Genomic DNA, 72089 nt, shown 5'->3' with positions numbered 1-72089 from the left:
CAGCTCGCGTTTGTTACGCACCTTTCAGCACACCTTCTTGTTTGGTACTGCTTCGAGACCGTGAGGCCGCAACCGGTGGTTTGTGCACGGACGTAACCACAGCTCTGAGATTGGGGAGGGGGACATGCCAGGGTTGGACGGGTCAAATTAGAATCTAAGGGAGGGGGGCGATGCGACCTGAAAACTACATCTTGAGTGGAAAACGTAAAAAAGTGCATTCTACGAGACCAGTTGGGGAAATCCACCGCCAAATTATTGCGAAAAGCATGCATGCCCCTCCCAGTCGTCCCCGGCCCGGTTGAACATTCATGGGCATGTAAATCTGTCACAGAAATTGTCGATTATCAGAGAATACAATGTGGTAAACTAACTACATTGCAACGGCCCAATGCGAATTTTGTGACAAAGGGTCCATTACCGTTCGGTGATACAGTTGGTACACGCAGTTGGAACATGGACAAATGTCTGGGCAAAAACTAGATAGCTTAGTATCGACCACCCCAGGCGAACGGGATTTGCAGAAATGAATAAACACCTGCGAGACAAGCCCCTCTGCCGTCTGATGAGCGTGCGCCGGCCAGCCAGATATCTCCACACCAGCCACATTCCTACAGATTTCGTGTACACGAGAATAAGGCCCCCCTACGTGGTGAGATGGCATCTGGACTGCCCTGGAATTGTCTCGCCTAAACGAGTGTGCTCTATTTCGGGACGTGCTTACGGGGAAATAAGACCACGCAAGCTTGGTTGTATGGCAAGACTTGAGTCACTTGTACGACGGCGGTGAATTCGCGTGAAATGCAGCCGGACGCCTGGAAACGGCGCCACGAAGCTGGACTGCGTCTCCCGAGGAGGCTGCTGGACGTTGTGCCGCAGTTTGCGCGGTTAGGGTTCTATTACATTAAAATTTTATGACGAGCAAGGCCGCAGGCAAAACAAGTCTTGCTGTCAACTCACCAGAAATTGTATCTCTAACGGCTAGATCCGTTACGCTTTTGGCGGACTTGAATATTTGAACATGCTATCATATCGCCCATCGTGCTACATCTTTAGCAAGACGAACTGTAGTTCCTCAAATTCAGCGTTGCAATATTCCCAAGGCACTTGAATCAAATCGGTCGAACCAGAGCGCGTATTCTTACAATGATGCAATATCACTCCTATTTTTCTCTCCGCTCGATGAAAGGGAAAGCGTCAAGTGTTCAAATCATGACAAAGCCGTAAAACATGGATCTAAAACAAGTTCAGTTACCGACGACCAGGCGTCGTATGGCGAGAATACATCCGTCAGACGCCCACAGTTCAGTTGGTCGTGACAAATAACCAATCGAATATCAGCGTTTTTCTCATTATTTTCATTGCTATTGCCTTTGACCATACCAAATTCATCCACTTATACGTAATAATTGCCAAGCCCCCGGCAGGCCTTGGCCAAAGCCAGCCAATATGCCAGCAATACCATTTATACTATACACATCCACATGCAATGCAATGCAAGGGGTGTCAAACGTGTGCACCTTAACCCCATGAAAAGACCCTATCTGAAAACATTGACAACTCATGTCCATTGACCCCTAAGACGATGGGGCTACATCCACATACGTTAAGTATCATCTACATGGTGATAGAAATATCGTCTACTGTCGTCTTGCTCGCCCCTTCCTCCCCCCCCCCCCCCCGGCAATATTGCTCCATTGCTCGCCTTGCTGGTGAACATGCCACCAAAAAAGCTACAGAAGCAAACACGCTGCGGAGTACGTGTTTCGCCACGTGCTCAGTTCACAAGCACCGACGCAAGCGCAGGTGCTAACCAGCAGTGACAGCAGTCACCGCACAGCCAAACTACCCACGCCGTTCATCACACCATTAGCCCTTGACACTATGAGCCCGTCCGAACGGTTCTGGAACGCTCCGTTGGAAAATGCAGCAGGGAGCTGCCGATAACGACCTCTATCAGCACTGGGACTGGCTTACGCCTGCGTTAAACGAACAACCACTACCGCGAGAGAGGCGGCGGAAACTTCGGGGGACGGGACCCGTCGTAAGAAACTGTTTCTTTTTGGAAAAAGTTGGAAGAACCTCTGCCCCTGGCCGGCATCCAGGTTTGCGCTGAAGACACTATGTGTGGTCTACAACAGGATACAAACCTTACAACATATGCTGCAAAACATGTCAGAAGATTTAGATGCTTTATGTTTCCAGCTAAATTTTTAAATCCGTCACATGCCGCACAAAACTGTCAGTGGCAGCCAAAGAGTGCACTATTTCACTTTGGAATCCGTTCGCCACTGAGAACCACACGCCAGGGTTCGGTGTTTTCCACACCTCAAGCCATCGACATATCAACGACGGCTAGGTTTGGAGCGACAAAGGTCACTGACAGGCGCGCTCAGAGGTTTACGAACAGGTTTGAGTCTTGCAGCTTCCATCCAATACCTACAGCCGTCGTGATCTGCCCTGCAGCGGGCCGCTTTGGTTTATTCCCGAATCACCGTTTTTACCGTTCGGTCCGGTTTTAGCAGCGTCCTTGAAACGTTATCTTTCCCCAATGACGATTCCATGAATTGCACTGCAAAATTTTCCTGCAGAACAATGAAATCAATCGAGCCAACTATGCGAGTCGAACTCTGTCGTCCAACTCGATGACAAGTTGCCAACGAGCCAAATTTTTCCGCATCTTCGTGCCACGCTATTTTAACATGGTTCGTGTCCAATTTCATGCACGCGCTCCTCTTTTCCCCATGCCTACTTTTCCCGGCAACTAGTTTCTTTTGGAACACGCATAGGGTTAATAAAACAAAACACGCACACGCAAACACTGACCGCTAAACACGGCATCTACACTGATGCTGCGGCCCGAGCTTGGCGAAACAGCCTGGCGAGTGCACCAAACCTCGTTTGTTATCGACTTTGACCGCTTCTGCCTTATGTTTTTCAAACGCCTCTCGAGACGTTGCGCATGTAATATACACAACTATCATGCTCAATGGACAAATGGTTTGTGGGCACGGTGCATGACCAGCTCCCTCTCCTACAAAGAGGACTGGGGAGGCGAGGTGGAGCTGGGGGCGGGGGAGGGGGGAGAGACCAAACAAGTCCCCTGCCATGGTACCCGCACCGAGTACAGGGACACGGAACCGCCAACAGGGGCATGGGTGTGACGCGTGCGCCGGATAAGGTGGTGGGCTAGACACAAACGTCTGCGATTCGAGAACAACTTGCGGCAATACAAAAAGTACCCATGCAGATAGAGAGGAAAGGAGGGCGAGAAAGGGGTGAGAGGGCAGCCGAGGAGATCGCTTTGAACAGCGTAGTACGGCGAGAGCGCTCAGACGCTTGTGTACGGCACCAGACACACGGCGTCCTGCTAGAATGGCCACGCGGAAGTCAGCTGGCGTGCTGCACAGGTACCGGTTTTGCAGTGGCCTCCACGCACGGCGGCGCTCTGCGTGACTGAGCATCACGCATGCTGGGCCGTTACGGCATGCTGCGGTCTACCCCTCCCCCAACGTCGCCTTGTCACGTGACTGGGAGCGTGACCTTGACCAGGATCGTCCCGTCCGTCCTGCGCAGCGGCGTGACCTCAGTCGCGCCGCTGACCCGGACCGGCCATCAGGTGGCCACGCCATTCAAACCGCTGTGGTAGTCCCGCTGATGCTAACCTCCGCAGTCGACTGGCTGACCCAGTCCCCTTCAGCCGCTCTAACTCCAACCCACAGCCGCACGAGTCCTGCAGCTGACCCAGTCCCCAACGCTGCCAGAAATCTAGTCGACCCAATTGCAACGCCGGCGGTCGTCCGGCTGACCCAGTGGCCACTGCTGTCGGCAGTGCGGCCGGGGCCGCGCCAGCGGCCGGTCCAACGGTGCCGTACGCGCGCGGTCGGGGCGCCGACCTTCGCGGCGCAGCGCCCTGACCGGCACACGGCCTGGACCGGGCGGCGCGCCGCTGACGCCCGGCGGGTGACGTCACCGGCGCGGCCCGCAGCCGTCTGTGCTGCGCCGGGTACCGCTGCTGCGCCGTGCCCGCTGCACCATGCCGTCTGAACCGCACCGTGCGTCGCCGACGGACGTCCTTCAGGCAGCGGCGCCCGTGCGAGATCGCGCCGCCGCCGGCTCAACAGCCGGGCGCTGAGAGAGCTATGAGACCCGACTCAGCTGGGCGGACGGCTATGAGCCCCGACTCCTGCGAAATGCCGTCCAATCGATGGCGACTCCCGACGGTTCCGCGACGTGGCGGACGCGAGCACGGCGCTCCAGCCTGCTTCGCCACGTCCGGCGGGGCGGTGTCCACCGCGAGAGCGGAGGCCGCGAGCCCCGCCCCGCGTTCTGTCTGGCAGCGGGCCGGCATCTGGGCGACCCCGGGCAGCGCCGGGTGGCCCTCGTCATGCGTCCCTTTGCAGCCGGCGCCGCGCCAGACGGGCGCGGCGCCGCCGCCAGCTGCAGCCTCCGACGTCAGAGGCCCGCCCGCTCGCCGTTGCAGCAGCCTGACTCAGCGGCGCGCTGCCACCGCCGCCACCGCCGCCGTGTGCGACCGGTCGATACGCACGCGTCTGTCGTCGACGCTGCTCTGTCTCGGCCGTCGCCGGCCGCGGCGTGCCGGTGCGTCATCGGTACCGGTCGGCCGGCTCACAGGGGGGGGGGGGGGGGGGCGAAGGTCCCCCGGGTCAGACCGGCCACACCCGGAACCGTGCACCGCCGTGGGCTTCAGTCGGACCAGTGCTAGACTCCGTTTAGTTCTGAGAGCCCGCGGCTCCAATCGCATGATTCCAGACGGTTCGATGAACTGCAAGTGTTCACATTGTACCTCCTCAGTGAGGTTTCCAGAACTCCATCCATCCGCATGACATCAAAACCAGCTTAATAGTAAGATCTCGAAGCGTAAATGCAGTAAGGTCACGACTGCAGAGCCCTGATGGAACGGAGTCCGGACCTGGACACCTTTACGCCAAGGACTGGACACATGAACTCTGAGGACTCCGCATCAGGCCCGTAGCACATACTGCCAAACATTGATCTCAACAACGCCCTTGACATGCGCTCCGAGGAAGCACCATCCTCCCCAGACATTACCCCTTCTCTCCATGCAGTCGAACGCGCTCCGACTGCACTCGTGCGCCGTCGCTGTTCCCCGCCCGCACGCTGTCGGATGAGCTCGACCTCCATTCATTTCGCCCTCCGAGACTCGCCGGGCCGGCAGTGGCGCCGCTCCACTCGGGGTCGGCGGCGGCGGCGGCAGCGGCAGCGGCAGCGGCAGCGGCCGCTGTCGCCGGCGCCGGCCCGCTCCCGAGACGCCCACTAATCGGGCGCGATCGCAGTCCGATTCCAAACAAGGCCGTCTGGCCCCCGCTGCCGCTCTGCATGAGCACGGCCGGCGTCCGCGGCGCGCGCACTCCAGGGTGCACAGGGCGGATCGTCAGATGGCCAGGGGTGCAGGGTATGGATCGAGAGGGTGCCCAGGGGTGCAGGGTGTGGATCGAGAGGTGGCCAGGGGTGCAAAGTGTCGATCGAAAGGTGCCCAGGGGTGCAGGGTGTGGATCGAGAGGCGCCCAGGGGTGCAAAGTGTCGATCCCGAGGTGCCCAGGGGTGCAGGGTGTGGATCGAGAGGTGGCCAGGGGTGCAAAGTGTCGACCGAAAGGTGCCCAGGGGTGCAGGGTGTGGATCGAGAGGCGCCCAGGGGTGCAAAGTGTCGATCCCGAGGTGCCCAGGGGTGCAGGGTGTGGATCGGGAGGTGCCCAGGGATGCAGGGTGTGAAACGAGAGGTGCCAAGGGGTGCAGGGTATGGACGGGGAGGTGCCCAGGGGTGCAGGGTGTGGATCGAGAGGTGCCCAGAGGTGCAGGGTGTGGATCGAGAGGTGCCCATGGGTGCAAGGTGTGGATCGAGAGGTGCCCAGGGGTGCAAGGTGCGGATCGAGGAGTGCCCAGGGGTGCAGGGTGTGAATCGAATGATGGCCGGTGCTGCAGAGCACGGACCATCTGACCATCAGCAGTGCAGGGGACGCACCATCTGATCACTAGCAGTACAGGGCACCGACCATCTAACAATCAGCAGTGCAGGGCACCGACCATCTGACCACCGGCTGTGCAGGGCACGGACCATCTGAGCATCAGCAGTGCAAGGCACACGTCACCTCATCCCCAACAAGGCACGGCACGGACGACCGAACCACCATTGGCGCACACCACCGGTCACACTGTCACCAGTGGTGCACAGCCAGCTGATGCGGTGACCCCCGCGCAGGACGGCCCGACGGACCCCACTGTACGCTGCACCGGGCACGCGCGGGGACGACAGACCCGACCGTCCTCGCCACCGCGGTCTGCAGGTCGCGGCGTCGGCACAAACCGGTCCTCTCGCCTCGCGCGGACCGCGCGGGGCCGCGCTGAGCCGGACAGGTCTCCCAAAAGAGCGCGACGTCATCAAGACAACGCGGCGCTGCATCTGTCGCGGCGCTGTCGATCTGTCAACGGGCAGAATGACACATCTGTAATGTGCAAAACACGCGCCCCGGTTTGGAGCGGTGGCACGAGTTCGTAGCCAGGCCGCCTGCAGCGGCGCCTCCGCGCTGCCCCAGTGCATCCGTCCTGGCCTCACGTGACACAAAACGGAGGCCCGGTCCACTTCAAATGGACGGGTTGTCGAAAGCCGTGCCGGCTGGGAGGACGAAGGTGCGAAGACGAGGACGTGGCAAAACGTGGCGTGTTTATGAAGTGCACTCGGTTTGACGGATTTGAGTGCGAGTAATCACGGTGGTATCTCAGTGAGCGCGTAGGTCGTGTGAGGTTCTCGAACTGCGTGGGATTAAGGAATGTTATGCGGCACGGCACACGCGTATGTCACGCCGTTTAAGAACTCCACAGAGCCCGTGCGCTATCTGGCCAGGGGTGGAACTTTCGATTTCTTTGGGGAGGGCATAACTCCAATGTTGAGCTGCCCCCCCCCAATGTTGAGCTGTCCCCCCCCCCAAATGTTGGGCTGACCCCGCTCCTAATATTTGGCTGGGCTGCCGCTATATTTTGCTCGGCGTTCACAACATGGAACCTGGCTTCCGATATCGTATCAGCTCTTTGAAGTAACGACAATTACAGATTCTGTTGGGACTCACAAAATGGTACTAAAGAAAGACACTTATATAACATGTTGTCCAATAAGTTACAGAAAACGAAACTCACAAGACGTTGCATTTTGTAAATCGCTATCTGAGACCATATGGCGACGCCTGCCTCTCATCCTGGCAGAAAGGGCGGGCACCTCTGGGAATCAAATCCGGCGGGGAATGGCATTCGCGCCAGTAGTGGACGTTTTGGCGCTCAACTGGACTACCTGGCGCTGTATGAGGAAAAACGTCCTCGGGCGAAAATCCACCCTGATTTGGCGCCGATTTTGGCGTCGCGCAAAGACCGAATAGGAGAAATGTGAACATCGTCCAAACGAGCCGCAGTTTTGAGTGGCAGAAGCCGTCGTTAGAGTGCCATTCTTAACAGCATCACTTCAACACACACCTCTCGGTTTTGTGGTTTTGATCTAGCCCATGACATAAAAATAAATTGTTTGGCACTCGCCTTGGACTTTGATACCGTGCCCAGAATGCCTTTGTGCTAGCATTAAAAAAATGTCATTTTTCGCTTGGAGTAAACAAATGATTTGGCATCAGCTGGCACAAAGTATCTCAAATTGTGCTATCCTTATTATAATGTTCTGATTGTTTTGACACATTAACATGCTTTCATATTCTCGTCGCAAAACCTACTCTATCTTCGACTTCCGAGTTTCACGTCCAGACCCATAAGGATTATACAACTCTCACTTGCTCTCACAAAGCATCCTCAGTTTTGTATTTCGGTACAAAAGAGCGCACGGACAACCACGAACGCTTTGATAAGTGAAAGGGGACATTGACAGCATAACAGTCCAGGACAGTTAAGCTCACTTTGTGGTAAAAATATGCCAGAAATTGATCTTAACCATTCTAGCAACAAAATACCTCCATTCGTGGCACCGTGTTAGCGCAATCTTTTCGTTCTCGCACGGCGCCATTGAGGTGGGCCACGGCGCCATTATACTACATCATGCTGACCGTCCACTCCCCGTGTCCTCAGAGAGCTACATTTGGCGCTGTGAATGGTTAAACGCCAAGGCATGAATTTGCGCACATTGCCTAACTCGTAATGCGACCCAAGTGGCCTGTCATGATGCGAATATGTAAATGTTGTTGGTAGTAACAGAAAGCGGCGCAACTGCTGGAATCCGTAGACTTTTGATTAGATATTCTTTCTGGGAGAAAAACATACGGTCAATTCCCTGAAATATGGGAAACATTCTTTGTGTCCTTAACATGAAAAGATTCAAATATTGCGCTGCATGGTTTCAGCGTCTTGAAGGAGTACGCAGATTTTGTATACTCTTTTTTAGGAATATGATACGAGCGATGCATAAACAATATGAGTTTTAGATGTTCAAAACAAGAATATTAGGTAAAGTGCGTACCCGTCACGTAAAATCGTCTTGTATTCGAACTATAAGACGGTTGTAACATGAAAAGTAAAAGCTTGCAAAAAAGCATATCTTGTAATGTGTGGTATACGTAATCCGCAATATGCAATACGTACGCATTTCGCACACAATTGCCTACACATTTTCATATTATGTTTGCATGTACAGCGCCGCGGACTCCCGACGCGATGGCATAGATCGAAATCACATAGATGAACTGTCCTGGCCAGGAGCTGAAAGGTCATTTCGTCCCAGCCCGGGGTAAGTAGCAACTGCTGCTCTGGCGATATGGGGTCAGGGGTGTCCTGGTCAAACCGGAGGCCCTCAGGGGGATCCACCATGCACCGGTCCCATCCTTGATGCAGCAGACCTTCTGGCCTGGGTATCTGACACAGCATCGACACAGGATTACGTCACTGACAGGATTACGTCAGGAGCCCTTACAGACACGGGAGTCCATGTCTAATGGCGTCGAGACACCAATGCGGCTTATCGACTCCTGCCCCCTTGTTGACACGGTGCAGAGGGTCCTAGTTCGGTCCCGCGACCACTAACTGGCACAGGTCACTGCCTCATTGCGAGTACAAATCGTTACATCATCATTTCTCATGTCTTCCGTCACTGTCAAGAGGGTCCTGACCGACGCAGAAGGTCTTTTGACATTCGAGATCCCATTCGAGGTCCTTGGTTTCCAGTGAAAATAAAAATGGGACAATTTTTGTGTCCTCAGGAATTTAACACCACCTGAAATCAAAGGGCTTTGAGGCTCTCTTGGTGTCTCCCTAGAGATAGGTGCCTTTTCAAAATACAGGTCGTGATGCCCGAAATGCGAACATCGGGCATCTCTTCACCGAGAGCTACAGAGAGACTTGGGATTTCGTCATGGTGGGAGGCACAGAAGTTGTATAGCCCTGATGTTGGTGCCTTTTGAACATAAAGATGTTCGGGTTGTTGAAATGACCCGCTTGGATTTGGTGCCAGCCAAAAATAAAGATTATGGTGCCTCAAATAAAAGTTTTGGTGACCTATCGCTGGGAGCACCGATCCTGGATGCCCCATGAGGAGGCACTAACATTGTAGTGCCCTTAAACAAAATGCAAAATCGGTATCTTATATTTTCAGAAACGTTAAAACGTGCATCAAGAGATACTACTAGAATACAGACGTCTGCTGTGCCGTGCTCGTCCTCAAGAAATGAGATGTTGAGGATGAACGCAGCTCGTAAAATGAAGTACAGTCGATATTCTTGTTGTTGAGCACTACACTGCCGCTTAACCAGCACCTCCCAACATATCGAAGGTCGTTCACTCGACGTGATAACTTTGAGCTGACCGCAGAGTACAGTAGGCCAAATTTGTGAAGAAATGCGTCTCGGAAATAGGATGGACAAGGTACATGGGTTCGGGCCCCCCTCTCAAGGAAAAACGCAAAGTTCCACCGCTGCACCAGGCCCATGTGTTCTGAGATATTTCCACGACCCATCTTTCGACTCAAGCTTTCAACTTTATTTGGGAAACACCTTCTACCAGTCCAGGCGACTTCAGAGGTTTATCGTCACGGCCTTGGCGCAGCTTTAGCCCCGTGTGCGTGGGAAATAAGTGCTACCATCGAATGTCGCCTGTGACGCGGGCCTCTTAAGGCATGAGGTTGACGGGAACTAATTTTGGAGATGCCATGAGCTTGATGGAAACTGATTTTGTGGATAACATGAACTTGATGACTTGATAGCTATCCCCCGTGAGCCGATCGTGAACCCCCCCCCCCTCGTGAATCGATCGTGAAGAGTGCGAAGGGTTGAGCCATGTCAGCAGAAGAGTGCAGGGTTGAGCCATGTCAACAGAAGAGTGCGAAGGGTTGAGCCATGTCAGCAGAGATGCATGCTCCCTAGACAGGTAAGGTAAGCTGCTCTCCAGAACCTGTCATGCAAAATTGCTATCTCCAATACCCTTGGCTGGCTTTCTTCACGCCTACGCCCACCTGGCCCATGAGTAATTAAATACAAAATGAAGTCACCCAGGACAAGTCTGTCTCCCACCACAGTTAAAGCATGAAGTTACGCCACAGCAAGCAAAAACCGTTAAGAAGTGTCTCATGTTCCATGTTTATTCGCCGCGAACGACTTCTGCCAGCCTTATCTGACCCGTCCGCACCGCAACCTTTCATACGCCACTGCCACAGAACACAGAGGCGCGCTCAGTAGGATGGCACGTGCAGGCAGGCACCACGAGCCAGCAAAGCTATTCACAAAGTCCCTTAACAAACGTGGCATTTATGGGCGTTGGTGAGTAATCACGCTGCCAGCATTTCTGAAGGAAGATTGCCGAAGAAAATAGTCTTCGACCCCATTCTGAAGCAGTGTTGTGGTCCTCCGTACACCCGGCCCAGCAACAGGCAGCGGGCGCTCTCTTGGCACTCTCTCGAAGGCAGCGCGCAACTCCAAACCCCAGCTGGCGTCTCTCTTCGATATAACGAGACTTTAGACGAGACTTGCGCCTCTGTTTTGGATTTTTTTTCCTCTCGTCCCTTCAAGCTTAGCGGGACCGTTTAGCCAGACCACTACGCGGGACCCGAACCATTAAAAGTCGAAAAAATACTGGAACCGCCAATCACTTAATACCTCGGGGAATCTGAGCCTTACCGCTGCCCAAATAGTTCTGTGTATCTCAGTTCGTGTCCACAGATCGAGTTTGGGCCGCGTTAAGCCCGCCCGCCCTGTTGTTAGCAGCCCAGACGCCGTTATGGTTGCAATATGACATTCGATGGCCACGCGCCCTGAAACATCTCATCATCATTCTACTTGCGACATAATAACTCCGTGTTATCCTCTTTTCACATTCCATCGTTAATGTGCCGCGTGAAAAGCACCAAGAGTATCAAACCAGGTAACTGGAGATGGTACTTCCCCTGCCAAGGTCAATGTGAGCATGTGTCACACGCAACACATGCATCCCCGTTGACCTGGACTGATTCTCGTATCCCCCGTTCACACATCGGCCCGGAGGACAGCTTTGTGGTGCGACGGAATACGGCTGGCCGAGCAAGAATCCATCACAGCCGGAAGTACCTATCATGAAGAAATCCCCATGCAGGTTGCGAGTACGCTCGGTGTCTGCAGGCCGTCCGGTACAGAGCTGTCCTGCACTAAACGGCAGCGGCTATACGTCCGATACGGAGTTGTCTTCCGCTGGACGGCGGCAGCCCTAGTTCCAACACAGAGCTGTCTTGCACTTAACGGCAGCGGCTCTAGGGACAAGCGACGGCCGTCCGGTACAGAGCTGTCCTGCACTGAACGGCAGCGGCTCTGGGGACGAGCGACAGCCGTCTGGTACAGAGCTGTCCTGCACTGAACGGCGGCGGCTCTAGGGACGAGCGACGGCCGTCCGGTACAGAGCTGTCTTGCACTGAACGGCGGCGGCTCTAGGGACGAGCGACGGCCGTCCGGTACAGAACTGTCCTGTACTGAACGGCAGCGGCTCTAGGAGCGAGCGACGGCCGTCCGGTACAGAGCTGTCCTGCACTGAGCGGCAGCGGCTCTAGGGACGAGTGGCAGCGCGGCGCGGCAGGCGCCGCCTCAGCCCTCCACAGGCCTGGCTGGCAAAGGTCACAGTAGCACCGTCTGCACACCCCGGCACCAGCGCAGCGCAGCAGGCAGCACGAAACACGCTGGTGACCGGCCGGTCCGTGTAGTGGCGCAGTCAGGTGGGAGGGGGAGGGGGGTCACGGGCTTAAGCTCCTTCCGTTAGGAGAGAGCTGCGGAGGGAGTTGGCGGACAGAGCAACTCTTTCTCTGACTCTCATACTCCCTTTGCCTGCGGGCTTAAAGCGCCATGCTTTTTGGAGCAGTTTCCACGGAGCTATTCATTATGCTTGTACAACCTGGTGATCATCAGTAAGTTTTGCTTTAAATAGCATTGACACCATGGTCAGTCGCATGTCGTGCCCGGCAAGGTCAGCTAGTGGTCAAGCCAAGTAGCCAAGTAGCCAAAATATGAGCGACATGAACTTCGACAACTCCTCTCAGGTCTAAAACAAACCAATGTTGATCGCTCATTCATACGTTGGTACTGTGTCTCGACGTATTTGCTATAAATGGGGCTTGAAATCACTCCAAAAATTAGCACCCGACGTAACTCTGGCAGCCTCCGCCGCCCCAAATCCTGGCTTCGCTCCCAGACTCGGCGACCCGGTGCGGGCCGTAATCTCTCTCCTGACCTCACACCAGCGACCAGGAGTGTAGTTTTCGAAAATCGGTTCCGGGAGGGTTGAGCTTAGTGGAAGGACTTAAAAGCGGCCTCCACTTTCAGACGAAGTCCGATTTCTCCACGTATTTAACCCACTTCCCGCTAAAGTTTTTGGGGTGGTCGGACGACAACGTGGAGCGGGCGGGGCGCTCAAAATGTGCACAAAGCTACATTCTGCCTCTGCACTGCATGTACATCCACACCTGCAGCCGCTCGGCGGCTGCCGCAGCCCGGGCGGCACACACCCCGTCGGCGCCGGCCGCCGACGCCGGACGCGCTGCAGGTGACGCGCCGCCCGCCGGTCACGTGGTGCCGCTTCTGGGAGCCGGCCGGCCGGCTGACGTGGTCCGCCAGCGTGTTACTCGGTCGCCTAGCAACTGGCGGCGGCGCGCGCGCTGCTCCCGGCCGGCGCCGCCGGCGGCGGGGCCCCGCCGGGTGGACGCGTCGTCGGCCGGCATGATTGCACGGCACCGTATCAGGCGGCGGGGGCGGGCGGGGCGGGGGTGGGGAGGACCATCGAGCTCATCCCAATCCCGCGCTGGCCGCGCCCGATCAGTGGCCGCGTGAAAGTCCGTCGGGCGTCGCTGTTCAGGGAGGCACGCGCGCCGAGTCGACGGGTTTCCCGACCGCGCATTGGTGGTGAGTTCGTTGTGGTTGCCTGCCCTGCCCATGCACTGGGATGAGCTGTGAGCAGGCAGCGGTTCATCCCGGCGTTTCATGCCAACCGTAACGAGCTGCCACGGACAGGCGCTTCTGCGCAGTAGATGGTAAAACTGCAAGGCATCACACCAATCGCAAATTTCATCAACCGCCGCGACGTCACAGACTGCGTTGGCTATACCACACACTGAGGATTCGCAACCAGCATCAACCGGCCGGCGGCTCCCACCACGACGACGCGGCCTGCAGGTCATCACATGGCGGCGTGGCCTGCAGGTCATCACATAGCAGTGTGGTATGCAGGTCATCACAACTCAAGGCCAGGTCAACCGCCGGCAGGACGGCGAGCAGCCACGCATCTGTCTAGCAAATGCATGAGCCCCATAACCACGCACGTAGCTGCCTCTGAACGTTTTCCAGTGAGACGGTGACGAGTCCTGTGAATGCGCTGATCCAGCACGGAGCTCAGCCAAAAGCATGTATCTGGCGTTGTCCGCCTCCAAAAATAGCTCGTTTTCGCATACACGACGTTTGAACGGAAGCGCATGCATGATGGAGTAGCAAACAGTCAAATGACAGGTTTTACAAAGAACTATCCTGCTCACAGCTGACAGGTATATCCATCGGACAGTGGATCCAATGGTGGATCACCCGTCCGCGACCAGTGCAGGTCGGAACAGCTGACAGGCGTATCCATCGGGCGGTGGATCGAATGGTGGATCACCCGTCCGCGACCAGGGCGGGTCGGAACAGAACAGAACGCTCGTCCGAACAGTCCGGGCGAGACAGCTAGCCTCCGTACAGCCGATTCCATGGCGTGGGGCGAGTGACGCGGGCTCAACCGGGTCCGACACAGGAGAATCCTCTCTCCATGCAGCGTCCAGGCTCGAGATGGAGCTCCAGATGGAGCCTGGGCGTGGAGCGGCACGCGCCACGTGGACCCGGCGCATTCAAGTTAACTGAATCGGTAGCAGTCAGAGCTGAAATTCTATGGCCCGGCAGCATTGGTTTACGGAATTTTTGCACGGCCACGGGCCGGAATTTGCGGACCGTTGCAGATGACTAATTTTCACAAAACAGGAGTCGCAAGTTTTTCTGGACGCTTAAACTGTGAACTATGAAAAACTATTTCCCTAGCAAGGATTCTAAGAAGCATGCAAGCCATTGCACGTATGTAACATAAGGACAACAGATTGAACAAAATAAATGATTTTGGGCGAGCTTCTCTGACAAGACAGATGTGAACATTATCACAGCCTAACCTTATTCGATTGAGCGGTAGTTGGGTGGATACTAAATCTATACGCAGCAGCACATTAAGCTTGGCTTGTGAGCGTGGGGAGCACCGCAATTCTGATTTTCATACGCAGAGAAAGCATAAGGACACGAATGCCACGCTACTGTAATGGTCATTAAATGGATAGTTTTGCACTGTCCCAGTCAGATTAACTAGCCACGCTGTCTAGGTAGGCAAACTCACACTCAAAATAATTTACCTTTATTGTGGTTGTGATTTTTTTTTGTATAACATGAGCAACGCATTGCCTTTATTAGATACCGAACGTTTCCAGCATGGCCTGCCACCGGTACGCAATGCTGAATGAATGAATAAATGAATGAATGAATGAATTGACGCATGAATGAATAAATAAAAGGTATGCACATGCAGCATAAAATGCATCGGTTGATCCTCTGTTTTCCTTTTCTGCATGTAAATATTTTGCACCCATCCATACATTTTTATGGCAGGGTATTTGGGGGATAGCATAAGATATGGAAATACATCTAAAATATATATAAATATACATAAAATAAAAAAGAATACATACACAAGAAATAAAAATAGCACGAGATATGAAAATATACGCATTTCCGTATTTTGTTTACCATAAGACCTAACTACGATCAGTTCTGGGATTCCTGTAGAGATCACTAGCTATGTTATCTGTTTACGGGAATCTCGGGACAAGCTTGTAGCAAATAGATCGTGGCGGGCTGCCGCAGAAAGGGGAGGGGGAACAACGAGGAGCGTTGTGACACAAAATACGTGCATCTATGACCCTATTAACTCATGCCTGAAGGCAGGTACCCACCGAAAGCAGTACACAGCTCCTGAGGCGGAGGAGTCCATATTTGGAAGTGGATAGTCTCTTAAATAACCACCAACAACGTCACCGCGTCATCGAGCAATGTTCCACCCCACCCCACTGATCAATGCCCCTACCTTCCCCTAAACAATGCCTTCCAATTTCCTCCAAGCAACCACCACGAGACGTCTTGAGGAATGAACCAATCGGCACACTGGGTACGGCATAAATGCGACCGATGCTATTCAATCGCGATTCCAAGTAACCCAGTTCACGAGAGCATACCATTACTCATCTTCACGTGGATTTATCACGCAAGAGAATATGGAGAGTCCAACGGGGGTTTGGGTCATAAACCGATTGATTCATGAGCCAGCAATGCTCGTAATGGTTCACGAAACCGCGTGCTGTGAGCTCAGGTCTCATCAGCGACAGTCCTGACTGACCAGCCGCCGCGCTCAGCCGGCCGTGGCAGACTAACTCGTCGAGTCCGGACTTCGTGGTTCGCGTGCGATTACCTACTCTAACGGTCTGAGGAATACCGACACCCTTGACTTCTCACAGTTTACTGATCAAGACACAAACTTTGTACGCATCTGCGTGGTCGGTACACATTAGGCCGCGGGGTGGTGGCTCTGGATTAATATCGTATGTCGTGGCACCCATCGAACGGATTTTCATGGGTGCCACAGGGCGGCGCTCAGTCGGAATGATAGTCAGAGACGACCTCATGTGCCTTCAGGGAATCACAGCCAGAGACAAACAAACCCACCTTCAGGGGATCAGAGTCAGACACAAACCTATGCACCATCAGGGAATCAGTCAGAAACAACCAAGGTACATTCAGGGAGACGAGGAACTGACAGTGCCAGAAGCTCTTCCTTCCGTGGCAAAAAGGAAAAGAAATGTTTGCTTGCCTACTGTCTCTGGAAAATCAAACAACAGCGTCACTCAAACATCAGCCAGCTAAGGGACAACTATCACCGGTCTAACACAGAGGCGACCACAAACAAACCCACAGTCCGTTGCCTCTACGAACGCCTGCGTCCCAGACCCGTAACGCATTCCTGCCATCTGAGTTACGTAAGGCTTCACTTAGAGACGGCACCTAATTACGAGACGGTACTTTCTTGAATCAGCTGCAGCTGACATCCATCTGCGCAGAAGGGCGTCGCTGTGAAACTATCAGACCACTGTCCCCAGTACGCACGTAACTATCATTGGTGTAGCGCAGGAATACGACGCATTAGGATTGCTATGCATGCATTTCCAAGCTCCACTGATCTAAACATATTGACGTTGAACACCTCCACTGAGCAAAGGCTTCGCAAGCCAACAGTGCGAGGAACCCTGACAAAGACGCTGCTCTCGCAACACGACACACATGACTTGTTCCCTGAATGGCACTGGTTCCACTTAAACGCGTCCCATCGCTGCGGTCGCCGGCGGCAAACTCGGGCCGGCGTTCCGCTGCTTCCTGCCCGATGCATGCCTCGACTTCACTCGCGGTTCAATGCCAGAGCACCTTCACATTCGTGCTGCCGCAGATGGATGTCAGCCGCAGCTGGCGTTCCACCTTTCTGTAGAGGTCTCCGCTATTCGAATACAAGCACACGGCCAGGGCGCGGCCGCCCGTCATATCTGCCCATTCTAGCCAACCTGCCCATAGCGTCTGGCTGCGAACTCCGGGGCCCCTGAGTAGGTCCTCCAACTTCGGGCCCTGAATAGGGCCTCCAACTTCGGGCTGCTGAGTAGGGCCTCCAACTTTGGGCCCCGCAGTCCACCGCGAGGCCGCACACACGGCGTCCACGCGGACCGAACGCGACGCTGCAGCCATTCGGAACACTAATCGACGCAATCAAAGATGTCATCGACGGAAAAAATGAGGGCGAACCGCTGGCCCGCATGAAATGATTGACTGCCGCGACGGAGGGAGCGATCACCTGACCGGTGACGCTGACCGGTCGGACGGCCCGCAGGGGATGATGTGGAGGCGAGAGTGACAGGGCCACCTGAACACGGCACAGGACCTCTGCAGGACGCCCGTAGGACCAGGGACAGGACCTCAGCAGGACGTCCATCGGACCAGGGACAGGACCTCTGCAGGACGCCCGTAGGACGAGGGACAGGACCTCAGCAGGACGCCCGTCGGACCAGGGACAGGACCTCGGCAGGACGCCCGTCGGACCAGGGACAGGACCTCAGCAGGACGTCCATCGGACCAGGGACAGGACCTCTGCAGGACGCCCGTAGGACGAGGGACAGGACCTCAGCAGGACGCCCGTCGGACCAGGGACAGGACCTCTGCAGGACGCCCGTCGGACCAGGGACAGGACCTCGGCAGGACGCCCGTCGGACCAGGGACAGGACCTCGGCAGGACGCCCGTCGGACCAGGGACAAGACCTCCGTAGGGCGCTAGCTAGGGTACGCTCGTACGGGGAGATGTCTCTCGTGCTGGTGGAACCCGGGCTAACCACCGGTGACCCCCGACCCCGATCACAGCTGTCGTGTACAGCCCCTCCCAGTCCCTGCACTTCACTACTGACGCTTTTCTCTGACCCCGCCCCAACCGCAGCGCAAGTGGTGGGGGCTCGGACAGCCGCTCCCACCGCGCACCAGAGCTGGCCCAGAAGTGCGCCGAAGCTCCTGGACGAGCTCCTCTAGAGACGCGCCACGTGCCCGGGCACCACCGAGCGGCGCTGCAGCGCGGCGGACACGGTCTGCCAGCGCGGTGTAGTGATGCTGTTCGTCATGCCACTTACCGTGGTGACCGCCATTGTCCGATGAGCTGGCATCACTGGACGAGGCCATTATACACTCTGGAAAGAAGGGGCAGCAGTCAGGCGTAGGCTAAAGAATCACACGCAGGCCAATGTGCTGCCAATCGCCGATCAACACATAGGGTAACACATAGTTGTGACGGTTTTTCAGTCTATCTATTTCAGACAATTACACCGTGTCTGATGAAGTCGATATAGAAAAGCATTCAGCTCCTGGTTTTCCGGCAGTATGAGCTGCAAACAATGTTGAATTCACAACGTTCAATATACCAAGAGATACTGGCCAAATGACGTCGTATATGACGTATAACCCCCCTGGCACATTAAAGGTCATGAACTCATCACAAGAACTTTCAACTGATCACATCTGGTGACGTACACGATGAGATAGTGCAAAGTCAAACCTAAGAGCTGGATGCTTCTGCGCTTACAAACAAAGGCCTGTGAAAATGGTCGCCGCCAACCAAAACGCGCGCCTCCACTGGACGTTCCCCGGCGAGGCGTTCGCCCGCCCGGACATCACACCCACGCGCACCGCCCCGGGGCGGAAGGAGCCATCAGCGAACAACGACGGCCTTCGCGCACCCGAACGGGCGACAAGCACGCGACAGAGGCAGCTGCGATCAAGGCTTCTGTGAGATGGGCCTGTTGAGATTTGGCACGAACTCCGCCGGGTTTGGAAGTTGATGTCCGACTGCGTCAGCTTCCATCACTGTATGGAAGCTGACGTCCGGCTGCGTCAGCTTCCATCATCGTTTGGGGGCTGACGTCCGGCTGCGTCAGTTTCCATCGTCGCATGGAAGCTGACATCCGTCTGCGTCAGCCTCCATCGCCCCCAGCTGCTGCGCGCTGGCTGTTGACAGGGGGCGGGGCGGAAATGTGGAGGTTTGCGAATGTCACGTCCTGTTACGAGGCGTCCAAGCCCATGTCATACAGCTTGGTCTTAGTTCGTCAGATGGTGTTCGATATAAAGCCCGTGCGAGTCCGGTTTCTCTATGCTTTAGTCTAAGGAAAGCTCTTGCGAGTCCGGTTGCTCTGTGCTGAAGTCTGTGGAAAGCTCGTGCGAGTCCTACTACTCTGTGTTGTAATCTGTAGAGAGCTCATGCGAGTCCGGTTACTCTGTACTTTGGCCCGTGGAAATCTCGTGCGAGTCCGGTTACTCTGTGTTGCAGTCTGTAGAGAGCTCGTGCGAGTCCGGTTACTCTGTGTTGCAGCCTTTCCGCTAGGCGCGATCACTAGCTGTCAGAGGTTCATCGCATTCTGTCTCGCAATTATCAATGGAAATCACGAAGGAGCGTGCATGCAATGAGAGCATGCTATTGAGGGTGTGTTTATGCTCGAATCAAATCAATATAAAGGGCGCGTCCCATCAGTTTTGCTACTTACGTTAATCCTGTGGTATTGCTCCATTTCCATGCCATTAACATTTTATGACACGTCAAAAATCTCATACAAGTGCAGATCGTCATTCAGTCCATGGAGTTGGCGTGGTCTGAAAAGAATAATAAGAGTATTTCATGACGTCAGTTAAATTGGATCGTTAGTGCACCCATTTGTGTATGCATGTTAAATGTTTTTTTTTTAACCTTAAGAAGACCACGAGCACTTGTCCCATTATTTTATTGCCCACCTCCCCGTTCGTGTTGAAGGATATCCGGGGGCTACCGGGTCACGCGGATGGAATGTGTATAATGTGCTTTTCCTGGCGTCAGTAGGAGCATGATGCGAGGGTGTTTATCCCTGAGAGGACTTAACGGTTCGACCAGGATTCATCATCAAGAAAGACCGAACTTTAATCAGGAAATTCAAATCACAAATCCCAACACGTGGCAGGTAAAAAAAGACCTCTTGTCGATTGAAGGCAAGGAGCTCTGCACAATTTCACCAAGGAAATCATCGGTGATAACCTTCCCACGGCGCCCAACTGCGCTGGTGAACAGCTAACCGACACCCGTTCGCTCTACCAGCAATCATCGGGCAAACAGCACCGCCCAGCAGCATCGGCGCGGAGCTCCCCTCGGCATCTCCCGACTGGGTCTGTGAACCACTGGAACGAACACGTTGCCCTCGCTGCAGAGCAGGTCTGGTGCGCTCCACACGTCCGGTTCCCGGGCGCCCCCCCCCCCCCCCTCCCCCTCTCCCGGACGCAGACTGCACGTACCGCTGCCCCCGTCGGCCGCCGGCCTGCTCGGTCACATGGAAGCGGTGCCACATGCCTTGTCGGACTGCACCTCGACCCTGCCACCCCACGAACAAGTCAGCAGCGACCCGGCGTCCGGGGCACAGCGCGGCTTGATCCGGCGTTACTTCATTCGGTGCTACTTCACTCGGCGCTACTTCACTCGGCACTGCTTCACCTGACACTGCTTCACCCGGCGCTACTTCAATCGCCGCTTCTCCGCCTGACCCTTCATTTCACACGCCACACCCTTCGGCACTTCTTCAACTGACGCTGCCTCACCCGGTGCTACTTCGTCCGGCGCTACTTCACCGCAGCAGAAAACACACACCCGCACGCGCGCACGCAAACGCCGCGGCAACACGCGTGGCGCGCTGCTCGTGACACCGCCAGCCAGCGCGCACGCAAACGCCGCGGCAACTCCGCCCCCGCGCTGCGGACGGGTGGAACTGGTCGCCGGCCGGCCGGCGGCGGCAGGGGTGCAGGGCGGCCGCGCGCGCGGCCAGCCGGTCCTCAGCCGCCGGCGCCGGGCGCCGGGCGCCGGCCACGTTCCGCCGCCGCCGCCAAACCTGCTTGCAGTTCGGAGAAACCTGTACGCTCGTTCGGAGGCGTTTTGGGCAGGTCCGGATTGAATAAATCAGCGCGACTGATTTTACTGGAAATGGCTCAGCGTATTTTCAGAACTGATCGAGGCACTTCCATACGCAAGAGAAAGGCGCATTGCTGATGCTCAGGCATGGAAATTATGGGCATCGCAGTACAGGCAATGAAGGCTTTTAGCGGTACATAGATGAGCAAGAGGTTTACATTCATCTTGAGATGAAATCTCGCTGTGGTGCCAATCGGCCTGGATCCCGCAGTCACGCCATGCCATACAGGTTCGTCCGGATCGTTCAGCGCAGAGGCGCACGGACGTCCCTGAAAGTGGCAGAGGCCAAACTTCTTCCGGTCACTTTTTATGAGTAAAGAATGCGTCCAACGTCGAACTGCAAGGTAAGTGCCAGGGCGAGCCATGGCCCCAAGCCTCACCACCTGTCCGCACGCCAGTGTTCAGGCCAACAGGCTGCTGCTTCCCACCGTCTCAGGGGCAGTGACCGCGCCCTGTCCTGACGCTCCAAGGACGCTCAACGCCGCCCGCAATCTCGGGAACGCCATGCCCTGACCCGCTGCTTCAGGGACAGCGCCGCGTCGCTTCATGGAGCCCCAGCCCCAGGTCGCGGTCTTAGGGACATCCACACCGCACCGTCACCTCAAGGGCGCCCCCCCCCCCCCCCACACGCCGTCCCTGAGCAGACGCACCGCGCGCCACTCACACGGCGGCAGACGCCGCCAGTGGGCGCCGGCCATCCCCCCCCCCCCCCCCCGTCTCCCCGGCCAGCCCTGCCCGCGCCCTGCCGTCTTGTGCAGGCGCTCAGCAGGGCCGGGCGCGCCGCCCCCGGCCGCCAAGCCGGCGCCATGCCCGGCTTCCGGCGCCGGCGCCGCCACCGGCGCCCGGACCGGTGGCGGCGCGCCACCGCCGCCGGGACCGGTGGCGGCGCCGGCGGAATTCCTCTCCGCCTGACGTCAGCGTGTAAACAGACTAGAGCCATGAATGATAGCGGCAGCCGGGCGGCGCCTGCCCTGTTTTGATGACCGTCGGCGACGGCTGCCAAGCGACGATGACAATTATCCCGGCAATGCACGCTGCACGCCAAACGACAGTGGCCGGTTCGGTCGGGCCGGACAGGCCGGCCTCAGCGGCGGCGGGCGACCGGGGGGAAGGGGGGAGGGGGGGGGGGGGGCACGGGCGCCGCGTGCAGCCCGGATCGGGCCACTCACAGCGGCCCAGACGGCTCAGACCGTCCAGACGGCCCAGACGATGGTGTTCTGCGAACGGCTGCAGCACAGCGCGACCGCCGCGCACACGGCGCTGGCCATTCAGTGTCATCAGATGTCTGCCAGCCGGGGTCGACTAGTAGGGGGAGGGAGGGCGGGGTAAAGGAAGAGGGAGGGAGGGAGAGACACCTTTTGTCGGCTAGCGTCGCGCCGCCAGCCGGCCGGCTGGCCTCCGCGGGCTCGAGTTTATCAGCGCGACCGGCCCGGTAAAAATACAGTTGATCCAGGTCCATGAACAACATGGCAGGCGCGCCGGACAGGCCGGCGCCGGCCAGGTGCCAGCTCGGCGCGCGCCGCCCGCCGGCGGCAGGTGCCGACACCCTGCCGTCACAGGCCGGCGGCGGGACTCGGCCTGAGAGCTCAGGAGGACTGCTTGCGCCGCGGCAGCACCGAGGGTGGCCATCGCCCCATGACAGCCGCACCATATTCTGATGGAGGATCAGGCACGAGGGAATGTGAAAACTGCAGTGCCCGAAAACGTAGCCTATCCGCATCCGACACATATGTCGCGATAGTTCTTTGGTTAGATCGCCTGCCTTCGGATTCACCCACCTGTGCCGGGATGGTTCCCAAACGCTTTCGGCGCTCGCTATTTGTCCCGAACTGGAATGAACTGCGGCCGGTAGTAGCGTCCGCGCTTAAGTCAGGTGACGTCACAGGGCAGATCTGACCGGGCCATGCATCGAGGTGCGTTAAGTTTTCACCGCAAAATTACACCATTGACCCAAAATTTCACCAATTTCACAATTTCACGGTGCGGAATTTCACAATTTCACGGTGCGGTCAGGGCTCATGCAACGACCAGAGATGGTTCCTCTTCGAAGCTTAAAAGTCCTAGCATAATAATTCGATGGCGCACCCACATGGAGATGCATACGAGAGGATCACCGTACAGCAGCTTTGTTCTCCCCGACAGCAAGCCCATATCATCCGCAAACATAAGCTTCCAAGCATTTTTAAGCGCGGCAATAGCCAACACACCCGCTGGCGATGGTGAAAAGGTGCGACATGTGCACTGACATACTCCTCGACATTGCACTGATTTCTGACGCAGACGAGTCTGAACAGCTATCCTCACAGCATCGCTGGCACGCACGACCATCTGTCATCACGTGCAAAAAGACCCTTCAAGCTTTTACCAGCGAACCGTCTCGGTGGGGGGCTCCTTGCCAATAGTAATCAGATATCCTGGAGCAGTATGTCAATGGTGCCTGGTTATGTACCAGGAACAGGTACATAGCTCCCTGGTCTCACGCTAGGGGTGCAAAACTCGGCTGTTTTGTAGAGACGATGCATAGATGACCCAGTAGCGATCCGGCGATACAGCAAGCGAGACACACAAAAGCCTCGAACCATCTGCAATCACGACCAGAGCCGGTCCCCACTCCCACCGCCTCCAAGAAAGACCAGACGAAGCCATACGAACCTGAAGGTCATAAGATACCTCACCAGTGGCTCCACATTGTGCACTGAGACAGCTCTGCGCGGTGGCCTGTGACTTTCCAGTGACTTTCTCAGACGTCGCCTCAGGAGATGATGTCTCAGAACGAGCTGTTCCTTGGGTAGCTTCCCCGGCTCAAAGGAAATGCAATACGGACGAGAATGCATCGTATCACATTCCGAGAGTGCATCGCATCTTAACGCATCGACGTCCGGCGCCGCGCGCTCCAGTCGTCCAGTGACGATGCCGATACCCATGCCGACAAGTACGCACAGGCCGCCAAAGTCGCTCACCGCACGCGCGTGACATCTGACAATGTGAAGCTCAGAGGGGGCGTTCCACATTTGAATGGGGTTTTGAACTGAACTAGCCTTCTTGAAGATCATTCGGTTCAGTTCACAGCCCTGGCCTGCTTAAGACCTAAACCCATCCGAGTTTCCGAGCTACACGCCCGAGAAGACGTACAGACTATTTCGAGGAGACTATTCCAACGTCACCCGGGCATCCATGGCGCCATATTACAAACGATTAAGATCAACGCCGAATAAATGGTTCACCACGCACGGCCCGAGGGTTGGCTCCGTTTTCCCCGCAGCCCACCGGGGCGTATTGCGCGGAGATGACCGCCGACAGCTCGGCAGCCGGCAAATCACGCGCCTCGTGGCAATGTGAATTATAGGGCCGCTGGACAAGCGCTACGTTCGTCATCACCTGGCGCTGCGTGCAGACAACGCACGGCGCAATGGCTCGGTGTCGGCAAGGGCATGGTGACGTCGAGGCACGGGGCGTTGCGTGACGCCCTGTGCCGGGCTGACACACAGGCATGCTCCCGAATCCCGGTCGGGAGGATTAACCGGGAGCACATATCCTTGTGAGTATGGTCGATACGTTCCGACACGCGCACGGTGGTTGGTGTCAATAACACCCTTCCCGTCCGGACCCCGATGCCAACGCGGCCTGGCCTCAGGCGAAGACCAATGCCGCCAGGATCCGTGCCCGTGAGGGGGCGCGTATCGGGTGGCCTATCTGCGCGTGAGGACTGGCGCCGAGTGACCACACCCCGGGTGAGCCGGTGGCCTCGACAGGCGCCACCCATGACTGCAGAGGTGGCGCGCTCGGCCGACGGCTCGGTGTTTACACAGATCTCGACTTGGCGCCCCGGAGCCGGCCGCGGCGGCGCGGTCCGGCGTGTCCGGCCCGCGCCCGGCCGCCCATGGCCGGCCGCCGCCGCCAGCGCCCCTGGCGGCCGACCGCGCGGCTACGCGCGTGCAACCAGCCACGTCCAATCTGCTTTCCGAGAATCAATTGATGGACTTCCCTGAAATCCTTGGTCTTATTAAAGCTGACTGGCACAGTCGATTCGGGCGGCCGCGACGAGGCAACCTGGCCGGATCAGTGGCCAAGGCTGAGCTGGACGAGCCGCCGCTCGGCTGGGCGAAGCGCGAACGGGACGAGGCGGGGCTGGATGGACCACACTGGTCGCGGTTACAACTGTCGTTGTCAACTGCCGTCGTTTGTTCGTCGAAAAGAGCGCCGTTTTTTGTTACAGTTGACGCGTTAGCTTGGTTAGCTGCATTCATAAAGCTAACGGCAACCTAGTAGGCTGCGTTTTGTTTCTAAAAAAGTCTGGTCAAAATCAGACATCAGGTGACCACTTTCTCCATCGTCTGAACGCAGTCTTTAGAAATAGCCTGGATAGAGGCTACCGTTGGGTCGGGAGCAAGGTTCACTCCTGGCTTCGCCTGCTGTCGGGACTGAAGAGGCCTTGAGCCGGGCCAGTCAGCTCATCCGCATGGACGACAATGGGAGGGGCCTCACTCCGACGCGAAGCCGCGCGTCAGCATAGCCCCACCCAGGTCAAGTCCAAACATCGCAAGTGGCAGTGCCGGAGGAGTTGGCTCCAGCAGAGGTCACCGCCACGCCGGATGAGCCACAGCCGGATGGGGGAAGCGATCTGTCGGGGAGAGACGGGCTAACGGAACGGGCCACGGCTGAATAGGGCGGCTTACCATCCGACTGCATGTGCAGGGAGTTGACGAGGAATATCAATGATGTGCTGTCATCGGGGCTTTGCAATGCGCTCAGCTGCTGAGGCTATGTGGCGCCACCAGCCTCTCACCCTAGCAGGAAGCGCGGGCACTGCGGGGAAAAGAACCCTGTACCTATGAAGATACATAAAGGACTTGGGTTTAAAGGTGTTGTGTGGGTTTTCCTTACTGAACTGGAATGCAATCCATGCATTTATTTCAGCTGCAAGTAAGTCCGAGCCCCTGAAGAGCTGTACCGCTGCTCATGACATCCCCATCTTGCTAGCTTTAAGCGCCGGGCCCTGAGCGGATTTCAATACTAGAAAACGAGAACCTGATCAGGGGCGTTGTTCAATATTGCAGTGCAATATTGAACAACGCCCCTGTTGCTCAATATTGCATCCCCTTGACATCATCATCAAGTTAAGAGCGAATGACGCATTTTACGTACTTTACAGTCCACTGTAGTGCAAGTAGACTACATTTTGCAATGCTACTGATTTGTTTGTACGCTGAATACTATGCAAAATGAGCATCTAGCGCACAAGCCGGCTAGCGCGAAGAAATACAGAGCACAAATAATCCCTCACTTTCAATGCCGTCGGTGCAAGACAGAGCTCTAAGTTAATCTTATACGACTGACTATGTGCAATGATAATCCAGACGCATTCTCCTCGGGTGATAACAGGGGCACTTTGTCCCAAAGATTTTTAATCTCACCTCCAAACCAAACAAGGGTTATTTGTTTGTGTGCCAAAACCTTGGGGTCCTTCATGTCAATAATACGAGCAACATGTATCAAAATAGATGCGTCGGGCAAATTTTATGAGACGGAAACAATTCCAAAAACGTTAATAACGCTTAGGACTGTCGTATCGCAGGGGAAGGTGGTATGACTTGACACCGGCGCCTTCAGCGACAATTGGCTCTCGACCAACGTTGTGCAAGGTACGATGGCGTACTCAAACGAGCACGCATTGAGGAGCTCATTTACAGAGACATATCTACACTGTTATTTGCATTGGTACCGAGTTCGTTAACACTGCGAAATCTTACAAAGTCCGACTTTGCACCCGAAGTACTATTCTGCAAATGTTAGGCATTCGTCATGAGCATGTCATCAAACCTAGTTAACATGCTAGGCAGGTGACCAGTGCCCATGAAGCTCGCGCGCGCGCGAGGCCCTGCCCGCCGCCCGCAAATGGACGCGGCTGCAGCTGTCGAACGTATGCGGTTGCAGCATTCACACGTGTTTGGTCCGGCGCAACGTACGGTTTGGTGGTGAATTAGCGGCCTTTGTCCGCGCGGAGTGAGGCTGATCAAACTGGCAAGGAAGTCGTATCCAATTATACCTTTGCGGTCTTCGCTGAGATACGTCCGCGGCAGGAACACCGGGAGCATCATCACGGACGTCATCAATGCGCATGGAGGACAAACTTTCGAAGAGCAGGGAAACGATCCAACAATATATTAAAAGACACCTGACCTAAGCACTATGGGTGGTGGAAAACCATCCAGCTGTTGGGCATCGATCGAGAGGACGGTCTTCCAGACTTAGAAGTAACGAGACATCTAAAAATAAAACGCTACATGACGCTAGTATTACGACTGCGAAACTTTGCCAGAGGGATTATACAGTTTTTTCGGAGCCTGCATCTGTCTGTGTTGCCAGGCACCGACAAATCAGATACCTACATAATCCATGCACTACCAGGAATGACACCACTAACCCAGAAGAAAATAAATGTTTGTATTTTTTAATGCCAAGGCTTGCCTCTACCCGTGCATTTGAAAACACCTGAAAGCGAAGCGTTGAAACTGACACACCTTTTTCTGCCAGTAATCACTGTTTGCAAAGCACAGTATTTCACTCCCGCATCTTCACTCACATAAATTAAGTATGGCCAAAATTCGAAAAATCGCTTGTCATTGCCCACAAAACCGAGAGGGGATGTTTTTATTGGGTCAGTGAGCCTTTGTAAGGGCTTAACAGAGGCATCATACCGCCAAGATGAATGGCACATCTGCCTCATCATGGGTTAGTCCTAGCACGGTGCCGCAAGGGTGGTGCTCAAGATAATGCAAGCTTAGGCGAAGTTAAAATACATTTCAAGCAAAGGTTTATGCGTGTATGTGTCCCTAAGACACAGGAACCACCAAATCATTGGTTCAAAAGGGTTTTGTACTGTGCTGGTGAAATGAGACACTTTTTTGGTAACGGCAAAATGGAGCGACTTATTTACGCGTCAAGCCTTGGTTTGTACATAACCGGCTGCATGTTTGCGCATCGCTGGGAGCTTTACTTTGTTCACACTTCGGCTCTAACCTTATAATTTGCATTTGTTCGATAAGGACCATATCCAACTGCTGGTGTTGCTGCATCACACATATCTGCCTGTTGCCCAGTGGTGGTGGATCATGCGGGAGGTATCATCCAGCAGGGAGCTATAATCGCTTTTGAACTGGGTTGGGAGTGAAAAATTCCATGGCAAAAAGACCGTGTGGGAGTGAAAAAATCAATTCACAAAAGAGGGAACTTATGAGCTCGTGGCTGATGCTTCAGCACACAAAGACATCTATTTCAAGTTGGCATGGACGTAATATCAGGAACCTGGGAAAACTATTTTTTAGCGTCTTGTATGCGATAGTTTCTGGTGCTCATTTCAAACTTATTGACAGCAGGAACCGCATGATACATCTTCAATTGACTTTTTAGAGGTCAGCACAGATCATTGACCTAAGATGACCCGGGTTGAACTTTTTGCTTTAGGAACATACCGCCTAGCGTAATATTTGTCGCTTATTTAAATGCAAAACTCAGAGCAGTCTTGTATCATTTTGGTCACCATGACCTTCAAAAGATCAAAGTCAGTGACCTCAAATGGGCTTGTGCCTTTTTTCTTAGAGACCGATGCCTAGGTTCTGGGGGCACTTTGGAGACAAACCTGGAATTTGACCTTGTTTGACCTTATTTGACCCGAAGGTCATGACCTAGGAAGCTCAAACCTTAACCTAAGTGAGTTCACGTATATGTCAAGACACCCTGTAAATTTGGTGTCTAGCTTTCTTAGTTCCAGAGATCTCAGGGGATCACATTGCCCCCCCCCCCCCCACACCCGAGCGAAGGGTATCTAGCCGGCCAACCGGGCGCGTCTTAAAGCATAGTAATTTCATGACAGTATTATGGGCATACACAATTATTGACACCAATAATTTGATGCCGCACTTTTCGCTTCCTTCCAAAGCACTTTTAAAACAAAACAAAGCACAGGAATCCAATAACAAAATAATTCGTAAAACATGTTACGCATAAAACACTCAAACAAAAAAACTTGGACCTTTTACCTTTTACACATCAGCCCATTACCAAGTCAAAGACAATAGACATACCTCTGGCTTCTGCTGAGATGTGGTCAGGGAAAGCAAATATTTTGTCGCTGTTTCTTACAAAATACCAATGCTTATTCCCATGAAAGAAGCCTATGACTAACCTAAGGAGGCCTTACTTCATCTCATCCTGTCTAGCCTGCTTGTATCACAGCAGCAGTTGTGAGTTGCTGAGTCTTGCACAATTCCTATTGCCACTTGCTACGCACTTAACCAACTAAACCTAACTTGAAGTAGCCCATATGTTGAACATCATCTATACTCGCTTATCTGTTGACAGCAGCACTTATGATAAAACACTATAAAGCTAAGTTTTGGCTGGTTTCAACTTGCATTTTTATTCAGTTCATTTGTGTACGCTTGTTGACATCAGACAAAAATGACAACACATAAATCGAAACACTTTAAATCACTTTGAAAAACTTATTTTGATTGTCATGGTTAACCTATGTCAGGGGCAATAATGGGTATGCTCCATAAAACAATCTCTCTTCTTTAAAAATAGCATAACTTTTAGATGACCATGCCAGTATTGCTGCTTGCCTTTTCAGGTGCAGCAAAGGCATCTATTTAGGCTTGTTGATTCATATTTAATGACAAAGTTTGAGATGTTGGCTTCACATTTTAAATGGGATGGTCTGACTATTTGTTACACACCAATATTTAACTCACATTATAATTGCTATACAGGTTAGAGTATCCCTGTGTTAAAAATATGGTGCACATATACAGTACAGTCATTTGCCAGTCAGTAAACCATGACAGCTGTAGAAAACATCTGGTTAAAGCATCCATGAGGGACCACTTTCAGAAATTTGGGACAAATAACCAAGAATATGGAACAAAAAAGCCCATTGCATGCCTTGCGGTATCATAATTTGTCTTATGACAAAACACGATGGATTAAAGCACAAAATGGCTAACTCCGGTTACCAATCATGTGTTGAAAGCATCTAAGGCAAGCAATTACTTGGCCCACAGGAGACTTACTGGCTTCTTCCTGCTCCCCCACAACAAAAAGTCAGTACCTTTTGCACGGTCTGCTGGCAGACAGAGTCATCCCGCTCACCCCCTAAACATAAATAACAATCATGCCCACCAACCTACGAGATTAAAATGCGAAACAAGCAAAAGGTGTGCAAGATAAACATCTCCGGAGGGCAGAATTTCGTCACCAAACACTTCTGTATTAGCTGCGTCAGGTCTGTCCCAAGGCTGCATATGGCAGCATACGATAACCTTGCCAGGTAGCCTGGTGAGTTAGACACTAGAAATACCTAGATTTATCATTATTGAGCACCATCCTGAACCAGGAAAACGATTAACCTGGGCTGTAACCTGGGGCAAAAATGGCGGTAAAAATAAGCTCGGTGCTTCAAATTGTCTCCTTCATTCCCTGCGAATTGTTCGCTCTTGGGTGCATATCAAACATGTTTGGGCGGCTGGCGAATTAATCCAATTTATGTATGCAATACCTACAAATTTGCAGTTGGAGCATCTTGCAGAGAAATTGGTCAACATTTTAAGCAGCAGATAGTACCTCTAAAGGCAATCCAAAAGGAAGGAAGAATAAAGTGATATGACACTCGTACGATACCACGAAAATCAAAAATAGCTAAATAAATATAAAGACTAGTACTTGTCTCGCCAAATTTTGTAATCAGCTGATTTGACTTAAAATATGTTGACATTAATGCTCAAATGGCGATATCGATCTTGCAAATTTAACTTAGAAGCCATTTCTTGAAATTCTCACTCCTGCAATTCGGGAGTGATGCAATTTAGAGGTCAAGTTTGCTCAGGAAAAAAGAAATACGTGGAGTAAAATTCTCTACCAGGCCTGTCTCCTGTTTGCACCAGGCTCTGCTTACGTGGTGTGGTGGTGATACCAAAAAAAGGGATGAGTGAAAACCTTGCATTTGGCAAACAGCTGCTGATTGTGATGCATCTTGTAAACAAACCAAACTTAATGCGTGCAAGCGACTGGAGTCGCTGGGATTCTTGGGCTTGGAGGTACCTGACGCCCTTGCTCTGTGCATACGTAGACATGATCCAGATGTAGGTGAGGCAGGACATAGCCATAGGTGTCTAGGTTCTGTGGAACCTCGTTTATGCTTGGAGGCTTCAAGTGAGATCGGTTTTGGATGACATCTGAAAATCTCAGAAAGGGAAATAGGGGTTTGGCATGTGCGATTAGACAATGTCAGGCAGTAGTGAAAAATTCACATAAATGATGGGGAAAGGGAGTGAAAAATTCCTCCTCGTAGGGTGTTGCTTTACATCCAAAGTCGGCAATTCTAGGACACTGTCGTCCAATGTAAAATGCGTATTACTTCTAACTTTCTTCCAAAAGCCTAAAAAAGGGCGGGTCAAAGGGGCGACGAATTCTTCACGTTTTCTGCACTGACCTGAACTGTGGTCGGGGTGCAGCCGGTCCTGACAAGAGAGGGGCACGGCGGTTAACAAAGGGCCGCTGCTGGTGGAAAGGCAGCAGAGACCCCAATCCCGCCGAAGCCACCTAAACCTGAGCCGCCGGACTTAGCCGTCAGCCGAGGACCTCAGCGGGGCATATCATACACCGGCCCCATCCCAGACCCGGCAGGCCACCTGACCTGGACACCTGGCACAGGATCGACGCAGGGGCCGTCACTGGTCCAACTGATCCCTTACCGGCGCAGTGAGTCCCGTTATTAGCGCCGATGTACCAATTCGGCCTATCGGTCCCCCGTTGAAACGATGCGGAGGGTCTTTCATTCAGTGCTGGGCCTCTGACTGACACAGGCCACTGGCTCAGTGTGAGTGCGAACACTTGCATCGTTATTTCTCACGTCTACTTTTATTGTCAAGGGGGTCCTGAATATCTTTTGACATTCGAGGTCCCGCTCCTGTCCCTGTTCAGCTAATGTGCCCCTGGCCGACTTCGGCCCATTGCCGACGCGGGGTCCCCTGTAAGACACTGTGGTTTGTGAGCCTCTGACCAGTACAGGGACCCTTCACTGTTTTAGGGGCCCGACCCACGCAATAGGTTTCTGACTAACATTTGCAGGCCCCGGCCCTGTCCTCTACCTGGGAGGGAGGTCCCAGGGCCCAGACCGGCGCGGAACCGATTGTTCAGCATTGGTGGTCTCGGTCAGCTAGCTCACATAAAGACCCTCACTGTCCTGGGGGCCCCCGATCGGTGCACGAGGTCCTCCGACTGCCTTTCAAGGATCCGGTTTTCTGACGGGTCCCTTCGTATGTCACTCCGGCCTGCCCTTCGGACTTCCCACCGGACCCTTGATCGGCGGCTTCTCGGGGCCCGAATGGCCCCTCGGGAACCTCGGGACCTAAGGACCCAAGATTGATCGCGTGCCCCTGTGTCACCGATGGTGGCGCCCTTGGGTCCTTGTTAAAATGCACATCTTTTGGGCAAGTGTGTGTCCCGGAAACTGAACACCACTTGATTGTAAAAGCTTCGGAGCCTTTTGTTGTGCCTCCGTAAAATTAGGCGCCTCTTGAAAATACAGGCCACGACGCCCGAACTGAATACTTAAGGTATCTTCACGGAATGGGACAGAGGATTTTGCCAGGGTGGAAGGCAGAGCAGTCGCGTTTTCTTTGATCTTGTTTTCCCTCAAAAATGGAAATGATGGGGCCTTTAAATGACCCGTTTTAATTTGGTGCCTCTTAAAAATAAAGGTCATTGTGCCATAAATTGAGAGTTTAAGTGACCCTTCGTTACATGGGTCCATCCCAGATCTTGTGAAAGGGGAGGTACGAGCTCTGCGAAGCCCCTGGGGTTTGTTGTCCCAAAAATAAACATTTTGAGTCCCTTAATGGTGCCACCTGGAGTTGGGTATCTCTGGAAAACCAAGGCTGCGACTCCCCGAAATACAGATTTTTGGTGCCACTTCACGGAACGGGAAAGAACGAGAGGATTCGAAATCTCATCGGAGTGAAAGGCGCGGAAATTCCCCTCGAAACTATAGGTAACGGTGCCCGAAATAAAGTTTTTGTATCCCTTCACCATAAGATTTGTGTGCCCATTCATGACACCAAAGCCTCATAAGTGGCCCAAGGAGGTGGATGGATGTCCCCTCTCCCTTTCTGGACCCGCCCCTGTTTGTACAGCATTGCTCGCTTACAAGCAGGAGGATGAGACAATCAAATTTTGGCAGTTCCGGAACATCCCCATCAAGCCATTTAATGACGCATGTTCATCAGCTCCAGTGGCTGATACTTCCGGGAGGGGCCGAACAGCTACTCAAATCGCTGCCTTCCCACAGCGCCCTGTGACGGCCTCGAAGCGGCACCATTTGTGGGCGCGTGCGGTGTCCGCTATGATTAGGAGCTGTTGCGACCGAGCAGTGGCTGGTTTTTTCTCCTGCAAATAATCCGTCTTTGAACCAAAACCAGATGAGAAATTGTTACATCACTTTTTCGAAAGCTACAAGACATCCGTAAAGAAGCATTTTTAAGATACTAACGTCCACCTGCTGTTCTATGCTAATCTTCAGGAGTTAATTTTTTGAGGACATGTACAGCTCGAAATATTGGGTGCCGTCAACATAATCGTTGTTAAGCAAAACGACGCATGAGCTGTGAAGAAACGCCGTTTAATCAGTACCTCCTTGTATATTGAGGGCTAGATTAAGAACAGCTTTGAACGCGTAATACCGAAAAGCCAGACGAAGGTCCAAAGTGTAACCACAAAATAAAGTCAGCGAAATCCGTGAAGAAATGCGTCCCGGAAATCAGATGGGCGAGGCTCGAGGGTTTGCTCCCCTCCCCCCATTGAAAAACGCCAGGTACCACTCCTGCTCAGCCGTTCAATGCGTCCTCAACGGCGTCGGCCAACAACACCCGGCTCCTGGTTATAAGCTAATGTCGGGTTTTTGCATACCCAATTATCTGGGTATTGGGGCACGCTTGTCACGACATGCTAGCCAAAGATTTGCTAGTAAAGTGACGAGTCTTGAGAGGCGGCATTTTTGCGTTTGACTTACCGATTAGGTTGTGGTAATCATAGACAAGCCAGCCAGCTGGCGCTGCCTGCGCATATTTGCCCAGCGTACATCACGAAAAACTAACTCAGTTCATAATGGTAAAAACACATGTCTGTTTTCGGCGTAGATTGTAACGCCAGCTCACTTAGACAAGTTCCTGGGATACACAGCTTCGGTCAGTCCGGCCGACACCACACTAGGACCGGAACCTCAATGTATCCGTCTCGAGTGTGACAAGTACGGCCACCGCCTTCCATTTTCAGTTTCATTTTCCCACGCTGCTTATTCCGAAATTCTCGCGGCTTAACATCGGGCGCCATCAATGATTCACAGATCTGCACACGCCTTGGAGTCCGCGAAGAAAGGGCACCGGCGCGGGAACAAGGAAGCGGGGCGAGGTCTCTTCATGCGCCGTGTCTCTTCAAAGCAAAACCAAAGACATTTGGCTCTAGCACTGGACAAGGCTGAAACTGTCCGGCCGCTGCACGCCGAACCAAATGACTGCGGACGATACATCCCTACTGTGTTCACGCACCCTGGGGGCGTTCCCACGCCGTAGGGTAGGAATCTTCCCAGATTTATCCAGACAGTCGCTTTGCTATTTTAGGACACCAGCCTATCATCCGGTCATTCAAGCGCCAGGTACGGTAAGCAATACGTCATATGCCTAGCACGCTCCCTCCAAAGCACGACCTCTGAATGAGAGGCGCACTCGTGAATGAGAGCTGGACCATTCACACGACTCATGTCGCCGTCGTCCCCGATGGCACCCAGCAGCGGCTGACGACACCCCGTGCCCGGTCTCCGTGTCCGCCGGGCGACAACTGCCACGGTCCGCCCACCCGTGACGAGCCTATTACCTCCACTGAGTCATGCCGGGTTTTAACTCTTACGGCATACCGGATAAGGCCGCGCTGCGCCGCTGTCCGCCGGCCGCGGCGGGACGCCTCTCCTGGCCCGGTGCAGGTGCCGGCCAGGGCGGTCTGGCCGGTCACGAGCCGGATACGGCCCGTCTCGGTCGTGTCGTCGGCCAGATGAAATATCAGCCGCGCGGCGGCGGCACTCCGCCAGCCGCGCGCGCCGCGCCCGGACCGGCCGGGACCCCGAGCGCCGGTTCGGCCTTGACCCCGGTCCAGAGAGGTCAACATGGCGCCGTCTGAGCCGAGACAGCCCGGCGCTGCCGACCGGGAGAGAGGGAGAGAGGTGCGGCACTTGGAAAGGTCACCGGCGCCCGGCGACATTTCGAGCCACGGCGACCCGGGTTCTGCCAGTTCAAGCTGACGCACACGTTCGTGGAATTTCGACGAGACCGCAGTGGTTGATGTGTACTAAACCATGGCTTGCTTTTGAAAGGACGCCCCGCTGTTGCGTAGCACAGAGGCACCAGGTGACAACCAGCTAGCCGCGCTTGCAACCAGCTGGTAAGCACGCGCGTCTCCGTGGTACCTTTCCCCCTTCATACAGAAGAATCACTCTAGTCCAAACACCTGTGGTTGAATAACATCATGGCGGCATGATGTCCAGCGGCCAACACTCGTAAGTGCAATGCTTTTTGGGAGGACTTGTGGAATGCTTGTCCGTAGTGCTGGCTACTACTCCGCACCGTCCCCGGCCGGCTGCGTCCAGACACGGCCAGCGGAGGCGGCGCAGGGATGCACTGACTGCTGCCTAGCAACGTGCGTGCGAGCCAATATTGCGCGGCCGACGTGCGGCGGGGATGGAACATCCCAGAATGACCCAACGCCGCCAGACAAAGGACCTCCGTTAACAGGAACATAGCCAGACTGAAATTCTCGACGGACAAATATAAGGCTCGAAACAGAAGTCCCTTTGTCTTTCCGTCGTCAAAGGCGTCTTTCCCTTTGCGGAAAAGACGCCTTTGTTTAATGGTTGCACGGTACCAAGCCGCGGTTTGTTTCAGTCTTGGAAACCGCAATTATCTGTGACAATTGTAGTTATGAATGCACAATGAAAAACACTTCATTTTGATAGCTACTGGTTAAAATAAAATGAGATGCTCTGATGATGTATTGTTCTCAATGATGTCACTATGGTCTGTTGAACATTAATTGTGTATTGTTTCTTCAACGCCTTTGCTTCATCTACAAACCATGAAGCACCAGCTGTATGTTTATGACCTGCAAACTTCTGTGACAACCGCATCACATTGTCGTGCAACTATATGGAAATATTTGATTACTCTTGCCAATCAAGTAAGTACAAATTAAATTTGCACTAAATTCAAACACGCTTCAATCCGTTGTGCCGTTTATTTTCACGGTATGCTTCTCACAGCCTCCCTTTTTTATATGTTGTATCACGCTTTTTGTTACCTTGTAGCATCACGAAACTTGGCGCCTTCCTCAACAGGTGTCAACACCGTACGGAGTGTATCGATGACAAAGCTAAGTGTCTAACTCAAATGAGGGTAACTGTAACGTAACGGGGGCCACTAAACAAAAGACTAAAAATGTCTACAAATCGCAAACGGGTGGCACATTGGTTTCTAATCATAGCAGCCGGAGGCGTGCTCAGGATTTCGCCCAGTCCAGCCAGCCCTGTTATTTGAATGGGCCCCAACGGCGGCCCGGCAGCAGGAAGTACTCAGGCCTTCCACCAACGAGGCCTCATGACTTCCAGCGGAACAGAAAAGCTAGGCCCCTTCCCAAGGCCCAAGAAGTGATGCGTCTCTGATGATAACACCGTTCAGACCATCCACCGACGCATGTAAATGAGCTGCTCAATGGTGCCGTAACTGTGACTCTCCCACGCCTTCTGCTGCAGGCATAACAAACAGTGCGTCTGTTAAGGTGGGTGCCAGCCCTGCCAGCCGGCGGTCGCTGGGGGCGTGATTGAATGATATCTTAAGAAGGCAGCGAACAAGACTCGGCTTTCTGTAAGTGCGAGTGCCAGTCCGGCAACAGCCGTGCCATGGCCAAATTCCCGTCCACTTCTGTTCAATCTGCAAAACTACTGAGGCGCGCCGCCGAGTGGCGGTGTGCTTTCCCTGCATTTGCCCTGTTTAGTTCCAGTGAAATAACGGCTTTCTGTTGCAATTTCTCCCTGCATTTAACTAAAAAACACTTCAAACCCTTCCTGCGTGCAACTTTTCCCGCATTTAACTAAAAACCTCTTCAAACTCTTCTTGCGTGCAACTTTTCCTCGCATTTAACTAAAAACCTCTTCAAACTCTTCTTGCGTAAAAGATGTTGACGATTCTGGCGTATTTCCGGGTCTCTGATGGCTTTTTCAATACAGTCGAGTGAGGACGCTTCGGATTATAGAAACGAGCATGAAACCAGACGGTACGAGTCCATGGGGTGAGGGTGAGCGGGTGAAGTCCTCTCCTTCTGATACGCCACGAGTTAACAGTACTTATCACATGTACACATGCGAGAGGGGCGGGGAGGGGGAGGGGGGGGGGGGAGGCGGTGCCGCGCCAGCAGGTGACGCCGACACGTGCCCAGGTAGCGCTCTGATAACGAGAAGGCCGGCTGCCGATCCAAGCCCAGACATCAACTAGCAAGCCAGCTTCCTCTTCTTACTGCAGTTTCATTGTACTCAAAGCCTCTAATGAAGTAATAAAAGACGACGCGAGCGAAACATCAGGTAGCTGTCCTGTATGCCGAAGCTGGGACGTCCCCACCAGCGCACAACAGCCAACATCGGCGGGTGCAGGAATAATTATCACAGGCGCTGAAGTTCGCTGAGAACGGCATCCGTATTCACTAGACGCTGGAGCTCGCAGTCATTCCCCATACTCGCTGCCAGTCTACCGGCAACGCAAAGCGCACAACATAGTGAAACCACACAGGTGGCAACGGCGGGACGGTGAGCTGTGATGCAGGGCGATGCACCAGCTGACCAAAAGTGAGGTATTGAATCGCAGGAGTGCGCAGTTCAGGCGGGCAGCCCACCCGTCGCTGGCCGGGCTCGGTGACGTGCCGCGCCACGTCCACCCGCCGGCGGCCGGTCCACCCCGCACAGGTGCGGCCAAAGAACACAGCGCCGCGGCCACGGCCACAGCTGGCCGCCACCAACTCCGCAGTTGCGGGCTGGCCGAAACGCCGGTCGAGCGTGCGATCCCCGTCCGCTGCCAGCGCACCGCATCAGCAGCGAGGGCTCTGCCGGGCCTACGGGAGCCCTGCCCAGCCAGGGCGGATCCAGAGCGCCATCTTCGGCCGGCGTAGAAAGCCAAAAATGCCTCGATTTTCAAAATGCTCGTCAGATTATGTCTCCGTTTGCCTCGATAAGCGTTTATTAAAACTCTTAGTAGAAGTTGTCAAAATTGTCTTCACATTTAGGAAATGTAACGTTTTCGCCCGACCTTGGCCATCTGGGAGGGCACGGCCCGGTCGCGCTGGACGAGTCCCTGGTGAGCCCCATCTTGCACCAATCTCGATCCCGGTCTCAGCTCGTTCAAAGCTTGGCCGAAGTAATAAAGAGAACGTACCACTAACAGGGTAAACATGGGGTTCTCAGGAAAATTAGTACTCAGTATCAGCCTCCTCCCGCATAATTTAAAAAGCTCCGCTTATGGCCACACCTATTGTTTTAACAGCACAAAGCAGCGAAGGCCGTCAGGTGGATGGTACCTCCAGACACGCGTCTGTCGGCCGCCCCCCCCCCCCCCCCCCCCGCTCCGATCCAGTGCAGGACAGCCGCGCTCCCGCGAAACGAACAGGGCCGCCGTCCGGCCGACCGGCCGGAGCCTGCGTGACGTCACCGTCGTCTGGGATAAATAAACGGCGGCGCGCCGCTGCGCCGCCGTGGGCGCGCGGCGCTATCGGGCGGCGCTGGCCGGCGGCGGGCCCGGCCGCCCCGTCACCCGCCCGGCCGCCCGCCACCGCCGCCAATAACGGAATTCCTGCACACTCGGACGTGGCGACGGACGCCGGGCGCCGACTGGTGGCCGCCGCGACCCGGTCGAGAGTGGACAGGAGGTCCCGGTGACCGGCGACCAATCCCCTACCCTCTTTGGATCAGCCTGCGGCCGCGTCAAAGCCCTGCGGGCGCCTCACCTCACGCGGTCCGTTATTGGCGAGTGCTTCGGCCCGGGCCCCGGCTGCAGGTCTCGGCTGCGGCCGGCTGCTACGTCTACGGCGACGGACACTGGAGCACGGCGATCACCCACCACTCCACCGCCATGCCCGGCCAGCCTCGCGAGCCACACTCCGCCACTCGCACGCTCCTGCTGCTGCGGCGCCGCCGCGGAGCCGCCACCCCTCGAGGAGTACCGCTGTCACACAGACGGTACTCCACTCGCCCGGCCTGTTTGGATTTGTGACGTCACCGCCAGCGATTCGTTGAAGGTCGTTCGCCAGATCATCGATTCATCACGCGCGCTTAGCGCCACCTTTGAAACAAAACTGAAGCTGAGCTTCGGAGTACCGTGCAAAGGTGTCCGAGCATCGCGTGCATCGACGCCCTTTCATATAAACGTAACGAATGAGGAATGGCACCACCAATTACAGTGAGCGCATGGGACACTTTACGCTGCGCTTCGATGTACTGTTGGCAGCGCAGACCTATGGTAAGCCAGGGGCTCTGGTCGTTGCAAAATCACGCCTGACCGGCAGGGCCGAGTCCCGGACGGCAATCACGAAATGATGAAGCCCACAGGGGCGGGAAGGGGGGGGGGGGGAGGAGCGAACAATCACATCCACCCTCCACTCTCTCCACTTCCTCATCCTGAGCCCTCTCTACGTCACGCCTCCGCGGGCGGGCTGCGACAGTCAGCTGCCAACAGGCCGAAGTGCCACCGAGGGCCGAAGCCCCAGCCAAATTTCGAACAGTCTGGGTAGTTCGACAAGTCTGGGTGTCGATCGGCCTGCGATGTGCGTGCCAGTCGGCACTCACTCGCTTTCCGTCTGACCCAGGCACGGCGTGTCATCCGGCACTCACTCGCTTTCCGTCTGACCCAGGCACGGCGTGTCATCCGGCACTCACTCGCTTTCCGTCTGACCCAGGCACGGGAGCCATTGCCGGGACCCAATCAGTGCTTCTCCACTCGCTTCCGTTCGAGGGCTAACTCAGCCGGAGGAAGCCGGCGACTGTCAGGTCCGTCGCGATGGCCGGCGGCCTGTGCAAGGGTTCCCTCTACAGGGCGCGTCTCATCCCGCAAACGAACTCCAACAACCTCGACCCTACGGTTTGGCGTCTGCCACCGGAGTACTGCTCTAAAAAACGCACTGCCAAAATTTCAGCCACATATATTTGCACCTGCCGGCAGGACCGGGCAAACCCTCAGTCAAACAGGGCCAGGCAATGACGTTACTCGAGCCAGTTTGAACAGCAGACCTGCGCCAAGCGACACGACACAATCTACCGGCGATGACAGTCATCACTCCGGAAGAACCGCCTCCACAATTCAGCATCGGCAGAACCCGTCACGTGACCTTCACGCGCCGGCGCTGGCGACTGACCGGGCGCAGCCGGGTGGCTGCTGCTCGGTTCCACCACACCAGCGCGATGTGGCGTATGTCATGCCTCAAATGACTCAATGTGGCACACGACATGACTCGCGCGAACCGATTCAGTCACAACTCAGCCTTCGAGGGCCTGCTATCGCAGCAACGGCCTGAGCATCCGGCCTGAAGGGAGCGGCCGACGCCGTGTCGCGCCCAACGCTAGCGTGACGACCGCACGCTCTCAAACGACCGGCCGGGCGCCTGCGGCATGGCCCGACCGGGTCGGGTCGGGTCGGGTCAGGTCAGGTCAGGCCAGGTCAGATCAGGTCCGGTCAGCAGGAGCCCCAGGTCAGCCGCGCCACGTGGTCTGTCTTCTTCTGCGTCGATCGGATGAAGCCCAGATACTGCAGCTCGGCCACGGCGTGTGCGAAACGCGCTCTGAAAACGGCTCGTCAAGGAAAAACGCCGACGATGGACAGAGCGTCAGCGCAAGCGTCATCACCAGCGCCACACCGGTGACGACCCAGCATCGTCACTATCGTCATTGTCAGCAGCCCCGGTGCGCCGCGACGGGAGGCGCGTTATCCGGCGCTCGCCGCCCGGGCCGTGTTGACACAAGCAGCGTGATCTGCGGCACGCCTCGTACGAGCACACAGCGCCGGCGATAGCCTGTATTTGCCGGCCGCCGGGGTGGCACTCGAGATGCTCCGGCGGTCGGATCCACAGTCGATAGTGGCGGCGACGGCTGCGGCCCCACTATCGGTGCCGGCGGCACCGCGGCGTCCTCCCCCGCCCCCAGCGGCGACGCCCCCGAAAGGATACTGCAGCGCCTCGTCCTCCTCGGCCGCCACCACGGCGCGGAAGGCCTGCATCCAGTCGAACAGGTTGATCAGCCGGCCGCACTCGAGGTGCAGCTTGTAGACCACGCAGAGGTCGGGCATGCTGGCCAGCACCGAGCCCGGGTCACTCAGCTGCAGCGGCAGCAGGTCGGGTCAGCCCCAACACGGCCGCGGCGACCTCGCGGCCAGCCGGCGTGAACACTGCTGCGGCGGTACTATTTGAGGCCGGTACATTCGTTCGCTGAGTTGAATTACCTGTTACGCGTCTGAATACTTTCTGCACGAGTTACTGGAAACTCCGCCCATTTCACGTGCACTCGTATATACCAGTAGCCAATCACAGTCGTGCAGAAGTGGAGCGGTCCTCCCGCTTGGCTGACCTTACAACAGGAGCACTGGAGGTACTTGGCCGGGTCGGCCAGCGCCGTCTGCACGGACGTGCGGGGGACGCCGACCAGCTGTCTGCGCACTGCCGACACGGTGTCGAACATCACCGCCTCCTGATAGAGAGCGCGCGTGTCACGGGTCAGGCCAGCCGACACGGTATCGAACATCACCGCCTCCTGACAGACAGTGCGTGGGTCACGGGTCAGGCCAGCCGACACGGTGTCGAACATCACCGTCTCCTGACAGAGAGCGCGCGGGTCACGGGTCAGGCCAGCCGACACGGTGTCGAACATCACCGCCTCCTGATAGAGAGCGCGCGGGTCACGGGTCAAGCCAGCCGACACGGTGTCGAACATCACCGCCTCCTGATAGAGAGCGCGCGGGTCACGGGTCAGATCAGCCGACACGGTGTCGAACATCACCGCCTCCTGACAGACAGTGCGTAGGTCACGGGTCAGGCCAGCCGACACGGTGTCGAACATCACCGCCTCCTGATAGAGAGCGCGCGGGTCACGGGTCAGATCAGCCGACACGGTGTCGAACATCACCGCCTCCTGACAGACAGTGCGTAGGTCACGGGTCAGGCCAGCCGACACGGTGTCGAACATCACCGCCTCCCGATAGAGAGCGCGCGGGTCACGGGTCAGATCAGCCGACACGGTGTCGAACATCACCGCCTCCTGACAGACAGTGCGTAGGTCACGGGTCAGGCCAGCCGACACGGTGTCGAACATCACCGCCTCCTGACAGACAGTGCGTAGGTCACGGGTCAGGCCAGCCGACACGGTGTCGAACATCACCGCCTCCTGATAGAGAGCGCGCGGGTCACGGGTCAGATCAGCCGACACGGTGTCGAACATCACCGCCTCCTGACAGACAGTGCGTAGGTCACGGGTCAGGCCAGCCGACACGGTGTCGAACATCACCGCCTCCTGATAGAGAGCGCGCGGGTCACGGGTCAGATCAGCCGACACGGTGTCGAACATCACCGTCTCCTGACAGAGAGCGCGCGGGTCACGGGTCAGGCCAGCCGACACGGTGTCGAACATCACCGCCTCCTGATAGAGAGCGCGCGGGTCACGGGTCAGATCAGCCGACACGGTGTCGAACATCACCGTCTCCTGACAGACAGTGCGTAGGTCACGGGTCAGGCCAGCCGACACGGTGTCGAACATCACCGCCTCCTGATAGAGAGTGCGCGGGTCACGGGTCAGATCAGCCGACACGGTGTCGAACATCACCGCCTCCTGACAGACAGTGCGTAGGTCACGGGTCAGGCCAGCCGACACGGTGTCGAACATCACCGCCTCCTGACAGACAGTGCGTAGGTCACGGGTCAGGCCAGCCGACACGGTGTCGAACATCACCGCCTCCTGATAGAGAGCGCGCGGGTCACGGGTCAGATCAGCCGACACGGTGTCGAACATCACCGCCTCCTGACAGACAGTGCGTAGGTCACGGGTCAGGCCAGCCGACACGGTGTCGAACATCACCGCCTCCTGATAGAGAGCGCGCGGGTCACGGGTCAGATCAGCCGACACGGTGTCGAACATCACCGCCTCCTGACAGACAGTGCGTAGGTCACGGGTCAGGCCAGCCGACACGGTGTCGAACATCACCGCCTCCTGACAGACAGTGCGTAGGTCACGGGTCAGGCCAGCGCACCGCCCCGGCCCCACAGGCGACACGCGAGCGCCCGCCGGCGACCACAGAGGTCGGACATGAACGTCTGCGCAGGGCGGATCAGAGAAGATCAGGGAGGCGGGGAGGCTCATGGATGCAGGGAGGATCAGGGAAGCGGGGGGCTGAGAGGCGGTGAGGATCAAGGAGGCGGGGAGGCTCAGGGAGGCAGGGAGGATCAGGGAGGCGGGGAGCTGAGAGGCGGTGAGGATCAAGGAGGCGGGGAGGATCACGGAGGCGGGAAGATCAGATGCGACAGTGGGCAGTGGGCACAAAGGTCACCTACAAACACCTGTTGGGGCGGAAGAAATTAACAAAAACATCTGGAGGGCACCCAGGGGCCAAACACGTGCAGAGCTCTGACCGAATACCGACCGGAGGTCACAATGAAAAACATACAAGACAAGATCATGGGAGAACAGCGGTCGAACACAATTATCTGTCAGCAGAGGAACCCAGTTGACTGAACCCACCCACAACCCACTTTAGGGCCACAGAAATCAAGGAAGAGCTAGCAGGGAACAACACGGTTGAACACGAACAGCCGGCGGAGAGCTGTCCGAGGACGGAGCCGAACCTGGCCGCTCACGGATACCAGACCCGGAAAGACGGGCCAGATAGCATTACGGCGAGACGACGCGTGATGACGTCTTGACTTTAGAGCGGTGGTATGATTGCAACATAGAGTGCTAAGAATCAAGTGGCATTAATGCAAACATTCGTGCCAAAAAAGTTTCAGCACGTGAAAAAGACACATTGCGTTTAGACCGACTGCGCCCTTCGATCCCATACATGTGTGGGAAGCGTCACTGCAAATGCCATTTCCAGTCAATCCTTATTATAAGAAGAATAAAGGACAAGAAGACGACTGACGTCTGGGTGGCCAGGGGGGGGGGGGGGGAGGGCAACCAACAGCCACTCTTTTTGGTGCCCTTTATGATTGCAGCCCGAGCCCGAACTAAGGCAATATACTCATATGCAAAAACTCTGCTCACCCGCTTCGAGACGTTCGTTTGCAGTATCCAGGCTTCCGCATCGTCACCGATGACGAAACGGTGAGAACATTATCGTTAAGCAACGCCAGGCGCTTACGGTGTTTATGCAATTAAGTGAAGAAGCCGCAGATACGCTTACGAAAAATGACGTCTCCACCAAAGACCGGTGGTAATCGTTCCCATACAGCGGAGAGCCCTTACACCAGTAAGACGTCTTATGTAGCGTGGGATGGGCGAATCCGCCAGACATGGGAGTTGCCATCACACAGACGACGCCAATAAAACGGTGACTTGCCAAGCAGCCTTCCCAAACTATACCAATGGGTTTGATCGCAGTCCGAAAAGTCCGTCTATGGCAAGAATTTTGGAGACGGAGGTTAAATGACGCAGCATTGGTGTGCCGGTTCACCAGTTATGAGTTGGTGCACCCACGCTGCATCAGTCTGTACTTGTCAGTGCACAGTAAATACAACTGCATATAACGCAATATACAATACAACTGCAATTGTAATTGACTTGCAGAGTCTGCGTTTCCCTATTTGTCTCGGTATAGGCCACGGCTCACTGCATTCGAGATTATTTCGAAGCAGCTGACAATGGCTGTTTTCCGGCCGTTGCATACAGTATACGTATATAGGGTGTACGTGTATAGGGTACATGAGGGCATATTCGCTACCAACGCGCAGTTGATCTCACACCTTCAACTGCTCTGGTTATTGAGATCTGACATGAATCCTTCAAAACGTTCCGAAACGGGCAGATCCTTGCTTTGAAAGGGCAACGCGTGCCCGCCTGCACGCATCAACACGCACGCTTGTCGCTGTGATTGCAAGTTCCCTCGTGTGCAGGCATCTGTTCGTCTCGTGTCACCGAGGCGTCGGATTATGGGGATCTGGCCCGGTCTCCACGCGTTCTTCAGCCTTTTCACCGTGATACAATTCAACGCTTCACATTTTACCGACAAAGGGAAGTGATATTGTGGCAATATTTTTATGCCATAGGAAATCGGTCGCCGGAGCTAACAACTTGCCAATTTGCCAAATGCCAATCTGCTGCGCTCGGTAGTTGCATAGGTATTATCCTCTCCCAAGGTACAGCGGCCGGGCCGGTCTATGCCGTTCAAGTCGAAAATTGCATTGTAATCCAAGGACAGCTTGCTGCACCTCCGGCCTCGATTTTAACAACGTGGGTATGTCAGGACCTTGGCCGGACGTTTGACCCAACGATGAAGCCTGGGCAGGCAACCACAACATTCTCTACTTGAACCCGGGCCGGCTCAGTGTCCCAGCAACACATCGTCCACCCCCAGACCACAACAGCCCCCACTCCAAACAGCGTCCATGCAATGCCGCTCGGCCCGTCCGCCAGAGCGGCGCCGCCGTCCGAAGTCAGCCTCGCAGCGGCGTCACGTACGTGGAGCGGCCAGCCGGCTGGCCGCGAGAGCAGCGCGCGCAGCCGGCCATCCAGGTCCGTCACCACCTCGGCGCGCAGACTCTCGTACGGGTTGAGGCGGCGGCTCTGTGCGGCGCCCACCCGCTGCAGGCTCTGCGGCGGAGGGGGGGGGGGGGACAGGTCAGCGGTGCAGCTCGCGGAAGGGGGCGACGGCCGCGCGGCACAGGCCTGGGATTCAACAGGGCATTGCATGTCGTCTCGGTACGTGGCATGTTGATTGCGACCCAGATGACATGCTATGGTTATGATCGACTACAGCGATTGCTCAGCTTCACTTCGTTTCACGTTTCACGTATGGGCAGAACGCCACACTAAAAAAACGGCCCGCTTGGAGAGGACGGGGAAAAGCGCAACATGTCGTGCCGAGTAAGGACATGCCGCGACTCTAACGCAACCTCCCCTCCCCCTCCCCCTCACACACACACACCAGTGCTCAGTACCGCGTGCCTCAGCAGCCCACGGATCCCGTCCAGCGACGCCACCCCTTCGGCGCAGCGCCCGTACCTCTCTGAGCGATTGTCGACTGGTGGCTTGTTTGAGCTGTCGCTCCAGCATGCGGCGCTGCTGCGCGTCATCGTCGCCGTCGCCGTCGCCTCCGGTGTCGGGCGGCGGCGCGTCCGGTGCCCGCAGTCGCTCCAGGTGCCGCTCCAGAGCCCGGCCCAGATCCGAGTCGGTCAGCTCGGCTGACGGAGGCGGCACCGGTTACACGATGCAGTCCGTGTCAGCCCCCCAGACCACCCCTCCGCTGCTGGCATGAGGACACGTCACACGACACCAATTCCTCCGCGCATGTTCTACAAACGGTGAATCCGGGTCTGATTACGGAGCATTGCCGTGAAAATGTCCCCTTGCGGATCTATTTCGACAATCATTTCGCAAGCTACCCCCCAGCGACGGCCGACGCAAGCCATCGTAAAACTTTGGCCAGAAGTCGCTGCGGCGTTCAGCGCGACTACCGGCCACCGCAAGAGCCGGCTGTCGCACCGCTTCTGTTCGGCGGCGAAAGTACGTCTCTTGCAGACTTTTTAGGGAGACGATCCCCGTGCCTGCCGATGAGTTGCATCATTTGGTCACGAGCCCACCGCCAAAAAGCTATTTGAAGCAAATCGCTGATTCCACCGCCGGTCATTGTGAGACTGCAGGGTCGATGTCTCATGCTGTTGCGCCACGCGCAGCTGCCTTCACTTGTTGAGCAAACCATTCACCGGTCCACACATCCCGTGAAATACCAGGTCACACGGCGACTCCCGTCCACCTGATGCCGGGCACCGCGGCTTCGAGCTGACCGCAGAATCCGGTCCGACGCGACCACATTCTTAGAATTGTCCAATGCAGAAGCGCTCGGGATGGCTGATCGACACGCTAATGCCTGGATCATGGCCCGCCGACGGCCGGAGCGTTCAGTCCAACGAAAAATCGTCCGCGTACGACAGCTCATCTCCGAGGACATCGGCCGGCTGATGTAAGCTGTGTCGGCATTCATGCCCTTATAGGCGAGAAACTAAATCGGAAAAGTTTGGGGCAAAAACACGAGAAAAGACATTCACGGGTTTGGGAAGCCCAGATACAAACCGGTCAGTGCACTGGTCCACTGGGCACATCACGTTCCACTTAAAGAGCTTAGGTGGCTTAGCTCACGGCACACCCACTTCCAGAGACCCCGCTTTCAAATGTGGCGTAATTGTCAGCTGTAAAATGCTGCGACGGTCCCGACAGAGGTCACACCACCCAACGCAACCAGGTCACGTGTCAACAGCATTTGACGTTGCTGCTAACCAAACCACTGTTTTTGTGAACGACTGCTGACCAAAATATTGTTTCCTTGATTAATCCACGACTTAGCCCACGATAAGTCGGAAGGCTTATCGACGGGCGTAGCGGGATGTGACCATTGCCGTCGCCACCCCGCGGCGAGGGCCGGGGCGGATACGGGAGGCCGTCGCCAGTGGCCAGCAGCCAGGCGCACGCGGCGGCGGCGGCGGCGGCGGCGGCGGCGGCTCGGGCCGCGCCCTCGCCCACCTCCGACGGCCAGGAGCGCCGCCTCGAGGCTGGCGGTCAGCTCCGCCCGTGACAGCAGGCCCAGCAGCTTCACAGAGAGGGCGTACTCGTCGCTCTCGGCCAGCGGCTGCAGCAGCGCCAGGTTGTACAGCTCGCGGAACTGGAGCAGAGGCGCAGCGGCGGTCAGCGGCCCGCAGCGGCACGCACGCACCGCGTGTCACACGTCAGTCGTGTGGCCGTCACTGTTACACCGCTGACCAGGCGCACGTTGGCGTTATAAGACCTTGCGTGTCGGCGAGTGCAACGCAACACAAGAGCGCAACTGAGCACACATACTTCCATCCAGGTGGGGCAATTCGAGGTCTAGTGCTGTGCAATGCAGAGGCCGTGGAGCTGGACGTCACACTTCGGCAAACGCTGCGTTCATACGAATGCTACTGCGACTTGTGCTGTTGCACCGGCACCGTCGGCAAGACAATAATATTGTTGTCGACGATCAATGGCGGGACATCTTACCACGCGCTCGGGTGGCGGGGGGTCACACTGACCAGAAAGATTTCTTAACGGTGCAGGGTAGCCGCACAAAACATTGCATGACTACAGAAAATGAAAAAGCAGATCTTTCGACGCAAAAATTTGATGGTACCTTGTCAGGTCATTGACCTATGGCAGGTCAAAGTCAGGCCATGGTTGTCGGCGAAGGGCATTTCTTGGAAATCGTTCAATGTCATGCAACAACAGGGCGTTAGACGAAGTCATATGTATCTGAGATAGTTTCTTAGGAAAAAAACAATGGCATTAAGAATTACAACCAATTGCATTGACCTAGGGTCAGGTATGACCGTCAGACCTAGGTCAAAACCAACCTGATTGTTTACTCGAAAGCTTTGTTACGGGGTAGTTTCTGGTGTCCATTTCGAATTTCTTAATGCCAGGGAAAGCAAAAGATATGGCCCATGGACTTTTTAAGGTCAAGTCACTGACCTAAAATGACAAAGGTCAGCATCTTGTTCTTAAAATCAAACCGTCTGGCGTAATTCCTACCGTTTTTTCGAATGACAAAATAGGAGCAATCTTGTAGGTATTTAGTCATCATTACCTTATGAAAGCCAAACAAGGTCACTGAACTTAATGAGACACCAATGACCTTTTGCTTAGAACACGTATATAGGCTCACGGCAATTGCATAAGAAGACTCAAAAGGCACTTGAGACACCAATCTGGAATCTGACCTTGTTTAGCCTAACTTGACGCCCATCTCCTGACCTGGCAGCCTCAAATTTTGACATGAGGAGTTAACGCATAGGCCAACCTACCCCGTGGATTTGGTGTCTCTAGCTATCTTAGTTTTTGAGATCTCAAAGGGGTCAAATTGACCCCCACCCGAGCAAAGGGTCATTCGACCAGCCATCCGGGCGTGTGTTAATGTTCCTGTTCTCCGGTTCAAAACATACGACAGCGATATAGTCCCAAGGCGAGGAGTAGGCACGTCATCACGAGACCGTCTACTCAGCAATGTGGGTGCGCAACACCACGGCTGGACGGCGTGGTTTCCGAGCGCCGCAGGGGAGTGAAGGACGGCTCCTGCCGGCCGCCAACCCATCCCCGCCCCCCAGTCACGGACCTGTCTTCCGGGCGTCGCCGGGGAGCGAGGAACGGCTCCGGCCGGCCGCCGACCCACCACGCCCCCAGTCACGGACCTGCCTGCCGAGGGGCGCGCCTGGCAGCCGACCGACCAGGGCGAACAGGCAGCGCAGCGCCAGCAGCAGCGCGTCGTGCCCCGTGTGCAGCTCTAGCACCGCTTGCTCCAGCCACTCCTGCACGGAGCAGTGTCACCAGGAGCTGTTCATCAGCGGACAAAGGCGCGCCGGCCCACGCCAGCCGTCACCCTCGCAGAGGGGTGGCGGGCGGGCGGCGCGGACCACCCACGCTACGCTGAGACGGCGGGGTAAGGGCGCGATGCTGTCTGCAAGGGTAGAGGCTTCTTATCCCCGCTGTGTTTTATACGGCCCATCGCAATGTTGATTCGTAGAGTTCGCGATCATCTACATTCAAATGACAAAATACATTTGCCACTACCCACTGTTGCACTTCTCAAATGCATTCATCTTTTCGTGCCCGCACAAAACATCACTGCCGATGTAACACTGCGGGCAAAACGCCGGTCGCGTACAAGCATCGTTTGCCCAATCATCCCTGCCATCCGTAGCCGACGGCAACAGAAGGCCGGCCACTCCGGCGGCGGCAGCGGCGGCGGCGCCACTGACCCGGAAGGGTGCGTCCTGCTGCAGGCGACGGCGCCGCTCCGGCTCGGCGTCGGCCAGCGTGCCGCTGACGGACGGCACGGTCCGTAGCGCCGCCAGCTCCGGCACGCTCAGGGCGGCCACGGTGGCGGCCACCGCCTCCCGGCCGCAGCACAGCACGCTCGCCGGCGACGTGAGAAAGTGCTGCAGCATGCAGTACTGCGGGCAGCGGCGCACGGGCGGTGGGGACCGGAAGTCGGGCGCGGTGTACGCTGCTGCTGGGGCCACCCGGCCGGTGCAACAGGTAGTCATTGCAGGAGAGGGGGGGAGGGGGGCTGATCAGGGGACAGACTATGGACAAGAAAAAGCGCTGTTCGTTAGGACATCAGGTAATTTACAGGTCCGCCCCCCCCCCCCCCCCCCACCCCCGACTTGGAGACGGACGCGCGGTGCTGATGAAGAATGCGTCGGAAAGACCACCCTCAAGCGCCGCAACCAACCGCGCTCACACACAGGTGCCAAAGGTTAGAACCCCACCCAATAAACGCCATGACGGCCGTCAGTCTAAACAGCATGAAATCCTAAGTCAACAACCCCACAAAGCCTTGCTGGGCCCACGTCGTTCAGCTTTGACGACACGGCACGTCAGGTGGCTGGTCCGGCCCCACTCACCTTGTAAGCCGAGATGAAGTTGTTGACGGAGAAGTCGCTGTACAGGAAGATGTCGAGGAGGAGGCGCAGGGCCCGGCCCCCGAGCCGGAAAGGCACGGCGGGGGACAGCACCACCTGGGCACGCGCCCGCCGAGGCCGTGTTATGGGACGCAGCGGACGGCAATCACGTGTCTATGATCCGAGTTAGACATTAGCAAGTCCTGTGCTTGTCTGCAATCCGTGTTAGATTCAGTGCGTTGTCTATGGACTACTCCACGTGCCGTCTTGCAGTGCAATCTTGCACGCCGTCTGTAGTCTGCACGAGATCACGAACCTTGTCTTTGTACTGTGCACCGCATACCAGACTCCGCATCTGTGATCTGCGCCAGGTGCCGAACCGCAACTCATCTACGAGTTATAACCTGTGTCCGACACCATTAGACTCCACACCTTTCCTATGAATCACGCCCGACACAAGCACATTACACACCTTTCCTATGACCCACGCCCAACACAAGCGGATTACACACCTTTCCTATGACCCACGCCCTATTCCATCAGACTCTGCACCTTTCATATGACTCACGCCCGACACCATCAGACTCCACACCTTGCCTATGACCCACGCCCGACACAAGCAGATTACACACCTTTCCTATGACCCACGCCCGATTCCATCAAACTCTGCACCTTTCCTATGACTCACGCCCGACACCATCAGACTCCGTACCTTGCCTATGACCCACATCGGACACCACTACACTCCGCACCTTGTCTATGATCTGCGCCAGGTAGTGGGTGGCCAACTGGGAGTGGAACTTCTCGAGGCTGAGCCGGGCTGACACGTGCTGCGGCAGCAGCCGGTGCACCACCGAGGCACAGGTCGACACGCCGAACACGAACGCAATGGGCAGCCGCCGCCGGTACTGGCTGCAACACCCGGCGAGCGACGCACATCACCGGCCGGTGGCGACCGGGCGGCCGCCGGCGGCGAGCCGGCCCGCGCCGCCGAGGAGCGTCAGACACGGGCGCGATATCCCGGCGGAGCGCCGCGGACCGGACAGGCGACGCAGGGGACGGCGGCGCAGGCCCCGGTCCCGTCTCGAGACACTGGTCGGCGTCAGACGGCGGTACGGTGTCGCACGCCGCCGACGCTCGGTGGCCGACAGTCGGGCGTCGAAGCCGACTAGCGGTCGGCAGTCGACAGGCACGCGTCTGACAGCCGGCGGCCGAAGGTCGGCACTCAAATGGCACACCAATGATCAGCAGAAGGCAGTCAGGCACCAGACCCTGGCGGCCGTTAGTCAGCCATCACATCAGTATCGGTCGTCAGTCAGTGGTAAAACACCCGGCCACTGGTAGTCGGCAGTCAAATGAGCCGGGCGCCACGCGGCCGACGGCCGGCTGTCGCCGGCCATCCGCCGCGGGCCAGGCTCGGCTCGTGCTTAACAGGCACCAGCGGAAGACTGACCTGCAGATGAGCACGACGTCCTGGAGCACGCGCGGCTGGAATGCCTCCAGGTCTCGCCACACCACCACCAGCGGCCGGCACGCCGGCGACGTGCGAGCTCGCTTCCGTGGCGAGCCTGGGGACGGACGCGGTACTGCACACTGTCACACTGCGCTGCCACCTGACAGACACGGTCAGACTGGATTGCCACCAGACAAACACAGTCAGACTGGACTGCCACCTGACAGACACAGTCAGACTGGATTGCCACCAGACAGACATGGTCAGACTGGACTACCACCTGACAGACATGGTCAGACTGGATTGCCACTCGACGGATGCAGTCAGACTGGACTGCCACCAGACAGACGCGGTCAGACTAGGTTGCCAACTGACAGACATGGTCAGACTGCGTCGTCACCCGACAGACACGGCCAGACTGTGCTGCCACCTGACAGACACAATCAGACTGGGTCATCACCTGACATACATGGTCAGACTGGATTGCCACCCGGCAGACACCGTCAGACTGCGCTGTCACCTAACAGACACGGTTAGACCGTGCCGTCACCCGACACGCGGTCAGATTGGGTTGTCACCAGACAGACAGAGCTAGCCTGAGCTGTCATCCGACAGACACCGCCTAATTGAGCCGACAACTGACAGACTGTCCGGCTGGACCGCCACCCAGTGAGCACATTCAGAGCGCGTCGTTAGCTCGCGGACGCCGACGGAGAGGCCAACATATGACCGCAAGTCATCACATTACGTCAAACGCCCAGATCAGCCAGCAAACGAGGCAAGACAACGCAGATGTGCGGGACAACTAAACTTAATCGTAGCGAGCTATCCTATTCGCGATACCAAACATCATTGTGGGACGAGCGGCGTACGCGGACGTGAGCTGGGAGCGAACCTGCGACCCTGACCTGTCTTTGCCGGGGACCGCGTGGTGGCTTCGGCCTGCAGCGCCTGGTAGTGGGCCTCAAGACCGGGCATGGTGGCGGGCGGCCGTCCCTGGTGTAGCCGCTCCGACTCCCACGCCAGCGGCTCGCCCTCCTCGTCGTCCTCCAGGCCGGCCGAGTCGGGGCCGGCCTGGACCCCCTGCCGGTCAGGTGACAAGCCGCCAGGTCACGTGATGCCGGTCACCAGGCGGCCACGCAGCCACGCCTCATGCGGCGATCTGTCGATGCCGTGACGTCAGCCAATCAGCAGCCACGGCGCACAGTCACCGAACAGCCATCACTCGACATGCACCAGGACTTACAGTCTAACAGCTGCCGACCGGTCAGCCACCGATCGGTGCGGGGCATCATACAGAACATTTCGGCGCGGTCATCACACAGAGCACTGCCATTTGGGAGCACTCCGCCACGATCTCCTGACTTTACAGCAGGCCTATCGCCGGCCACACCACACGACTGCGCGCCGGCCTCTACCGGCCGTGCTCCGCGCTCCCGGACCGCCCTGGCTCCCCCGGACGCAGCGGGCACCGACCTGGTCCGGGTCGGTCAGCTGACGCACCATGGCGCGCACGGTCGCCGACACGGTGGGGCAGGAGGCCGGCTCGAGCAGCGCCACGTGGCGGCCCACCTGCGCTCGCAGCCGCGCCGCCAGCGAGGCAAACACACGGCCGTGGTCGGGCATGTTCACGCCTGCAAGGACATGTGACCGTCAGAGCCTGCCGCCCCCGCTGAGATTCCCTTGGTGTTACCTGCTACGTGATACAAATTTGAGGGCTGCTTTGTTATTTTGTATAACAGCTGCACCAGGCTATATGTGAAACTTTAAATATGCGGTGGGAAATATCGCAGCTTTGCATAGCGAAACTATTACCATTTATTTTGTATCATCCGATTGACACGTTTCTAATCTCCATTCTGTAATACCAACGAGTGAGCACTGCCGGGGGAGGAGGTCCTGGCGGCTGACCTGTAACGAGGGCAGCGGTGGGGATACAGGCCTCTTCCTCGGCGTCCACCGACCTCTGCAGAAACGCGATCATGTCCTGGAACACGGTGCTGAACATCTTGTCCTGAAAATCCTGCGCAAAACATAGATGGTGTGGTCAGATTATGGATGGGTGGGCCTGGCTCTTTACTGATAGTAGGTGAAACTTTGCTCCATTCTATCAAATAAACCCAGTGCAGGCAATGCACAAAGCTGACAGATAACTACAGAATGTCTGATATCATTCAGTGACGTCATATTTCACTCCGGACCAGTTTGTGGACTCATTGAAATACACCACTTATCACTCCTTGCAATCCAGTCCAAGCATATACTGCATGGGCCGATTAGAGCGCAGGTCGGGATCAGAAGACTTTGAGCAGTGCAGCAGCCTACAGCCAGACCAAAACACACACAGTAATCCTTCTTTACACCAACAGACTCGGCAGCTGGTCCCCAGACCACGGCCTTCAACGAAAGCCCGCGTCCCTCCCCGCAAGACGCCCGCCCCGGCCACCAGCGCTCACCACTCCCCTGCCAGCAGCAGCAGGAGCGGTAGGCGGCGGCGGCGGCGGCGGAGCGGCCGTCAGAAGTCGGCCTGGACAAGCTCACCGAGCACAGCTGCTGTGCTACGCCCCACACTCGGCCGAAGGCGGCGCTGCGCCGGCCGGCAGACAGCGCTGCCGTCTCGTCGGCGCATGCGGCGAACTGCTGGCTGCCGTCAAACTCTTCAGCCTGCACTCTCTTCAGCTTGGGTTTGAACACAAAACATGACTGAAAAGGTGCACACTGGTGGGTTTGGGCTGTACAGCTAACTGGATCGGACAATAGGATATAAGGCAGCTCCGTAAATGCTCACAGAATAGAGCCATCTTTATGGCAGTGGTGTTTGAAACAAACAGTGGCTAATGATGGTGCCAGTATCATACCATGATTCATATGATGACTTCATGTTTCTAGCAAGATGCTAGAAAGAAATGAATGGGGCAAGGAAAAGCCTGATATGTAAGTGCATGGTAATAAGATCAGTGAACTTATCATCACATTCAGCTGATCTTATGGTTTTCATAATGGAACACATTTCTTTATGACATGTTCCACACCAGCAAGTATACCCATTACTGCATGGCATGTTGCATGCCAGTTTCTTGAATAACTTGCTTGTGATCCTTGGTGCATATGCTCGAGGACTTACTGAAGTTCAAGTGAAAGGTTCTATCTTTGATACATTTACATTTTCAAAAAGCTTTGTATATTTAGGCCTACCTTTGTCAGTGATGATGTTGCAGACATATTTCCTTTTTCAAAGCTCAGTTACTATTCAACTTTAGATAGATGTCCAAATTTGGTCTGCCACTGCAAAACAAGATGGTTTTGTTAATCTGTGTAGTTTCTCATGCCCAATTTCAAAAAGGCATGTTGTAACACCACATAGTTACCTCAGGGACAGGCTATAAACTCACAATATTTGCAATCAAAGGATGTTCATCAAAATCAGATAATTATTGGCAGCATAGCACATCACAATGCATGTGCTTGATCCTGACCACCATATCTTGCAGATTAGCACAAATTTTAGTGTGTTCTAATTCTGACACAGTATATACTACACAGTGAATTTCTTATAGCCTTTAGGAAGGAGCTTTGCTATACAAGATGACTGATTTACAGCACACAACCAAAAATCACACAAAACAAAAGGAATATATCAACTCAATTACAAAATAGCACTACAATCTCACAACACAGTTTGCCAATACTTGAGCATCAAGGTCAGACAGTTACAAAAGACTGAGGTGATTACAGGTTGGCCATTACTAGCAAAGGATTATGCATGCATTATAACTTCATTTGCACACTTATAGGTAATAAATTCCTATAGTGGGACCACATGAGTGTCAATACACTTGTAAAAAAGCCAGCATCACATGTTGTGCAGAACCAGACAGGCATAGTAGTTCACGGCTAATAGCACTTAAGTTTCACCAGCACGTAATGATTTTAATAATGACAAATAAGCTGTTCTATCTGTTTTATAAAAGGCTCTAAATGACAATTAATTTACAACACTACAGTAATATGACTGCTTTTTTAATACCAACATTCAACGAAACCAGAATATTTGACACTAAAGTGGGGATCTCAAGCTCAGACACCGAAGTGTGGATCGCCAAACGAGTGCTTCCACAAGGGTATGGTTCCTTTACCGGAAATGAGAAAACTAGATTCAGACGTATGCAATGGACGCACACAATTCACACCTCAAATATCGACACAGTGCACCAATGCGCACACGCCGGCCTAACGCACCCACTCGTATCACGCCGCATGGCAGGCCCCGCATCGAACAGGCGCCATATCCTGCCAGGAAAGCCGCGCTTGCGCCACAACCGTTAGATTGCCACATATCTTTGAGGGATGATTGTATATGACGTAATTTATATTTATTTGGGGAAGATGCAGTTTTATTAACCAACATACGCACAATGTACGAACTGAAAAAGGGCATAAAATGCAGAAAATGGCTTCAAATGAGGCAAAATGTCACTGCTATTGGCAGGCATAAACCACAACCATCTCTGTCAAGTCTCACCATTGACGCACATGTCCGTCAATCTAGCAGCAGATTCTGGTGGCGCTGCTGACGCGTTGGGCTCCCGAAACACGAGCCGTGCCGGTTCGCCGGCAGCCCTGGAGCTACGGTTCACCAGATGCACTGGTGGAGGTCATCAGCCGAGCAGGTCATTGCGTTTGACAGTGGGGCATAGCGCGTGATAATGGCACCGGCGGTGTGGAAGGGATCGCCGGAGCACGTGGGGAGAACTTCGATCATTCCGCCGCCGACTGGGACATCGCGGCCTCGCGTGCTTGATAAATTTCGGCGCCTGTTGAGCTTACCGTTAAGGCTGCTACAGTCATCAGCGGCCTTTAGTTCCGGCGCACTATGCCACCGAAACAAGCAGCTGCATTCTGATGGCCGACATTGTATCGCCCTTGCTCTTGTTTGCCTTTTTTGTGTGCGTATGGGAGGCCCACACCGCACACACGCAGCGGAGAAACCATGCTGTAGGCGGCTGGATACGGCTATCATTCCAATTCAGATGAAAAACCCCTAAATGTCATATTCCTTCAGTACCATCACCACATGGGCAGCCACACCCAACCAGCGCAACTAACGGGGCAAAAGTGAGAGCAGATTGTAGCAGGACGGCTGTTGTCACGTTCGACCAGTCAGAGCCTCTGTCACGGGCAGGGTTTAGCACGACAGTTACGCCAGTGCGCCAGTGCGTTAGTCGGACCTGCAGGTTACAGCCTTCCCAGTCTGCAGGCCTGCAGGCTAGGAAGGCTGTTAATCGACGCCTCAAAATAGCTTTGACCATAACAAGGTGCTGAGAACTTGCGTCGCCATCTGGCTGACAACGGGACCACTGAGTCTGCCTCAATTCCTTCCATGCGTGAACCAAGAGGGCTCAAGAGTTGTAAGAGTGATGCTGATCCCAAAAGCGCACACATTGTGAATGGAAAGCGAGCACCTGATCCGGTCAAATGACAGTTCGACTAGCTTCAACAGCCAAGGCGACCTGATTTAAGACATAAGTTCTTCGAAAAGGTATGGTATTTCGAGAAATGTCGTCATTATCGTCATAGGGGCTTCACGACGCCTGCAGCTACTGAGGCTATATGGCGTTGACCGCCTCTCACTTTGGAAGAAAGGACGGGCTCCGCCGGGAATGGAGCTCCGCACCCTCAATAATCCACGTGTGTTTTATTTCGGTCGGAAATGTGTAATAGACCTGCGACATGCGAGCCGTCGCCGGCTGCACCCGCACTCGATGATCGGTGGATGTGATCAGTTGTGGAAGGCGCAAAGCAGCGCCATCGGCTGTAATATTGTAATCGTTGCAATATGCACAGAGCAGAGCCATGTAAAATGCGTGAAGCAACTTGTTGGTTTTGTCCCCTCCCAAGCGTTTAGCGCTGGGCCAGTGATGATATAGATGGCGCTACTGTTCCTTGGAAATGAGCGTCGCTGCTCCCTTTTGCAAGATGTGGACTGACCGGGTGATGACACCAATATTTTCCATCAATCAGTTCGGTATTTTGCTGCGTTCTTTTGTTCCTTACTTTTATGTTACTATCTGATGTTGTTGGCCCTCGTTGATCCTTTCCTGGAGAGATATTGAATTGGTGCATTTCTGGGGAGTTCGAATAAGGCAAAAGATTGTGCTCATCATATCATCGAACAAAAGTATGTGCTCATCCAGCAAATTTCGTTCCTAACATGCATTCACCCCACAAGCCTGCTGATCAGTTGCTGCCAACAGTGCCTTAAGATGCACTCACCTGCTGTACCTCTATGGCGCACCTCCCGCTAACCTTGGTAGGAAGAGTGGGCACTGCCAGCAAACGAACCCCTTACCTCTGGTGCTTGATAGTGCCAACTTATAAGCTGAGATGCATCTTTTCTAGTTATGGCTCCCGTGTCATGAAATATGGGGATTGTGTTTAACTACGTAGTACTGACTTCAAGGTAGACCTAAACGAAAGTCGATGCTACGTTTTTTTGGTGGGATTTCAAGCCATCTCCATTTTTGTGGAAACGCACTCTATCTTCTCATGAACAAATGAGTGCACCGGAATTATTCGAAAGGTGAAATATGCCGTCTGGTCGCATCTCCCGTTACAGTTGGCCAGAACAGCTGTGTCAGACACCAGTTAGATCTCACGTCACAGCCAGGCTGTGGGGTTTCTCTAAATTATCTTTAGGGACGCTGTTTTGCAAATGCATCGCAATCCTCTTTTTTGTAAATACGGCAATGCTAAATAATGCTTCCCATTACCGCTGGTCCAAATAGCCGTCATTGGCGCACGAGTGACACAGTACATGAAGAAGCCTGAAGGCTCTTGGGCATACCGCCCCAACGGGTGGGTTTACGGGTATCTGCCACGGGTACTACGACCGTGGGTTTTTCTCGTGTGAACAAGGGCAGAACAACCCTCACGTGGATACGCCTACAATAAAACAACTGCAACTGTAACTGTAAGTGTAACTGTAAACTGCAACTGTCCAGATGTCATGACTGTCAGTCTTGGCATTCTGGCGTTCATTTCATGTGACATTCGATGGATGTTATACCTGAAATGTCGTTTTTATGTACTGCGTTGTACCTGTAACCGTCTGTAGTCTCAGTCTTTGGTTTTTCACTAGACACCAGCTTGAATACAAACACGGATGTAACGAAAGTGGTGCTGTATTTGAAAACTTCATGAGCGGGATGTCGAAGGAGAGGGACAGTCAATATCTACATAGAACAGTTCAACAGGCACTCTGATCCAAGCAAAACATCTAGAAGAAGTGCCTCGCAATAGCGTAGCCGGCCAGGGGCTTGATCTGAAACAAAACAGTGGTGGTAAGGGAACCAATGCATGGACTATGTTTTCTTCATTCGTAGCTAAAATGTCGGAAAATGTCGGGATGAGCTTGACGTGACCTGTGCTACGGGTTATTGTGATACCAGTAATTGCTGGACCTGTAGCTTGGTATTACGGTACCCTCAGGGCCTTCTACGAAACAATCGCATCGTCCTCGAAATGAAGGATTTATCCGAAACCGATCCCTATGAAATATTTCTAGTTGAAATCACATGTCTGATGATACCAAGCAGAGTAAGCAGAGCAAGGGGTATAGTAGCGAGTCCTGACCTCGGTGGTGGAAATTTTGTCGGCGTCGGTGACCACGCTGAGGCTAGCCTTGGTGATGACGGGGGTGTCGATCTTGACGTTGTGGACCTTGGGGGCCGAGTAGACGACCGGCGCGCTGTAGGCCACAGGGGCAGCGTAGGCCACAGGGGCACCGTAGCCCAGGTGGGTATAAGGGGTCGTCCTCAGGTAGGTCAGACCAGCCTGGCTGGTAGCCACCACGGCGAACAGCAGAACAGCGACCTGCCGGAGAACAGCACTGTCAAAACACGAGCCTTGGCGCCGTGTCGGGTTCGAGCGAGAAGGTGACGCACGTTGTGTCGCTTGGGTTCTCAGGTGAGATATTTGCTGGAGCTTGCGCTTAGACGAACATGCAACCTGACGGCATGCATTTCGAAGTTGGTGATGCTATGGTAAGCGTTACTGGGCCAGCATGTTTGTGGTTGAAAAGCTTAGACCAGGTATTTGAAGTGTCAAGCGAATTTCAGCGCAGTGAGAGTTAATGTCATCGAAGTTATTACTCACAACCCAGGGTTACGCCACTCGCCATTTCCATGGCTTCCTTAAGATACTCACGGCCTTCATGGTTGGTGGAATCAGCGATGCCTGGATACACTAGATGCCTTTCGTACCAAACAGCTCACTTATATACCCGGTACCATGATCATCCCTCCTTCATCACGTGATGTAACGGTCCTGAGCTTATTCATGGCCTCGTGGTTTATCTGCGGCGGTCGCTTTGTCTGCCCCGCCCATCATTAGTTTTGGTTCTTGGAGATGCCGAGAGTACCCTAGCTATGATAGCTGGGATGAAGTCTGAAGTGGCAGCTAGTGTTAAGCATCAGTAGGAAGTCTTTTCATCTTTTGTGTTTGTGCGTACCCAAATGCATTTTGGGCTATATAAACTGAAGGTTGGGGCGTGTCCTGCTCACATGATGTCGCTCTTTCTGCCATGCATTTGTCCATTTACACTGTGATAGTTCTTCAAAGTTTGGGCTTTAACACAATTTGAATGGGAACATAGCCGCACCTTCAGACTACGACAGTGGGGCTGACCATACATGACATTTTCGGGAGACGAAATCACTGAATCTGTAACGATCTGCACCCTTGTGGACCGCAACCAGAGCACTGAGGAAAACAAAAGCAGTATAGGTAAGCTGCATATTCCACTGCACAACACGCACGTGTACTTTTCATGGCGCTATCTATCGAGCTTTATGTCGAAGCGTGTTACATTCACAAGTTTGAAAATGACGACGTCCGCTTAACGATGCATTGAGGATGCGCTTCCGGTCAAAAAGTGTTGACATCGCTTAGTCATTCATAAACGGTATGTTCGCTTGCACCGTGCATTTGGTTTCGTGTCAAGCTGCTCTGATCTTTGAAACCTGACACCAAAATCCCCAAAACGGCAAAACGGTAGGATCCATCTGTTGCACCCCTGCACATCTGCCCGGCCGCACATACCGACACACATTGCTGACAGTGTCATTGTCCGTTCCTTTCTCCATTTTCTCCATCGAACGGTGCTGCTCTCGTGTCGATGTGACACCGGGTCCTCGAGATCTTATGCGCATCACGCTTCCTGTGCTAGTGAAATGGACTCACCAGTTTTTGTTGCTGATGCAGTGTAAAACATGAACAGGGGCGGGTAAAGGATTTCGTCCAGGGAGAGCCCACGCTCTAATGTGATGACATCTGACCTTTTTGGCGCCTCCCCCCTTTGAAAAAAGTTTCTGGGTTTTGACTCCTTCAATTTAAGATTTTTTTGTTTTGTTTTTTGTCAGTAAGTTATCATCCTCCGGAATTGTTCACCGGATTAAGCCCACCTTATTTCGAGAAGTCAGTTTTCTTTTTTCACTCTTTTTTGTCAAGCTTCTTTAATAGAAAGGGAAACCAGAAGCTACCAGGAGATACAATTCAGCATGTATTAATCCCCCACAATCGAATGGACCCGAGGATCTTATAAGAAGGGGCCACCGACAGGAGCGTAACGCCCTCCATTCAAATAAGAAGCGCCCAAAATCCGGTGCGGAAGGCCCCCGAAAGATGGAGTGCATCCGAACAGGTTGTCAAATGACCCCGATAGGAGCAGAGGGCCCTAAATTCAAACAACAAAAACTAATGTGCAGGACCCCCGAGCTGTACCGTGTGGCCGAGGAGGCGAACAGAAGGGGCCCCCGATAAGTGCGTAGGGACCCATTCAGATAGCACGTGCCCTAGGCCCAATGTAGAGGGCCCAAACGATCAAATGTGCCCGAGCAGGTTATCAGATAGGCCCGCACAAGAGCTTAGGGGCCCCCACCCCATTCAGAAAAGAAGTACATAAGGCCCAGTGTGGAGGGTCCCCCAACGGCTGAGTGTGCCCAGGCAGGCAATCAGATAGGCCCCCGGCAAGAGTGTAGGGCCCTAAGCAAGCAAGTGACAGAGAATTGGAAACGCCATAGACCAATGTAGAGGACTCATGATGATATCGCAGTGTGTCGGTAGGTCAACCGAGACCCACGTAAAGTGCCCCTGAGCAACCGAGAATATCCCGGCAGGTTAAGATATGAGGCCCCGGCTATAGCTCACAGAGCCTTTCTGGCGAATGGAAAAAATCCCTGGAAGGGCCCATGATTGACAAGCGTACCCCGCCACGCTAACAGGAGCAGGAAAGGCCCAACAACAGCGCAGGGCCTTTCGAGCCAACGCAAACAAATTAAAAGCATCATGGAATGCTCCTTAACAATCGAAATGATCCTGCAAGTTGATGCATAGGTCCCCCGGAAACAGCATGGGGCCCCCTAGACAGTGCAATGAGGCTTAAAATGTCCAGTTCACAGCTTTTCCAACCACTGAATGATTTTTTTGCGACTTATCATAGACCCTTCACTTTCGCTTCGGCTGTTCTTGGTCGCCTAGAAGTCCACAGATACCCAGTTTTGTTGCTTTTGCGTTTTAAAAACTGCCCATGTTCGGCCGGCTATGAGCCCCCTCGGAGCCCATAGGTCCCTTCGAGGCCCAAGGGGGCCATGGCCCCGTACCCCCCCCCCCCCTCTGGATCCGCCCCTGTGTCAGAGTCGTTACCAGACTGGTCGCGGCAGAAATGCCATTGTAGTGGACCGGCTGACTCACTTGTATTATCTCAACTTGCCGCAAGGTGACCTGTTAGAAGAGGCGCGCCTGATAAGCCTGACGATGATTAGATGCGCGTGTTTCTTGCCCTTTCTCGAGATATTCTTGTATGTGTTCCCGTTGTTTATCTATTTTGCTTGCAGATGCATTCTCGGTTACGGTGCTTTTCTTAAGTGATCTGATCGCCAGTCTCATACCCGTCATAACTAGTAGGACCGCCTTATTAATGTGTATCACAAAACGCGGTTCGTGTTCAAGAGACCTGCAATTAACGCGCTATCCTTGTCGAAATCAGCCTGCTCCCCGTCCATGCGGCAGTTCGTGCTGATGTACTCCAGACACGGATAAGTCGATGGCCATATTGTGTTGACGTTGAACACAGCATGGCCCTGGGGAAGAAGTATTTCTTTGACAACTTTGTGGCATTCTACATCTTGGATGATCTAAAAAAGCCGCGCGAAATAGTCTGCACAAGTTCACGGGCGCCTAGCTAAAAAACACGAGAGGATGTGGGGTCTTACAAAGGGCATAATTGTGAGCTGCAGGATTATGTTTTAACTCGGTGGAGGTTTCAATACTCGCATTCCCATAATGATGCCTTGAGAACATATTCCCATGTGTTTGAGGCCACACGGACGTCTTAAGTGATAAAAATACTGAGGTTCCGCCACATACGGAGTGGCTGGACCAAAATTGTGGCCCACGAAAACTTAGCCCTTGGTTCAATCAGCATGCCAGTCAACTCGAATGTTGATATATGTTTCAGCTCGAAGAGCATGGCTCCTGGCAGCATGGCTACCACACTATCCATATGTCAATATCTTCCCAACTATTGCTCTCAATTTCACTCCTCTTCAAGCAGTTGGAGCCGGCGTGATTTCCGTGCAACGCTGCACTTTGGCCAGAATATGGCTTTCTTCAGTTCTTAACACGCAGGCGTGGAATTTCCAACTTGCACAAAAGCTGATGAGAGCGGGTGGAATATCGATCTTAACGACCAAGCGTCGCAGTGTTGCACAAGCAGCATGGTTGGACGGAGGAGACATTAGATGATGACATAATCATGGCTTCGTCCGGGTACAGCCATGGCTCTGTCCGTTTTTAATCCCTTTCATTATTCATGTTAGGTCTCGGCAACGGATGTAGGCGTGAAAGCAACTACGTGGTGCAGACAAGTGTACCATCTATGAATACCTAAATGGTCTGAACATTTTTCGAGGTAAAATATATGTCAACGATCGACCAGAATGCCGCCAACGTCATTTTTTCCCGAATCGATCTGTAATGTGAATCGGTTCGGGCTTGAACACGAGATGATGGGTTTTAAAAGGTTCACGTGCGTTGAGTTAGTACTACTGTGGCCAATACACACTTTAACATTTAGTACTTCTCAATACTTTGGCTCCGGCCATCACAACCCGTGATGATTAATTCGCTGATGAGGCCGACTGAACTGCATCATCTACATGACGATAGTTGATAATCCTGACGTCTCTTCTCACCTTGCTCGTCCCACGTCATACCAGACCTCCTATTGGTTTTACCATGTGCGTCGTCATCTTTTTTCACACCACACCCGACGTCTTGCTGTTACATACCTACGAGCAAACACATTATCCGACACAAAGGTTTATTATTACTGACGTGTATTTTAAGAGCACCGAATACGTTGTGTGTTTTTGTGCCTTGAACGACACCCAGCTTTTAAACACGATCTCAAAACTTAAAAAAGGCGGCGGCTCAGTGTTCACTTCTTGCATTGCCGTGTACCTGCTCTTGTCTTTCCGAGGCACGACTACTGAGGTAGCGTGCGGCGCCAAAATGCAGGTCGTAGTTGTGGTTATGTATCTAGAAGAAGAAACGATTCCCATATCCGGCGTAGGCGAATGGCGCAAACGGCTTGATCTGAAAGAAAGGAGAGACAGGTTTTTTTGCTGATCGTGATGTCGGCTTCCCTCTCTCGCATTTAGCTGGATCAACACTGGGCATTCTTAACGTTGAGTTTATCACTGTGGCCTCCACCAATTTCTTCACGATGGATTAATATATGCTACTTTAAAGAGAATGTTCCACGTTTGAAGATACTGAGGCATGCGTCAGATGCGATGAAATAAGCTCACTTGTAACAATCGGTGTTCTTTTAAGTGGAAAGGACGTCTCTAGACAACGCAATTTCCCTGCTTAGTAAATATGCTCTTCAAAGCGTTATTGTTTGGTTGTGTCATCGAACATTGCACAACATTGATTGGAAGGCAATTGATGGCTGTTATGCCTGGAAATCGTGCTCACGAATGTCAGATATGAACGACTAGACAAATTGTTTTTATTGGCTTTGGTCGCCGCACGGCTAATGAAATGACAGCATTTGAGTGACGTTATTTTGGCGTCATGGATACCTGGGTGACACTAGCATGGTCCCCCGAGAAAGTTTAAACATTTTTACGTTCGTGTAGTCCAGAAACTTAAGTCGTTTCGGTCCCAGGAAGGGACGGGCTGTGAACTACACCGCATGCTCTTCAAGATGGCTATTTCACCCGGTGACTTACGCGACGCCTTCAAAAGCTGCGTATATTTCCAGGGTCACTTTTCATCTGTTTGTGGTCTCAAGATGCGTATGTACAAGATGCGTGTATGGAACCATAAGAACGTCATGTGCTAAGACAGACGGTTATTCAATGCATCCCAGCTTGACTAGAACAGGTCTTACAGGTTCACTGTCGTTTTAATTTCCAGCTGTCGCAAGGTAAGTTGAGGCAAATAAATGCTTTATCATCATCTTCGATTACAACGGCTAAACTAGGTTACCCTCGCCGTGCGATAAAAGTCACTTGCTCTGTATGGAAACGGTTACGAGCCACACTAACGCTGTGTCGAAATGAGCTATGCTTCTTAGACCGTGGCACCTGAATCACGTGAAAGTTGAGCCACGTCGCGAACGAACACATCCGTCAGCACGAGCTGGCGCTGATGACCTCACCTCAGTGGTGGAGATCTTGTCCTTGTCAGTGACAACGTTCAGGTTCGTCTTGGTGATGACCGGAGTCTCAATCTCGACTTTCTTCACCTTGGGCTCGCTGTAGACGACGGCGGCGCCGTAGTTAAACGACGCTGCCGGAATAATGGCCATGCTATGGCAGCAGGCCACCATTGCCAGCAACAGGACAGCGACCTGCGGCACGGCGTCAGTCGAGCGGGGTCACCACGGCAAGCGGCCACAGACGGCAGAGGCGGGGCACGGGGAGCGTGATCACCACGGCAGGCGGCCACAGACGGCAGGGGCGAGGCACGGAGGGCAGGGTCACCACGGCAGGCGGCCACAGACGGCAGGGGCGAGGCACGGAGGGCAGGGTCACCACGGCAGGCGGCCACAGACGGCAGGGGCGAGGCACGGGGGGCAGGGTCACCACGGCAGGCGGCCACAGACGGCAGGGGCGAGGCACGGGGGGCAGGGTCACCACGGCAGGCGGCCACAGACGGCAGGGGCGAGGCACGGGGGGCAGGGTCACCATGGCAGGCGGCCACAGACGGCAGGGGCGAGGCACGGGGGGCAGGGTCACCACGGCAGGCGGCCACAGACGGCAGGGGCGGGGCACGGGGGGCAGGGTCACTACGGCAGGCGGCCACAGACGGCAAGGGCGAAGCACGGGGAGCGTGGTCACCACAGCAGGCGGCCACTGACGGCAGAGGCGGGGCACGGGGAGCGTGGTCACCACGGCAGGCGGCCACAGACGGCAGGGGCGGGGCACGGGGGGCAGGGTCACCACGGCAGGCGGCCACAGACGGCAGAGGCGGGGCACGGGGAGCAGGGTCACCACGGCAGGCGGTCACCGATGGCAGAGGCGGGCATGGGAAGGCATCAGTAACTACCTGCGCAAGTTCTACACGTACTCTCGTTTGCTTAACATGGGAATGTTTTTACACTAATCGCTGATCTGGAATTGAACGTAAATTGTAAGAATTTCTGGCCGTTAAATGACAATGCGTCTAGATCTGCCCTAAAAACTTTGCTATTCTCAATTAGTTGTGGAGCTATCCCGAAAGGAAACACAATTACGAAATGATATATTGAACTCTGACCAGCACCAGAGGGTTGTCTTACACTACAACTCACAGCTTTCATCTTGCAAATTGCGTGGACAAATGAACACTGCAGGTGCTCTTTCAACGCGTCGACGATTTATATACGGCCTCTGCAGGTTTTTGTGGTGTTTTGGTGACGTGGTACTGAGCTCGTATGACAGCATACGCGGCATCTGATGTCGAGATGAGACGACAAACCTTGCTTGCCTGCCGGTTACCGTTGCTAGACAGTGGCCTGCTGTCGGTGCCCGGTGCAGGGCAGGCGGCAGACGGCAACCAGCTGCCCGGCGGCGCGGCTGGTCTGCGCTCTCACTCCGTGAAGCTGACTACAGGACTCTTCCATCTGTGTTACTGCGACACCTCATGTGCAGATTTGTCGCAATTGCAGCTTGTCTTCGGCTGTCACTTTCTCGCCTGTTCTTTGCGGCTCCATTGCCCGTTCCCTGCCGTGTTCCCTCTCAGCTCAGCGTCGTGCTGCATCTCCTGCGGGCCCTCTTCCCTGTCGGGCCCTGTCACTGTCTTGTCACTGCTGCCGGTCCAACCTTTCCCTGCTGCGGACCGTCTTCCACCCGCTGCCGTCCTGCCCCATGTCTACCATCGGCTAATTTTTTTCCATCCTGCTCGAATCCGCGTCTATTTCCCGCAATTTCTCCCGTTTGTCTCCAGCTCCCTCCCGTGTCTGGCCTTGCTGCCTCCCGTGTTTGGCTTTGCTGCCTCCCCTCCTCCCCGGCTGGCGGTCCATCCTCGCCTGTCGCCGCCTCTGCCGGGTCCTGAGCAGGTATGGGCGGGGCCGCCTCGCACGCCGGGTCCCGAGCAGGCGCCGCGCGCAGCCGCGTCCAGCCGGCGTCGCTGGGCAAGTTCAGGGCCGCGCCACGCCGGCGGCCTCCGCGCGATGGCCGGCGGCTCGGGAGACGCCCGCCCGCCGCGCTCTGGCAAGACGGTATTTCGCCGAGCCAGACTCCTCTGCTCGTGATGGCGTGTCGGAGAGACGGGCCCTCCGCGGCCGGCGGAGTGCTGCAACGGCGCCGACGCCGCCATTCACTTGTGCTGAAGCGCTGAAAAACGCGTCTAGACACATGTCGGATCATGTTATTCCATGTGGTATCCATGTAAGATGGCAGACCCCTTTGCAGGAGGACTGGAGCTCAAATGTTACGCTGCCAACAAATGACGTGACTCGTACGAGGTAGTTATTTGGGATATGCGTGCTGACAAACCGAGCGCACAGGGCGCGGTAATCGCTGTTTGAACAGATCGGAGTTGTGGCATGCGCTCACGAAGTGTGGACATCTCCAGACACCACCGTAGGTTATATTTTGCAAGGCAAGTGCTTAGCTTATAACTGCTAGTTGGAAGTATAACGTTCTCCTTGCATGGGAACGAAAGCCTTCAGGTTTAAACTTGCGGTATAGTAATCTTCATCGAAGCTTCCAAGACTGGCTTTATGTGTGCTGTGCCCGAAAACTTGATAGTTATGGACTGATCCTTCCAGGCAGACCATCAGTAGGTTTGCCATGACGCATGCGGCAAGCGCGTGACGGTGGCGCGTCACCACGCATCATACCCTCCAACCGCCATGCAATCTGACATCCGCAGTGGTAGTTCTCTCTGAAGTACAAACGACCTGACATGCTTTGTAACCGTTTCTGAAACGCATCATGTGTTTCGCTTCCTTACTCACCTCTTGTGAGCGTCGGCGTAGTGTAAAGCATCGCAATGCTTCAACGATTGCGAGTTCGAAATCGGAAACGTCAAGCAGACATCCCAAGCAGCCTGGTGTGTTGCGAGGCGTTCTGCGGTTTCTTACGCGGTGCCTTGAACCCTCTTTGTTTCGGCGTCAAGGGCTACTGCCGCGTGGGACTGGTGATGCGTGGATCACCGCCAGCAGAGGCGTGCTCAGGGCCTCTGTAAGAGACGGCGCCAGAAGGGGACGGGAACACCATAGAAGGATTGAAGCCGTGCAGTGGGACGGGATGGGCATACCAAACAATCGCTTTCACCTTAAACATGTAAGCAGTTGAGGCATATTCTCCTGGTTCATACAGCATGTTTCTTTTTGCCAGGAGTTATCTCTTCAAGCTGTCACGATTCGCGATGTTTTACGGGTCTTTAGTTTGAGGTAAGAGCCACTTAGTGGTACGTGCATTATGATAGCGTGTTCGCTCCTAGCGCTATGGCCGAAAAACAAGCGCAACGTCGGAGACACCTCGGGGTTTCGGATTTCTGAAGGTTGAAAACTCTGTTTGAAATTCAAGCAATCTGCTCGGCTTAGTAAAAATGTAATTTGGAACTGTGTTTTGGCTAAATCACTGCAGTGTGCAAGGTGCTGCTGCAATAGCTGCAGCCGTCCCGGTAACCACATAAGCGGGTATTTTCTTGCTAACCACCACGACCTCTGGAGCTGGGCGTCGCGCCTCGGCACAACGTCAAGGCCACGGCCCGCTGTCGGCCCGTCAGTGCAGGGTGTGGTCCCCGGTGGATCCTGAATCCCCTCCCCGCCGGGCAGCGGCGGGGAGGTGCCTCTCCGGCGCCAGCCCCGCCCTGGCGAGGTGCGGCGCGGTAGGGATCTATCTCCGGGGTGGAGCGACGGGCCAGTCGATAATACGTTAAGTGATGTGCATGATTGTCTTGGGTGGGGATGTGGTTGAATCGCCACTTGGAGTGATTCGTTTTTTGGACAGGCACCCTGTGATGTGAGCGCTCTGAACTACATTAGCTCGGCCTGTTAGCTGCTGCTGAGAATATTTAACCACACCCAAAAGCGTTACAAAGTCTCCCGCGCATAGCGCCAAGCATGAGCTAAGCAAGCAAGCTAAGCAGTCCATGTTGGGATAATTTGATATACGGTGGGAATGGACCGCAACTGGTTGACGTGCATTGAACCCCTGCCCCTACTAGACGACCACCACCCTCGTGGGGGGATATCTAGTCACCTGTCACACCTGTCCATGGTCCCTAGTGTGCTTACCTGATAGTGTTTTCCTAGTGGAATTCAAAGTCAATTTCCAGCAGTATTGTAGCGTGCTTAATTCTTAAGGTAGCAGGAAAGGTGGATGAAGTGCTGTCTTGCCACCGCTACCTGATTTGACCTTTCAATGGACAGATTAGGTCATGACATATTCCCAATTTTTAGGCACTCCTGTCTGATGCAGTTTGACTACAGGCCGCCATTTTTTTTTGTCCTTTGACTTCCTTATTTTTTGGAATCTCAGGGGGCGGAAGCTCTGAGGCCAACTCGTAGTCTGAAGGTGGAAAAACCGCCGTGGGGCGAGAGTTAATGGAATTAATTATATCTAGTTGAGTATCTGATTTCAGACGTGGTCAAAAAAAGATAACATAAAATTCAGCTCCAACTGTGACCGTGACAGATATTCGCCGGCTAGGATTTTCTCACTATACAAATATAGGCAAGACGTGCCTTGATACAAAAGAAAACATCTTCGGTAAACCCACGCCACCAAACACATGCAGCTTGTCGAAATAGATTGATGAAATGCTTAGAATAGCGTGATGTCTTTAAGAGCGGTGGCACATACCAATCTCTGCGAGTGAACCTGATTTATCCGTAGGAAGCCCGGCATATTTGTATATCCGGGGACAAGCCAGCTTTATCCGTCCAGACAAATCTCAAGATTTCTTCCTTTGGAACGCTATGACATCTTGGGTGGAGTCTTCGGGTAGCCAATGCCAGTCTCTTGAAGAAGAAAGCATTGGGTAAGGCATGTTGCGACGCAGATTGTCGCCATCAGTTCTGGTGCGCTGTATCAGAACAGCATCATATCACTTCTTGTAAATAAATGCCCAACGTTCTACGTTGAAGGTTGTCTCCGCCCACGCGCATGACTGGAAGTGAACGATTTGTTTTAACTATCCTTGTCATTGCAAGACAAAATTAGAATTGGTATATACGTACCGCATGTTGGTACGCATCTTTCGATCCCAATACCGACAAAAACCTTGGATGAGCTCCAATCGTATCAAGCGATTCAGACCGAGCCCCTGTCGCTCTGCCAAACCGATGTGTTTCTGCGCCTCGCGACCGTCTCGCTGTGCGCGCAGGGAAGGGCGACAGCAGGCAGGCTGATGGCGCATCTACGTAGACAAACCACGTGACCATGACCACCGTTCAGGATAGCAACATCACTTGTTGAGGGAGGGGCGGGCCGCTGTGCAGCGTACATAGGTGAGTTGGTTGCTTCGAGCGGTACTTAGCGGTGATTTGCTGATGATCTGCCACGAAGACTATGACAACTAACGGGTATTCGAGTGGGGGAAGTCGCAGATAAATACCGTGATTAAATTCTTTTTATTCACCATGGTGTTGTCATTACTAGTTTTTTGTATCAAGGCTGCCCATACGCAGACCATAGCAGATGTATCACGCTTCTACCTCATTTACTACTTCATTTGCTTCAATTGACATGCATCACCTTCCCTCTGGATCCCAGCACAGCGCCAAGCCTCGTGTTTTGACTGTGCTCTGCTCCGGCAGGTCGCTGTTCTGCTGTTCGCCATGATTGCTACCAGCCAGGCTGGTCTGACCCACCTGAGGTCGGCCCCTTACACCCATCTGGGCTGCGCTGCCCCTGTGGCTTATGCTGCCCCTGTGGCATACAGCGCGCCGGTGGTCTACTCAGCACCTAAGGTCCACAGTGTCGAGATGAACAACCCCGTCATCACCAAGGCTAGCCTCTGCGTGGTCCCCGACATTGACAAAATATCCAACACCGAGGTAAACCTGAGTTGCGGTGTGCAAGAACCATGTTATTTGCACCCGATTCTCGTTTGGAGTTATAATTATTTAACAGGCATGTGTCCAGCAAAATCATTCAGACATTGTGAGTTGAGGATTATAATTCTGACTAACTGACATCCGACCACGTTAAGGATGAAATAAGTGTTGCGCAAAGGCCCTCAAGTTGCCGTTGTGACAATTTACAGACACATTTCAAACCTTGCTCCTTTACGGTGACAGCATTGA

The 72089-nt window shown here is 54.6% G+C and overlaps 1 protein-coding gene across 1 annotated transcript; it reads right to left on the bottom strand.

The window, feature by feature from the left end:
- Positions 1-40348: 40348 nt before the first annotated feature.
- On the bottom strand, positions 40349-56514 carry Orc3 (origin recognition complex subunit 3). The gene is made up of 18 exons (XM_037225723.1): positions 56416-56514; positions 55475-55564; positions 54821-54982; positions 54191-54302; positions 53756-53913; positions 53188-53362; positions 52280-52394; positions 51579-51738; positions 50830-50943; positions 50287-50376; positions 50182-50223; positions 49615-49731; positions 47936-48074; positions 46421-46599; positions 45878-46009; positions 41783-41902; positions 41386-41534; positions 40349-41001 (listed from the first exon to the last, which is right to left on the bottom strand). The coding sequence occupies exons 2-18, from the start codon at positions 55499-55501 to the stop codon at positions 40896-40898; spliced, it is 2097 nt and encodes a 698-aa protein (XP_037081618.1). The 5' UTR covers positions 55502-55564; positions 56416-56514; the 3' UTR covers positions 40349-40895.
- Between the last annotated feature and the right edge of the window lie 15575 nt (positions 56515-72089).

This window comes from Pollicipes pollicipes, unplaced genomic scaffold, assembly GCF_011947565.3.
Source record: "Pollicipes pollicipes isolate AB1234 unplaced genomic scaffold, Ppol_2.1 Scaffold_5724;HRSCAF=6776_pilon_pilon_pilon, whole genome shotgun sequence".
Lineage (NCBI taxonomy): Eukaryota > Metazoa > Arthropoda > Thecostraca > Pollicipedomorpha > Pollicipedidae > Pollicipes > Pollicipes pollicipes.
This window is presented reverse-complemented; position numbering and strand designations above follow the sequence as displayed.

Bases quoted from the DNA above. Each gene is read 5' to 3' on its own strand.
- Orc3 (XM_037225723.1), bottom strand. From the start codon at position 55,501: ATGTCTGCAACATCATCACTGACAAAG. The intron at 50,944-51,578 runs GTGCGGAGTGTA...GCGCGTGCCCAG, and splicing joins TGGCGCAGATCATAGACAAG to GTGGTGCTGTCCCCCGCCGT. The intron at 41,903-45,877 runs GTACGTGACGCC...GCTCTCTATCAG, and splicing joins CAGCCGGCTGGCCGCTCCAC to GAGGCGGTGATGTTCGACAC.